The sequence below is a fragment of the Vigna angularis genome, chromosome 5 (genome assembly GCF_016808095.1).
Source record: "Vigna angularis cultivar LongXiaoDou No.4 chromosome 5, ASM1680809v1, whole genome shotgun sequence".
NCBI classification, from domain to species: domain Eukaryota; kingdom Viridiplantae; phylum Streptophyta; class Magnoliopsida; order Fabales; family Fabaceae; genus Vigna; species Vigna angularis.
In genome coordinates this window covers 15,965,127-16,016,588 of record NC_068974.1, presented here as the reverse complement: position 1 = coordinate 16,016,588, position 51,462 = coordinate 15,965,127, and the positions used below count along the sequence as shown (strand labels likewise).

Here is a 51,462-nt window from a genome sequence, read left to right as displayed (position 1 = left end):
CCTCCATGTTGGCTGCATTGACCCTCGGTCTTGCTATGCTGTTAAAGTGTTGAGGTCCAGCTATATTTGTGTAATCTGCAAGAGTTCTTCTGGCATTATTATTCTCCATATTTTCAGTGCTATGGTCAGAACCTTGTGGTGATGGTTGTAACAGAGTTTCTGGAGGAGGAAAAAGTTCTCTAGATGTACGGATTCTTCTCCTTCGTCTACTCTCGTCTAAACCTTCAAGAAGAGGTTCTGCAGTTTTCTTGCTCCTAGTTCGGATTACTTCCTGCATACACAAGAAAACAAATCCCTAGAAAAATTGGTTAGCACAAAAAGATATAAAAGAAGATATAAGATCAGAGATAAGAAGATAAAAATAAAAACAGAAAAAATAAAAACAGAAAATAAAATAAAAACAGAAAAAATAAAATAAAATAAAATAAAATAAAAACAGAAAAAATAAAAACAGAAATTCAAAATTCAAAATTCAAGTCAAAGATAATCAATAATCACACAAATGAACTAGTTAAACCACGAGTCCCCGGCAACGACGCCAAAAACTTGATGACAAATTTACGAACACCGAACGCCACAAACTTGTTTAACAATCGGCAAGTGTGACCGAATCGTATCAAGTAATAAACTCGGTAAGACCAAGTATCGTTCTCCCAAAGGACTCACGGCCTAGTTAGTTATATGATTTATTGATTATTTAAGACTTAAGAACAAATTGATTGTAAGTTTAAATGCAAAAGACAGTAATTTAAATATGTATGCATGAATTTGATCAATGGAGAAGAGCAGAATGCAAACACATCAATGAATTAGATGGATGAGTATATTGTTGGGGTTATCAATTTCATCTTATCCACTCTCATATATTTTAGGAATTCATCATTCTTTTCATCAATGCTAATGCCACTCTCTAAATCACCTTGCAAGAAGGCCTATCCTTAATTACGAGTTCATACAATTCCTACCATTCCTAGTAATTAGTTCTTAAAGTGCAAGAGCTTAAAGGAAACCAATATGCTATTGGGAGAAATTCCCCGGATCTAGGCTTCCCCGTACGTTCCCGTATCGACAAAATCAATAATCATGGCAATGAATGAGTTAAACAAAGCAAGCAATAAGCAAAGAGGAAAAACCCTAGCTAAAGATGAAAGAAAGCATATATCTTAATATAAGATGTTAAAACAAGTTCCATATATGAGAGTTTCACAAGATTACATTGATTCCCCAACAATACAAGGTTTAGTTCACCATATTCATGGTGAAACTAGATGAACAATAATCAAAGAATGAAAGATAGAACCCTAGAAAGAGGAGGAGGTAGCCTGAGCATTCAAGATCTTCCTTCAAGGGGGTGGAAAAGTGAGTGTTTGCTTCGTCTCAGCCAAAGATACAAACCCTAGGACGTCCTAAAGCTTATATACTATTCTAAAAATACAGAAAATTAGGCCCAAGCCCAAAATAGTGCCGCTCAGCAGTAAACTGCCGCTCAGCGGTAAGTGCGTGAGTTGTTTTTCTCCCCTCAGCGGCCTTGTCACCCCTCAGCGGAGCTAACGTGGGTTCCTGAGTGCCGCTCAGCGATAAACTGCCGCTGAGCGGTACTTGCGGCTTCTCCTTTTGCACTTTTTGATGTCTTTTCTGATTCCATCTCTATTCTTCTTCACTTCTTTCATCAAATTCACCTTAAAACCTGCATAAAAACACTGAAATCAAGCATAAACCTGTCCAGCTCTCTTATTTCTAAAAATATAACCAAAAGCATGATTTCAAGCTAGTTTCTAAGTGTGAAAGGTTGCTTTTAGTATCAATTTTAAGCATGAAAATAACAGTTTTTCAACTGTTATTAGTATCAACATCCAATGTTGGTATATTTGTGGAGAAATATGGTGTCTCATAAATATCAAGTGTTGAATTGTCATTAGGATGAGTACCATGTGTGGTTCTTCCTTGGAGAACAATTGACCATCTTTTGTTAGAAGGATCATTGACATAAAAAACTTGTTTTGCTTGAGATGCCATGATGAATGGCTTATCAGTATATTTGGCCTTATGTAAATCAACCAAGGTAAAACCCAAATCATCAGTTTTAACACCATTATTACTATCAACCCATTTACATTTAAAAACAGGAATTCTAAAACTTGTATAATCAATCATCCATATATCTTCAATTACACCAAAGTAAGACATTTAAGCCATAATAGGATGTTTATCCTTTGAGCTAGAAAAATGCATTGATTCAGCCACGACCATAACTCCATTATTTTGCATAGTACTTTTATCATCTTCAGATTTTGTATAAAATGAACAATTATTAATATCATATCCACTCCAACATATGACATCAAAGTTTGGCTCACATGTTAACCATTTCAATGTATCACAACTTGTATTATCAATTTGAACTTTTTCTTTGAACCACTTTAAGAAAGTCTCTCTTTACAATGTCTTTGTGAGCACTTAGGTAGGGTTGGACAATGTCAGTGTTATTCACGATATAAAAATGTGCTTGGATAACTTCATGTTGTGCCAATGTCACCACTTTTGAACTTCGAGTACCTTTACCAGCAATTCTTCCATGGTGGCAAGTTTTAGGTACCCTTATAGCTTCAATTTCTGATATGTATTCTGTACAAAACTCAATAGCTTCCTCTACAATATATCTTTCAACAATTGATGCTTCAGGACAATATTGGTTCTTGACGTACCCTTTCAATATCTTCATGTATCGCTCAATTGGGTACATCCATCGCAAGAACATAGGTCCACAAAGTCTAATTTCCCTTACTAAATGTACAATCAAGTGAACCATGATATCAACAAATGATGGAGGGAAATACATTTCCAACTCACACAATATAACTTTAGCCTCATTCTCCAAATAGTCCAACCATGCAGGCTCAAAAACTTTACTACAAATGGCATTAAAAAAGAAGCATAATCTAGTTAATGCATATCTAATATTCTTAGGCAATATTCCCCGAATCGCCACTGGTAGGAGTTGTTGCATTAAAACATGACAATCATGAGGTTTTAACCCAAGTAATTTTAAATCTTTCATAGATACAAGTCGTTTCACATTGGAAGAGTAACCATGCGGAACTTTCACACTGTGTAAAAACTCACAGAAACTTCTCTTTTCTTGTTTAGATAATGTGTGACATGTTGGAGGCAAGTATGTTCGTTTGTCATGAGATTGTGGAGCTAATTGTTCTCTTATTCCCATTTCAACCAAGTCCAAGCGACTCTTCATACCATCTTTTGTCTTGCCTTGAATATTAAGGAGTGTTCCAATAATACTGTCACACACATTTTTCTCTGCATGCATGACATCTATACAATGTCTCACATCAAGCATCCTCCAATATGGGAGATCAAAGAAGATTGATCTTTTCTTCCATATGTTTGTAGTTGTGGCTTGCTTTTTTGTCTTGCCAAGCACAACAATTATGTCCTTTACACGTTCATATACTTCTAATCCACTCAAAGGTGTTGGAGCTATTTAATTTTCTTGACATTCATTAAATGCTTTTTTTAATTTACGAAAAGGATGGTTTGCACTAAGAAATCTTCGATGTCCAATGTAAACCATTTTCTTTCCATGCTTAAGTTGATGGTGACATGTGCCTTCTTCACATATAGGGCATGCTTTGTGACCCTTTGTGCTATACCCACTCAAATTACCATATGTTGGAAAGTCATTGATTGTACAAAATAACATGGCATGCAACTTAAAAGTGGAGCCTGTGTACCCGTCAAACACATCAACGCCTTCCTCCCACAACATTTTGAAATCTTCAACTAGCGGGCTTAAATAAACATCAATGTCGTTTCCTGGTTGTCGTGGACCAGAAACCATTAAATATAATATGACGTATTTATGTTTCATGCACAACCAAGGAGGTAAGTTGTAGATCACTAACATGACAGGCCATGAGCTATGTCTACTACTCAAGTTATCGTACAGGTTCATTCCATTTGTAGCAAGTCCAAGTTTAAGGTTTCTTGGATCATTTCCAAAATATGGAAACATTGAATCTATTGTTTGCCATTGACTACAATCAGCTGGATGCCTTATTTGATAATCTCTTTTACGTTCATCTACATGCCATCTAATGAGTTTTGCATCTTTAACATTAGCAAATAATCTTTTAAACCTTGGAATTATAGGAAGATACCACAACACCTTTGCTGGAACACCCTTCCTCACATCATCTTCAAAGTCACCATCTTTTTGCTTGTATCTTGATAACTGATAACAGTTGAAAAACTGTTATTTTCATGCTTAAAATTGATACTAAAAGCAACCTTTAACACTTAGAAACTAGCTTGAAATCATGCTTTCATTCACTTGATGAGTTGGTGTGATGAAAGAAAGATGAACACCAACATTGAAGATGGAACTTGAGCTTTATTGGGTCAAGCTAGTGACATTAAAAGAGCAATTGCTGGGAGGCAACCCAATGGTTTAAGAACTTTAATTTTTGGTTTGGTGATGTAATTGTGAACTTTTGGTATTTTTGTTTTGTTTTGGTTATAAGTTTGTTATAGGGTATACATCTACTTAAGGATGGTAGGTGGAAGAGTATCTACTGAAGGATACTATGTTTATGTACACCTACTGATGGGTGCTGGTAAGGAAGATTTGCATCTACTGAAGGGTGCTGGAGGATTTTGGATCAGGCTCGTGACGTTAAACAAGTGCTACTTGGGAGGCAACCCAGTTGATTGAATTTTTCTTTGTTTGTTTGTTTTGGTTTTGTTCTAGTTGCATTATAGGGATTCAATGTTTGAGTGATGTGAGAGACTAAATGCATTGGGTAAGTGAGAGGCATTGGTAAAGGACGTCTAGGGCAAGCTAGGAAGAAGGAGAACTGGTGTCGCATATGCCGCTCAGCGGTAATTACCGCTGAGCGCGAATACTGCAGATTTTGCTGACTGGGATTTTAAAATTGGGCTCAACGGGATTTGGCCCATTAGGTATTTTTCATACCCTAGGATGCGTTTTGGTAGGCACTTTTAGATCTCACTCTTCCCACACACTCTCAAGCACTCTCCAAAGAGTTCTCTCCACTTTTCCCTTCTTCCCCCTTCACAAAATTCCTCTTTCAACCATTGTTGCATCAAGTTTCCATCTAAGTTTGGGTTTGTGTGAGAGCATTGTTGTTAGGGGCTGACTTTTGCACATTCCTAGAGCATTCTACACATATTCACCATCTCCATCCAAGTAAGTACATTCATTTTACATTCTAGGGTTTTTGGAAAGCATGAATTGGTATGAACATGGTTGTTTAAGCATGATTCTTGAGGGATTTTGATTTTTATGCATGATTAGATGAATTAATCATTGTTTGGAACGATTAAATTGCTTGATTTGGGTATGGAACTAGGAAGAATGCATGTGGGTGGAGATTATAAGCATTTTTGGATGATTTTTGTAAATCCGCAGAAATGTCGCTCAGCGGAAATTTCCCCTGAGCGCAATTTCTACAGAATGGTGTTTTGAGTTTGTTTTGCTTGCTGGTTCTCTGCACAGGTGGTGCTGAGGGGTTCTATTTGCCCTCAGCGGTGATAGGAAGGGTTTTAGGGAGTTGTTTGTGATTTACTAATGCTTAATGATGTTTCTTGTGGTTTTGTGAATTATGTTTGATTTAAGGATGACCTCCTCATCGGGCAAGAGAATCAAGACCTTGGGATCCAAGAGGAAGGAGAAGGAACCAAAGGGGCCCTATTCCAACAAGTTCCTTTCCCGCAAACATGAGCGCCATTTCAATAGTGTCCAAGATAGAAGGCTATTGATGGAAAGAAAGGCTGGGTGGATACCTGATTTTGCTCCACAGTTTGGACAATTGGAGAACAAAAATTGGGAGAGACTAGCCACTTATCCTACACTAGCTAACATAGCAGTGGTGAAAGAGTTCTATGTTAGCAAAATGATGAAGATGAAGTTTTGATGATATTTAAATCAAGTCAAGAACAACCAAGACTCATGAAGAATGATTTTTGAAGACTTGTAACTTTTGTAATAACTGTATGAACATAGGAAATTAGTGGTTTTATGTATGCATTCAAAAGTGATGTAAAAATAAACCAAGAAGCAAAAATTGTGTAGTGCTAATCGATTAACAGGGGTAAATAATCGATTATTCCAGAGAGCAATGGAAAAGCTCAGCACTGCATGCTAATCGATTAACAAGGGCTGTTAATCGATTAGCGCTAATCGATTAGCATGGGCTGTTAATCGATTAGCAAGGTGACCGTTTGAAAAACTAGCCGTTTTTGAGCTGTTGGACTATCCGTTGTTTTGTCTTTTAGTGACTAATCGATTAGCAACTTAAGATAATCGATTAACACAGTCAGAAAGGCTAAAAACGAAAAATGGAAGAGCCTTTGGATGAGTCTATAAATAGACTCTCATTTCCTCTCAAGGACTATAACTACTACTCTTCCCTTGTGCTCAAATACTCAGAAACTCTTGAGAATTGTGTGCTCTTGCTCAGCTAAGGAAACTCTGTCTGTAGAGTTGGTGAAATACTGCTATGGTGATAGAGGAATAGTTGGTTCATCCTTGGTGCGTCTAAGGAAGTGTTCGGAAGAGGAAGTCATCCTTCGTGAAGTATTCGGAGGAAGTGTTTCATCCTTTGTGAAGATTCAAAGGAGGTGTTTGTTTCATCTCTTGTGGTATCAAGAGAGGTGTTTTCTAAACTTTTACAAATTGTATCTTTGTGATTGTAGTTTGTAATTGTTTTGTGATTAGTGAATTGTTTATCTTGTTTTGAGATAAGCGACTGGACGTAGGATTGGTAAGATCCGAACCAGGATAAAATCATCTATGCAAATTTCTCTCATCCTTACTCTATTTTATTGTCTTTATTATTTGCTAAGTAAGTTTAATTGAGTAGAAATTTTTAAGGCACACGTTTTTAGTAAGAACCAATTCACCCCCCCCCCTCTTGGTTTGTTATTCCACGCTAACCATTCCACTGCAGCCGCTCTGACAATTGGTATCAGAGCTTGCTTTGATAGTCATTCAAATGGCAGGATCACATCAAACCTTTGCAGAGGGTGCTTCTATCAATAGACCACCACTATTCACAGGTGAAAATTACGCATTCTGGAAGGTTAGAATGCAAATTTTTATGGAATCTATTGATATAGATATTTGGGATGCTGTTGTATCTGGTCCTTTTGTTCCAATTAACAATATGCAGGAACCAAAGCCCCGTGACCAATGGACTGCTGAAGATAAGAAAAAATTTGGTAATGATGTAAAAGCTCGTAATATTATTTCATCTGCTTTAACTGTTGACGAGTTTTACAGGATTTCTATTTGTAAAACTGCACAAGAAATGTGGGAAGTACTTAGAGTAACCCATGAAGGTACAGATGATGTTAAGAGAGCTAGAAAGAATACCTTAATCCAGGAATACGAAATGTTCAGGATGAAGCAAGGGGAAACAATAGTAGATGTTCAGAAACGCTTCACCAACATCGTAAACCATCTTATTGGATTAGGTAAGTCTTTCGATACTGATGAGCTTAATATAAAAATTTTGAAATCTTTAGACAGGTCTTGGCAACCAAAAGTGACTGCAATTTCTGAGTCACAAAATCTCAACACAATGACCATGGCTGCATTATTTGGAAAGTTGAGAGAGCATGAACTTGACCTCGGAAGACTAGATGAAGAAGAAGAAAAAACTAAGAAAAAGACTCTAGCCTTCAAATCTGAGGTAGAAAAGAGCAAAAGCAAAATGGAAGATGAAGACTCAGAAGAAGATGAAAATTTGAGTTTACTAATCAAGAGGTTCAATAGGTTCATGAAATCAAAAGGCAAAGGGAGATTCAGAAACGAAAAGAGAGAAAATCAAGGATCTTCCTCAAACTATAGATGCTATGGTTGCGGAGAAAAGGGACATTTAAAAGCAGACTGCCCAAATCAAAAGAAGGGTGAAGAAAAGAAAGAAAAGAAGTTCTTCAAGAAAAAGAGAGCATACATCGCATGGGACGATGACAACGAATCAATTTCTGACTCGAGCAGTTCTGATGAAGAAGCAAACATATGTCTAATGGCGGATGACGACGACGCTGGAAGCCAAGTAAGTACATCTAACGATTCAGATAATTCTAGTCAATATGATAGTGAAACTGAATTGCATGATACTTATGCTGCTTTATTAGTAGAATCCGAAAAATTAGATATAGCTCATAAGAAATTGAAAAAGGATTTCAAAGAGTTAAAATTAAATTTTGAAAATATTCTTGAAGAAAATGAAAATTTGAAAATTACTTCTGAAAATTTCTCTAAAATTAATGATAATTTGAAAACTGAATTTACAAATTTGTCTGAAGAAAACAGAAGTTTGAAAAATAAATTTTTATATCAAGCAGAAGAAATCAAAAATTTAAAAAGTAAAGTTTTATATTATGAAAAAGAAAAATATGTTGCTAATAATGAATGTGAATCTTGCATAAAATTCAAATATTTTTCTGAAAATACAACCACTGAAGAATGTAGTAAAAATAATGAAAATAAGGTTGTTAAAAATAAGTATGTTCCTAAAAATAAACATAATCATAGAACCTGTAGAACTTGGGTAGAAAAAGGAACAACTTATAGGAACACAAATGTTGCATCATGCTTTTATTGTATGAAAAAGGGTCATACATCTAACAAATGTAAAATTAAGCATTATGGTGTTCCAAGTGGTAGATATGCTTGGGTTGTAAAATAATTTTAATCTTTTTAATCTAACCCAAAGGACCCATACAAAGTAGTTGGGTACCTAAATAGCTTGTTCTTTTTATGTTGTAGGAATTATCAAAACCAAGGAAGTATATGTGGTGTCTTGACAGTGGATGTTCAAAACACATGACCGGAGATAAAAAGAAATTTACAAGCTTCCGGAAAAAGGAACTAGGCTTTGTCACCTATGGAGACAACAACAAAGGAAAAATCCTTGGAATAGGAGATATTGGAAGTGAAGATACCTTGATGATCAAAGACGTGCTATATGTGGAAGGATTAAAGCACAACTTAATTAGCATTAGTCAATTATGCGATAAAGGATTCAAGGTAACCTTCGAACAAAATTCTTGCACTATTTATAAAAATGATTCTTCTGAAATTGCTTTGAAAGGAATTAGGCATAACAATATTTATTTGATTGATTTAGAAAATGCATCAAATAGGAATATTTCATGTTTAGTTGTAAAAGAAGAAAATCCATGGCTATGGCATAAAAGAGCTGCACATATTCATATGCAACAATTGAATAAACTCATTTCTAAAGACTTAGTAATTGGTCTACCAAACCTAAAATATGTGAAAAATAAATTGTGTGATGCATGTCAAAAGGGAAAACAAGTGAAATCATCTTTTCATTCGAAAAATGTTGTTTCTAGTTTAAAACCCTTAGAACTTTTGCACACGGATTTATTTGGTCCCTCTAGGATAAAAAGTTTTGGAGGAAATTATTATGCTTTAGTTATTGTAGATGATTATTCAAGATATACTTGGACTTTGTTTCTTACTCTTAAAACTGAAGCTTTCAAAGAATTTAAAAAGTTTGCAAATTTAGTTCAAAATGAAAAGGATTTGAAAATAAAGGCTATTAGAAGTGATCATGGAGGTGAATTTCAAAATGAATCTTTTGAAACTTTTTGTGAAGAATATGACATTTCTCATAATTTTTCTGCACCTAGAACTCCTCAACAAAATGGAGTTGTAGAAAGAAAGAATAGATCCTTAGAGGAACTTGCTAGAACTATGTTAAATGAATATAGTGTTCCTAAACAATTTTGGGCTGATGTTGTGAGTACTGCATGTTATGTACTGAATAGAATGCTTATTAGGCCAATTTTGAAATGTACTCCTTATGAACTTTTTAAAGGAAGAAAACCAAATGTTTCACATTTAAGAATTTTTGGATGCAAATGCTTTGTCTTAAATAATGGAAAACAAAATTTAGGAAAATTTGATTCCAAATCCGATGAAGCTATTTTTCTAGGATATTCTCTAACTAGCAAAGCTTATAGAGTTTTTAATCGGAAAGTACTTGAAATAGAAGAATCTGTGCATGTTGTCTTTGATGAAATTGTGGACCTTGAGGTAAAACCTCTTGAGTCAGATGAATCAGATGCAGGTGAAAATGAAGACTTGCAAAAGACAACAAATGAAGAGAAAATGAACAGTCCTCAAGATGATGAAGATCTAAACAAAATATAGCAACAACCTAGAGGATTATCATTGGACAACATCATTGGTGACATATCAAAAGGGGTAAACACTAGAAGAAATTTAGTTAATTTTTGTATGAATGTAGCTTTCATGTTGCAGATAGAACCTAAGAACATTAAGGAAGCTCTTCAAGATGAACAATGGTGTATTGCGATGCAAGAAGAACTCAACCAGTTTGAAAGAAATCAAGTTGGGGAATTGATTCCTAGAGAAAATACTCATCAAGTAATTGGAACAAAATGGGTATTCAGAAACAAACTGGATGAAGATGGAAACATCACCAAGAATAAAGCTAGGCTTGTGGCTCAAGGATATAGTCAAGAAGAAGGTATAGATTATGATGAGACATATGCTCCAGTTGCCAGGTTAGAGGCAATACGCCTACTTCTTGCTTATGCATCTATAATGAAATTTAAATTATTTCAAATGGATGTTAAAAGTGCATTTCTAAATGGTTTTATAAAAGAAGATGTGTATGTTGAACAACCACCCGGTTTTGAAGATTTTAAATTTCCAAATCACATCTATAAATTAAAGAAAGCACTTTATGGTTTAAAACAAGCACCTAGATCTTGGTATAAAAGACTTAGCAATTTTCTTTTGGAAAAAGATTTTAATAGAGGAAAAGTTGATTCCACTTTGTTTATTAAAAGAGTCAGAAAACATATTTTGATTATTCAAGTATATGTTGATGATATTATTTTTGGATCAACTAATAAATCTCTTTGTGAGGAATTTGCTAAGACTATGCAGGGTGAATTTGAAATGTCTATGATGGGAGAATTAACATTCTTCCTCGGTCTTCAAATTAAGCAAATGAAAGAAGGTACGTTCATTTCTCAAACTAAGTATTGTAGAGAAATTCTTAAGAAGTTTGAAATGGACAAAGCAAAGGAAGCATCTACACCTATGGGAACCTCTTGCTATCTTGACAAAGATGAATCAGGAAAAGAGGTAAATCAAACTAAATATAGATGCATGATAGGTTCTTTGTTATATCTTACTGCTAGTAGACCGGATATTATGCAGAGTGTTTGTGTGTGTGCTAGGTATCAATCTAGTCCTAGAGAATCTCACCTTACAGCAGTTAAAAGAATATTGAAATATCTTAAGGGAACTGCATCCTTTGGTTTATGGTATCCATCAGGAACGAAACCTAGTCTTGTAGGTTTTTCAGATGCTGATTATGGAGGTTGTAAGATCGATAGAAAGAGCACTAGTGGAACATGTCATCTTCTAGGTAGTTCCTTAGTTTCTTGGAACTCTAAGAAACAAGCCTGTGTAGCTTTATCAACCACTGAGGCTGAATATATTGCTGCTGGAAATTGTTGTGCGCAAATTTTATGGATGAAACAGCAATTAGAAGATTATGACATTCATTTAGACCATATTCCACTTAAGTGTGATAATACAAGTGCAATAAATCTTACAAAGAATCCCATAATGCATTCTAGAACCAAGCACATTGAGATTAGGCATCATTTTCTTAGAGATCATGTACAAAAAGGAGATTGTGAAATAGAATATATTGATACACAACATCAATTAGCTGATATTTTCACCAAAGCATTGCCTAAGGATAGATTCTATGAGCTTAGAAGAGATTTAGGAATATTAAAAATATCTTAAAAATGGAAATAGGTGAAATTTGCTGATTTTCGGAAATCAGCGTCAGTTAATCGATTAGTCAGTGCCACTAATCGATTAGCGCTAATCGATTAGCACACCCTGTTAATCGATTAGCAAGCGTTACAGGCAGTAAATTCTGCAAAAACTAGCCGTTGTAACGGCTATAAACGGCTCTTTTCTGATTTTTGAACGTTGGGGAGTGATTTTTCACCCTATTTAAACCCCTATCATCCCTCATTTTACCCACTCACATTACCCATCACTCTACAACTCAAATTCTCTTCATTTCTTCACTCAAAAACACCATTCCCTTGCTGTAAAATTTTTTTTTTCCATGGCTGAACCTTCAAGAAGGAGAAGAAGAAGAAGTTATGCATCGGAAAGCAATCCTCCCGCACGTGGTCCAAATATTTATGGGTGGCTTTCAGATGAAGGAAGGCATGCAGAATATCTAGAAAGGTGGAAAGAACGGAAGGTTCTTCGTCAAAAATTTGCTGATCTAAATTGGTTTACTGTAAATCAATTTCAATTTTCTCAGAAATTGGTTGAGCAAGGCGTCCAGCATCTCTTGCAACTTCGAGGGCATTACTATCCAGATTTGGTAAGAGTCTTTTACTATAATCTGAAGGTCCAAAATGGTATTGTTTCCACTCGTGTTAAGGGAGTAGATATTATTCTTGATGATGACATTTGGACAAATGTCGCTCATCTTCCTATCCTAGCAAATAATCTGCATGTGTCAAATGACTTTGGTGATTTCAACAAAATTGTGGCCTATCGCTCTTTCATGCGTAATCCTCAACAACCGCTACCTAATAGGAGATATCTTCTAGTAGGCCATCTTAGAATGGAGGAAAGAGTGCTTCATTATCTTCTTGTGTGGTTACTTTGTCCAAGAGGTTCAAACTTGGCACAATGCCTTGAAACAGATTTGATGCTCATGTCTGCTATTACCCAAAATTTAAAAATCAATTGGGCAAGTCTCATCTCGGATACTATCGTACGTGCAAAGAGGTATGACCGAGCTCATCTTCCATATCCTCTCCTTATTTCCTTAATCTGTATCTATAAAGGAGTTGATGTTACGGGAGAAAGATTTCTGTCCGTCTTACCCACTCATCAAATTGAGGAATCCGCCCTACATCAAATGGGTTTTATTCGACAAGGCAATATGTTTGTCCGTGCTGAAGGTGATAATGCCCAAGATGCTGAGGAATCAGATGAAGAAGATGAAGCTATTCCTATGCCACATCCAACCAATGTTGCTGGACCATCCCATCCTCCACAAGAATATAGTCTAGAAAGTATATCTAGACAAATTGAAGCAATGGCCTTTATGCAACAAACTAGGATGGATGACATGATGGCTTATCACAATCGTCGCTATGATGAAATTAATACTCACCTCAAGGAAATCGATGATAAGCTAGCCAAACTCTATGTTCCCGATAGTGATAATGAGTCTTAGGCACTTTATGCTTCTATGCTTCTTGTAGTGTGTGTGCTCTATATTTTACTCCTTTGTATGCTTGCCTTTTTAAATTCAATAAAATATGTTGTTTTTCCTTAATATTTCTATGCATATGTTCTTTTATTAAGGGGGAGTATAATTTCTAATAAGTTTAGGGGAGCAATTATACATCACTTTTTAATAATGATCAAAAAGGGGGAGAAATATTTAAAGCCTTAAACTTATTTCTAAGTTCACTAACAATTGTCTCTTCCTTAAGTTGTGTTTTAAATACAAATTATTATCAAAAGCTTTAAACCTCAAGAAGGTTTTGATCATCATCAAAAAGGGGGAGATTGTTAGCAAAATGATGAAGATGAAGTTTTGATGATATCTAAATCAAGTCAAGAACAACCAAGACTCATGAAGAATGATTTTTGAAGACTTGTAACTTTTGTAATAACTGTATGAACATAGGAAATTAGTGGTTTTATGTATGCATTCAAAAGTGATGTAAAAATAAACCAAGAAGCAAAAACTGTGCAGTGCTAATCGATTAACAGGGGTAAATAATCGATTATTCCAGAGAGCAATGGAAAAGCTCAGCACTGCATGCTAATCGATTAACAAGGGTTGTTAATCGATTAGCGCTAATCGATTAGCATGGGCTGTTAATCGATTAGCAAGGTGACCGTTTGAAAAACTAGCCGTTTTTGAGTTGTTAGACTATCCGTTGTTTTGTCTTTTAGTGACTAATCGATTAGCAACTTAAGATAATCGATTAACACAGTCAGAAAGGCTAAAAACGAAAAATGGAAGAGCCTTTGGATGAGTCTATAAATAGACTCTCATTTCCTCTCAAGGACTATAACTACTACTCTTCCCTTGTGCTCAAATACTCAGAAACTCTTGAGAATTGTGTGCTCTTGCTCAGCTAAGGAAACTCTGTCTGTAGAGTTGGTGAAATACTGCTACGGTGATAGAGGAATAGCTGGTTCATCCTTGGTGCGTCTAAGGAAGTGTTCGGAAGAGGAAGTCATCCTTCGTGAAGTATTCGGAGGAAGTGTTTCATCCTTTGTGAAGATTCAAAGGAGGTGTTTGTTTCATCTCTTGTGGCATCAAGAGAGGTATTTTCTAAACTTTTACAAATTGTATCTTTGTGATTGTAGTTTGTAATTGTTTTGTGATTAGTGAATTGTTTATCTTGTTTTGAGATAAGCGACTGGACGTAGGATTGGTAAGATCCGAACCAGGATAAAATCATCTGTGCAAATTTCTCTCATCCTTACTTTATTTTATTGTCTTTATTATTTGCTAAGTAAGTTTAATTGAGTAGAAATTTTTAAGGCACACGTTTTTAGTAAGAACCAATTCACCCCCCTCCTTGGTTTGTTATTCCACGCTAACCATTCCGCTGCAGCCGCTCTGACATTCTACACCAATGCAAGGCGGTTGGGTGATTATCCCACTCAGGACTATATGAGCTATGTTAGAGGACACAGCATTCGTTATCACCCTGATTCTATTAACAGGTTTCTAAATACAGAATGGGTTGGTGAGCAGTGCCAGTTTGCTTTGAACATGGAAGAAGAAGCAGACTTTGATGATGTGGAGAGCATGCTAAGTGTGCCTGGAGGGCACTTTCAGAGAAATAGGAATGATGCAGTTGAGCATATCAGGAGAGCTGATCTGACTCCTTTAGCAAAGTACTAGATGACGTTTTCTCATGCCAACATCCAGCCTTGCTCACATGTCTCTGATATTACTGTCAACAGGGCGTTGTTTCTATATTGTGTGCTTAGAGGGATGAGCATTAACATTAGCCAGGTCATGGCCAATGAGATACAGGTGTGTGCTAATACTATGAACAACAAGGCACCTTTGGGGAATCCTTCTATGATTACACACCTCTGTGAGCTAGCTGGAGTGAATATTTCTACACCGCCATTTGAGAGGCCTAGGAAGGCAATTGATGAGGCCTATTATAGACAGTATTGTGGCGGAGATGAGGCAGCTCAACCAGTACCACCACACCAGCCTCCTAGAAGGAGGAGACCACCATAGGCACCTACACAACCTCATGAGGCAGAGCCATTTCAGATGACATATATATATATATATATATATATATATATATATATATATATGTGTGTGTGTGTGTGTGTGTGTGTGTGTGTGTGTCTTTTATGGATGCTAGGATGCAGTCCCTTCACAGAGGACAGGTGGCCACAACAGAGATGATCATTGGGATGTATGATACACCCCAGGACATTGGTGGACTATGGATGAATTTAACAATGTGGTGGCATGGCCAGAGGAGCAAGCTCAGGGTAGTGGAGCTAGAGCAGTTGAAGCTTCAGCTATGGATCACTAGTACAAAAATAGTGTATAATGTCACACGTTTAACGTCTAACAACTAATAGCCAACGTTAAAAATGATCGGTGGAATTTTTGTAAATAAATGCAATTATTAAACATCGTTTAGAATTGTAATTCGACGTAAAAGGATATAAAACGTCGAATGTCCTAGCGTTAGACGTCAAAAGGTTTGTGAATTCAATAAAAATTTGAGCGGGAGATTGAAAATTCATTCACTTTATCTCAACGCGCGGGACCCTCTTCTCTCTTCTCAAATTTTTCTCAAACGAAGTTTGACAACTATTCACATGTAATCTTTCTTTCATTTGATACAAATGCATTTTATTTATGATTTTCGTTTGTTTTGACCGATTACTTTCGTGCTTTTGTGCTTCATAGGGGCATTCTTATTTCTTTGTCGCTAGTGACGATACTTTATTCCGACAAAAAACCAACCTTTTGAAGGTTAGTGTTCGTTTTCGTTTTCGTTTTGAAGAACTTATTTGTTGAAATTGTTTTTGCTATTTTTGTTGAACTTGTTTGTTGTTGTTTGGTTGAACTTGTTTGTTGATGTAATTTGATTGAACTTATTTGTTGTTGGTTATTTTTGTTTGTTGTTGACACTACGTTCATAGTTCTTGCTTTATAAAACACCAAAAACTGAAATTTGTTGTTTTTCTGCTTTTCAGGTCTCGTAGAGTTGCGAAAAAGGATCACAATTAATTAAAAAAAAAACAAAAAAACCTTGATTAACGTCGTATATTAACAAAATTCGACGTTAAGTTAACGTCGCAAATTTACAAAATTCGACGTTAATTTGACGTCGAATTTAAAAAAAAATGACGTAAATTTAACATCCCTTGATATGATGTCGTTCACGAATTAGTCGTTAAAAGCCCAAAATATTCAACGTTGTACGTGATGGTTGTACTAGTGGATGATGATGAGGAGGAAGATGATGATGCCTTTGAAGATGCTGAAGAAGAAGAAGAGGAGGAAGATTCAGATGACAACATGGGATGATGAGGAGTTAAGATAACATTTACTGATGGATGCTATCACCACTAGAGCAGGATTTTTTCTATCTTTTCTTTTGTATTGGTTAACTTATTTGCTTCTGTTTTTAGAATAGGTTGTGATGTACTCAGTGTGAAACTTTATCTACTAGGATGGTTTGCTTTGATTTATGCATGATGAGTAAATCTTGATGATGCTTGGATATTGATCGATGTTGAGATTGTGCACTATATGCTGATATACAGTTGGTTGTTCACAAGCTATGTGAACAAATGCATGATGTTGTGATTGTGATTATGACGCTAAGCAGGATGTGTATCTGGAATGTATGGAATGTTGAATGAGCTTATGTGTGAGGTTTTGAACTCCAGAGTTTTTGTGATTGAGTGCTATTACATTGAAAGCATGAATGACTTTGCCCAGGTTTTTATGATTGAATCACTTGCCATGGGAATGAAAGCACCAATGTAACAGTACTGATACCGACAGTACTGAAGTTGACAGAATAGCAATGATAAATAAACCTGTACTCGGCAGAAAAAATTAGGGTAACACAGTAATGCTCTGAATAGAAGTATTATTTAAACTTCTCGAAGGAGTAAAAGAGACGGTTTAGGGATAAGATTCCCTTTACAGTCAGAGCAAAATACATGTCCTCAAAAGAAACAACCAGAGAATGCATAGAAAGAAATGCAAAAGAGCCAGCAACATTCCACCCACTATCCCAAAATGAAATCATGCCATTTTATATTCTCCCTCCTCTAACGTGTTCCTCTACGCATTTCCCTTCCTTCCTCTCTACTTGACAAGATGTCGTTCGGTGCAAAGGTCCTCTATCGTTCGGTGCAACGGTCCTCTGCCGTTCGGTGCAGAATTCCCCTTCCTTCCTCTCTACTTGACATTATACCGTTTGGTGTAAAGGTCTTCTGTCGTTCGGTGCAGAATTCCTCTTCCTTCCTCTCTACTTGACATGATATCGTTTGGTGCCAAGGTCATTTGTCGTTCGGTGTTTGATACTAAGTCATTCGATGCAACATCAGACACGCGACCATTGTGTGCAACCGAACGGTCATGCCCTGCTGCATGTGTTACACATGCATATACTTAATGGGTAAGAAACTTTTGTCTCGTCCTCGTCCCATTAGATTAAAAGTATAGTTGTACTTGCTCTCTTACTATTTTAAATATTAATTAAATAATTTTTGTTTAAAAAAAATAAAAATAACAACAATGAGAATATAATATTATTAATGACTCAATGTAAAAATCGTGCACATCCTAAGAATTTACTTAATTGAAGAGTTGGAGTTGAAATATTTTCCTGTGAAAAGAATAGATAATAAACAAAAATATTAATCAAATGTGTGTCTAAAAGACTATTTGATTTATAGAAATTGGTGTTTGTATTTTCTAAAATGCATACATCATTTGAATGAAATTGTGTAAATAAAACAAAATGTGTAATGAAGATTGTAATAAGGGAAAAAAATATCTAGGGAATATGAGTGCACTTTGCCAATATTGAAGAAGTCGAGTAACAATTGAGAGAAAGAATGAAAAGTCATATGACAAAAGAAAAACATAAGGGCTTTCCAAATTAAATGCAACTTAGTGTAAACAAAAGAGAGAACATTGGAGAGAAGTTTGATATGTTACCAAATAAATTATTAATTTTTAATATTTAAAACAAAAACGGGCATGGAACAGGGACAAAGCCTAAAATGGGAATAGTAACAGGACAAATATATGCATACTCGTCTTATCCCCAATTTAATAAAAAAAAAAGTATTATCTATACCTGTATCTAGTTAATGTAGAATTTTTCATTAAAATTGAAACAGATTATGTCCATCAAGACAAGTTTACTTGTCCTAAGCTTGGTTACTTTTCCAATCTTTGTACGCATTCTTGCCAAATTGAATATCCATGTTAATAACAATCTTTTTTTTACTTGTAGAATCTATAGCCTTTAGAACTTGCATCATAGTCTACAAAAATTCCCATTTCAACTTGGTCATCAATTTGGATCTTTTAGCTGCCGCAACATGAAGATAACATATTAGAGGATCTACGCGTCAGGGGCGAGGCAGGCTAAAACACCAAGTCTTTTGAACAAAAAGTAAATGCTTGAATGACCATGAACAAGTTATCTTGAATGTGTGACTGCTCATTGATGAAATTGACTTGACGTGCATGTCGTGGTTGAATTTGATTCTACTTAAATTTGCGTTAGAATATATCAATAACTTCAAGGAGCAATGTTATTCTTGTTCCTAAATTTACCTTGAGTATGAATGTATTAAACTCTAACACACCTCTTTAATTTACCTAATTAGAACAGATTATTTACATTAATTTGTTTCCTTGCATTCTATAATTAGGACAAACTAAAATTTATATATATATTTATCTTTCTTTTTATTACATAATTTGAAATACTATTCAAATACTTTTCTCCTTTTATATAGATGAAACTAAACTCTAACAAGTTTTTCAAAAAATGTTTGGTATATCTTTTTTTTTTTACATAAAAGAGAAGCCCAGAAGAGGTCGACCGAACACGATCTAATTACAAGACCTATTTCAGCATGCTACTTCTGCTAATTTTTACATAGAAATACATGTCTGACCATAGGCATTAATTTTTCAGAAGTTCCTGAATCATATGTCTTGCTTCAGCCCGAGTGCGTGGGTAAGAGACTTCTTCGGCCCACATATTCCGCATGTTATGCACATTCAGCATTTCTGTGAGGTATTCCTCTCCCAACTGTCTTGTTTCCTCTGCATCCATCCCACCAGCAACAACATTCTGCTCATGTCAGGTTAAAAGCCTTAATTAGTAAACTCCGTAAGAGCCAAAGAAACTGAAATGATATGAGGCCGGATGCAAAATATATCTACTTATAAACAAGGGGAGCAAGCTGTGAGCAACAAATCACAGAATGTCACAATTATTACGTCACCAAACTTAATATTACTCATTAACAAATGAAGGTTTTCTTCTACTTTTGCCTCTGAAGAATGTAGTTTTTTTGATAAAATCGACACAATATACCAGTCTTAATATTACTCTACTCTCCAAGATCTTCATGATAAACTAATCATGTCTGACTACTTCCAATCAATATATGATAACTCACCCATATTCCTCCGATGCATGCATTGCATAAAATGAACTTGAGGATGTTTTCGTCGGAACTGCAAAGAGCATTCCCAGAAGCAACTGTAAAAATATTATCTTGGCAAGGAGAATCAACAGATAATCCATGGCTTTTCACTGTAATTTTTTTGTGCTTTTTCAAAATTCTCCCTAGATGATGGGATGTGGTTAGTTCTTCACGTAGTCTCAACAAAGTTGCTGCCCTTTCAGCACTAGCCCAGCAACAACATGATGATGATCCATCTTCTGCAAGAATAAAATACCATAAAAAAAATGGTCACGGGAAAGTTTGTTTCCTACAAAATTTGCTACAGCCCAACATATAAATACAACTTATATAAGAATATTGCCAAGTGAATACTAATAGATATGGGCATAACGCAATAATCAAACAAGGAGTCCATGTCAGAAATGATAGAGGAACACAAACTAAATAGAAGTTAGGAAACAGAAACTCACCCAAGCCATAAAAAGTAGACAAATTATGTGGAATTATTATATAAAATATTTAAAAGATGTTTATAATGTATAAAACACCAAGTAAAACAACTGTCAGTTAAACCATATTCGACCAACAATACATGCACATGCAAGAAAAAGAAAGTGATTATAGATGACTTTTCTTGAGTAGCATTTACACATAACTTAACCAACAAAAAACAAGCAAGTGGAATGTCCAAAAGAGTCCCTTGAGCATTAACTTTTGTTTCTGCAATAAAATTTGTGGTCTTTCTCTCTATAACTAAAACAAGGACTGCAACCACCTGTTCGCAAATGACAGCATAAAAAACAATGTTCTATGAGAATGAGAGCACAAATATTTGATGGATAAATGTAAAATCAATTTACCCTGCATCGATGCACTATTTTCTTGTGGGTCAAGCCCTGAGGCAATTCAGAGATCAAACAAGAGATATACTCTCGAGATGCATCATCGGCATCTTTAGTAGAGCTTAAAACAGAGGGCCTGTCACCGCATTGTTTATCACATACTTTTATGGATTTTATTACAATAAATGACACAGGCAGCAACATAAATTTATTTTGTGCCCTACAGAGCAGAAGACAAGGAATCAATCATGCTGAAAATTAAAGTCATTTCACATAATAAATGGGAGGATATTCCTTCATATAAATGCATATGGTAAAATGGAAGAGTAAAATTATGTATACAGAACAGATTGGCATAAAGAACACATGCAACACACTCGTCAATGGATTTTATTTTACAGAGCAGTTCACCACTGTCAATATTACTATTATTTCTTTAACAGTGCAGTGAAACAAAAACTGGTTTCCAATTATTTCTTGTCGCGGATAATCAAATGCATACCTTGCATAGAGAATTCGATGAAATACTGCAGTTACACCAGGTCCAAATCCAATAGGGAAAGTATGTTTATTTACAGAACCACAAATATTCACCTAATAAGAAATAAACTAACAAGATTATGTTGCAAAATAAGCACAGAAAATATGAAGATAAATATAGAATAAGATTCCAGTTACAATATGGTGATGCACTAAAACGTGAATGCAGAAATTGCTTCTAGTCCCAACGAGACCTTTCAACTGAAGAGAATCAACGTTTGCACCACTTGAGCATGAACTGAAGAAACCAGAGCCAGTTTTATGAATTTCAATCACATTTCCCTCAAGAGACATCAAATTGCCCTCAGGGAACAGGCTGTTTGATCTGAGTTCCAAAACAAGATTTAGGTCTATCCTCTGAAGTCCCAGTACCTAAAGAAAGGTTAGCACTATCTTCTGATATTACAGACTGCAAGCTTCGACTATCTTCCAATTCCATAACATTATCCTCAAAGACATCTGCAAGACTGATGGGGAGATATAGGCAAACATCTGAACTGACACTGGAAGGTTCACTATTGGACCTCGGCAGAAGTTTTTGATGATTAGATGAAACTCCATCAGCCGAAGGAGATAAAGAATCTTTTGCAGATGTATATTCTGATAGATGATCAGAAAGGTTCTCATCATAAATAAATGAAAGGCTCCAAATACGTTTTCTGGAATCAATAAGTAATTTAACACTGTCACTCCTACCAAAGTCAACATCTTTTGTACTTCCAGAGATATCCCTTCTCTTATTATCTATGATGTAATAATCACCAATCTGCAACAACTGAAATGTAGTAGATAGTAAATTAATACTTGGGTTTGCACTACTATATAAAATCAATTAATACCTACTATCCTTGGTAGGCAGGCCAAGGACAATAAGATATACCTGGTACTTTAAAAATCTATCTGATGAGAACTCTAGCAAAATTTTCCTTGAAGAAGGTTTTGAATTTAAGCTTGCATCTTTCATAGGTAACGCAGAACGCAAGATAGCTGGGCAAACCTCATTCTCACTTTGGAGGCATTTAAAAGTAACCAGACAAGATAAATCATGAGAAGATCTCATGTTGACACATTTTCTGTTCTCTTCTGGTTTCCTGGAAGAATTAGAACAAGCACTCAGCTCATATATGGAAGTGTGAAATTCCTCCTTTGATGAACTTACTGATTCCTTAACAAGTTTCTGCCTCTTATTGGAAAATTTATATTCATTATTACCACTCAGACAAGATTTTGAAAGTTCCTTTGTCTTGTCCCAAGAAGCGTTGCATGGACGAGCAATTCCACTCTTCCAATCAAACAATAAAATAAATGGAAAAAGCATGGCTTCAACAAAAGTACTTGACTTGATACATCCTGCTTTATTAGAGTACTGCAATAATTGAAATGGGGGCCTTAGCAGAGTAGAATTGTTGAAAAAGAGTATGGATATTTTACATCCATGGAACACTTTAGGATGCATAATGCTCCACATGTAAGATTAATAACAAAAAAGCTCCTCCTTTATCACATCAAAATACTTCAGCAAGTCTTTTACATTGATCTGCAAGCAACTAAACAGCATTGTACTCATACAACATTGATTTTCAGAGTACATTATTGCATTAAGGTATTCTGTATATTGTCCTTAAATATAAAAATTCACTCTTAAGCACGCGTAATAGCTTAACCTCTTAATCCTTGATAATTGACATGACACCAAAACTGATAGGATCTAATATGAGAGGTTATAATAGGTAATAGATGCAGGGGAGAGAAAACAGTTTAGGAATTAATTGCGTTGGGTAGTTAGAAGTGGGTTGCCGCTATAAGAAGGCAAGGGGGGTCTAGTAGAGAGGACAACTTTGAGTATTCTTTTGTATAGACAGGTCTTGGACCTTGTGAGGGGGATTAGGCCTCCGTTAGAGCTAAGAGGGGGATTAGGCCTCCATTAGCGCTATCTGTGTACTTTCTTTCAGTATCAATACATAAACCATTCTTTTTTACAGTGTTAATTCTCGATTGTGAGTGTGTGAGTGATTGTTTTAGTTAGGTTTCAAACTAAGGAACCTAACAATTGGTCCGACCCGCCGGATACGCTTGGGAGGGACCTGCCGTATCCAATTAAAGGCAGAGCAAGACGGTGGGCAAGCTACCGCTTTGGAGAATAGAATCGAAGGGAGGATAAGCGTGAGGGAAGGAAAAGACAATACCTAGGAGAGGAGGACTAGCGAAAGGAGCATGGCAAAATGGAAAAGAAATATGCAAGAAATACGGCAAGAAATGGCCGTGATGCATCAAGACTTACAAGAAATCATGCAAATGTTGGGTGGACGAAACAGGAACTAGGATGGACACGCAAATGGGAGCCAAGCGTCCATCAACCAGCGTCGGAGGGCGAGGCGGGAAGACGAAGGAGGAAAGGATGGTGAACATACCGAGGGGCAAAACAACTAGCAAAAACGGGTGGAGCTACCCGTCTTCGAGGGGATCGAATCCGTTAAACTGGATCAATAGCGCAAAGAAATTTTTCGAGTTACAAGGGGCATCGGAGGACGAGAAGGTACGATTAGCGTACATTAGCATGGAGGGAAGTGTGGGGTATTGGTTCTGATTTTGGAGGGAGAAGGCCAAGAACCATTCTTGAGCAGGATTGAAGGATGCGTTGGTGGTAAGGTTTGGAACCATTGTTGAGCGGTTGATGGCATCGAGACAGACGGGGACGATGGACGAGTATGTACAAGACTTCAAGATATTGGCGGGTCGAACGAAGAGGGTGCGGGACGAGCAGCTGTTAGGATATTTTCTTGCTGGATTGCAAGAGGACATCCGGAATCAAGTCTGACAGCATGACTCGCAGGAATGGATGGTGGCGATGCGGATCGCAAGGGATGTTGAGGAGTTCCAGGGAGTCACTGAACAGTTCAACGCCATTGAAGACCAGTCGTCTTGGGGACGAAGGAGCGGAGAGGTGACACTGTCCGAGGCCAATCGCTATGACCCAGGCCGATCGAGAGTTGTCGAGCGATCTGAGGCCAATCGCTATAACCCAGGCCGATCGGGAGTCGCCGAACGATTCGAGGCCAATCACCCAGGAAGATCGGAAGTCGCCAAGCGGTCAGAGATCAATCACCCAGGCAAATCGGGAGTCGCCGAGCGATCCGATGCCAATCACCCAGGTAGATCATGAGCCGCCGAGAGTGTGGGGTCAGTACTGAACACCTGAAATCTGCCGGATCTAAACAGGAGAGGATGGCCGGATCCGAACAGGAGAGGACTGCCAGATTCGCACGGAAGAGGACTGTTGGACCCGAACGGGAGAGAACCGCCGAATCCGAACGTGAGAGGACGGCCAGAACCGAACGGTCTTACAGTTACAGTCAAAGGCCGAACGGTCTTACAATCAAAACGGTCTCCCAGTCATTGGCCATACAGTCTTAGAATTAGAATGAAGGCTGGGGAGGGAAAGGTGGATGGAAGAATCAATGCCCGGGAAAGAAGGATGGATTCTGTGAAGAGGTGGACCAGCGAACAAGAAAAGGGCCTTGTCGTTCTTGATACACCTGCAGAGGGAAGAGAGTTGTTTGAAGCATTGAAAGACATCGAAGACCATATCCTCAAGGCTTATGATTCTGGAAAAGAGGTGACCAAAATGCTGGAAGCTAATAAAATCCAAGAAGAATGGAAGTTATTGGAGGAGGAATTGCCACCACCCAAACCTCGAGACCTGAATTGGAGGGCAGTTGCCAGAGGGTTCCCTTCATATGATTACACGATAATGAAGAGGAGCTAGGAGATCAAATTTCACGATTCCAACCTTGAGGACAAGGTTGTTTAGAAGCGGGGTGTAATGATAGGATCTAATATGAGAGGTTATAATAGGTAATAGATGTAGGGGAGAGAAAACAGTTTAGGAATTTATTGCGTTAGGTAGTTAGAAGTGGGTTGCCGCTATAAGAAGGCAAGGGGGGTCTGGTAGAGAGGACAACTTTGAGTATTGTTTTGTATAGACAGGTCTTGGACCTTGTGAAGGGGATTAGGCCTCCATTAGCGCTATCTGTGTACTTTCTTTCTGTTAGGATATTTATCCTATTTTATCATCATTATAGTGTGTCAAGGGTTACCCTATTTATCATGATTATATTATGTCTAGGATTACCCTATTTATCATGATTATATTGTGTCTAGGGTTACCCTATTTATCATGTATTTGTGTATCAATTTATTCTTATAAATAGAAGATTGTGAGAGGGATCAATCAAGCCCTCTAGAATTATTTTACAGTTTCAATCTTAAGTTGGTATCAGAGCGGGTCGATCCCGCTCTGGTTTCTGTCTCGTAATATATATTTGTCCGGCGCCACAGTTCTTTGTCGCCCGCCGCTGCCCGCCGCCGGCCACCGTCAACCGTCGGCCATCGTCGGCCGTCGCCGGCCACCGTCCGGCCACCGTCTCCGGCCACCGTCACCGCCGGCCACCGCCCGCCATTGCCGGCCACCGTCGTCCATCACTGTCAAAGTTTCCTTCGTCTAAACCCTTAGGGTTTTCTTGTTCTTCGTTAGTACTATTCGTCTTCTTCAGAAATGGCGTCTGGCAGTACTCTTTCCTTCTCTGGAAGTCCATCAATTACCTCCGAGAAGCTAAATGGAAAAAATTATCTATCATGGTCTGCTGCCGTTGAAATGTGGTTCCTTGGCCAAGGGCATTATGACCACCTTGAGCGAGATGGAAGCCATGTGCCTACTGAAAAAGCTGATCAGTGGAAACAAGCAGATTTCCAGTTGTGTGCCCTGTTATGGCAATCAGTGGAACCCAAACTTTTTGTATCTTTGAGGGCTTTCAAAACTTGTCACTCCTTTTGGAAGAAAGCCCAAAGCATTTATGCCAACGATATTCAACGTCTCTATGACACTACGAATAAACTTGCATCTCTTAAAATGGCAGACCATGATATGGTGTCCTTCATGACTGAAGCCCAATCTGCTGTCGAAGAACTTAGGATGTTTTTGGAAGTAGATCCATTAGAGGATATAAAAAAGAAACTAGACAAATTCTACATGGTGTTGATCCTTCGTGCCCTACATCCCGATTTTGATCATCTCAGAGATCAACTTCTAACTAGTCATGAGGTCCCCTCTATGGAAACATTGACCACTCGCCTTCTGCGTGTCCCGGTATCTCAAACTCAAGAAGCGCATGAACTAGTGGAACCATCTGTCATGGTTGCCACACGAGGAAGAGGAGGATGTGGCACTAGAGGAGGAGGACGAGGAGGTCGGGGACGTACTCAATGCACATATTGTAAAAGGATGGGTCATACTCAAGAGAATTGCTACTCCTTACATGGTTTCCCTTCCAAAACCGCCAATATTTCGAAGACTGAAACTTCCACTTTGAAAACTGAAACCTCTACTTCTATGTTTTCTGAGGATGAATATCAAGAGTATTTAAGGTTAAAGTCTAACAGCTTGGCACAACCATCTCAATCTCCCAATACATCAACAGCCTGCGTTTCTCAATCTATGGAATGTCAAAATTCATGGGTAATTGACTCAGGTGCTTCTGATCACATTTCTGGTAATACCTCTTTGTTCTCATCTATTTCCTTTCGAGAAAAACCTCATTTCATAACCCTTGCAAATGGATCTAAAACTTCTTCCAAAGGAGTCGGTCATGTTTCTTTGTCTCCCTCCCTCAATCTCAACTCAGTCCTTTTTGTCCCTAATTGTCCTTTTAATTTAATTTCCTTAAGCCAGTTGACTAAAATGTTAAATTGTTCAATAACCTTTGATCATAAATCTTTTGTTATACAGGAGCGTGGTTCGGGGAGACAGATTGGAGAAGGATATGAAGCTGGCGGATTATACCATTTTGGATCTCGTCCAAGGGTGTCTTGTGTTGCTGCTCTTAATCCTAAAGTGCTACATGATCGACTTGGCCATCCTCATTTGTCCAAATTAAAAAAGATGTGTCCTGAACTTAGTGGTCTCCAAACCTTAGAATGTGAGTCATGTCAATTAGGAAAACATGTTAGATCTTCCTTTCCTAAAAGGTCTCAATCAATATGTAATTCTAGTTTTTCCATCATCCATTCTGATATATGGGGACCTAGTCGTATCTCCTCCTTTGGTTATAGATATTTTGTTACCTTTATTGATGAATATTCAAGATGTACTTGGGTTTATCTTATGAAAAATCGTTCTGAATTGTTAGCTATCTTTACATCCTTTTTGAATGAAATCAAGAATCAATTTGGTCAAGTAATCAAAATATTAAGAAGTGATAATGCCAAAGAGTATTTTTCATCCTCCTTTTCTGCCATCTTGAGTTCCCATGGTATCTTACATCAGTCTACTTGTCCTCATACACCACAGCAAAATGGTATAGCAGAACGAAAAAATAGACACTTGGTTGAAACTGCTCGTACCCTTTTGCTTGGTGCCCATATTCCTGTCCATCACTGGGGGGATGCCATCTTAACTGCATGTTATCTTATTAATAGGATGCCCTCCTCCTCTCTTGATAATAAAGTCCCTTTCTCCATTTTGTTTCCTAATGATCCTCTCTTTCATACATCTCCCCGAGTGTTTGGCTGTGTATGTTTTGTTCATGACATGTCTCCAGGTCTAGACAAACTCTCCGCTCGCGCTCTCAAATGTGTCTTCTTAGGCTATTCTCGACTTCAAAAAGGATATCGGTGTTACTCTCCTGAAACTAAGAAGTATTACATGTCTGCCAATGTCACATTCTTTGAACAGACTCCTTACTTCTCTCCATCTGTTCAGGATGTTTCTATCCTCCAGCAGGTCCTTCCTATTCCAATGGTTGAGTCAAATAGCTCCACTGTCTCTGTCATTCCCAGTCATGATCACAATCCTTCTACACCTGTTTCTCCACATACTGAGATCATCCCACACAGGGCCCCAATGGATAGTCCACCTCCCCAAGACAATGGTGAATCTCCTACTTCAGATTCTTCTCCCTCGTCACCTCCTCCCACGCCTCCTGGTGCAAATGATTCAGCATGGCCTATTGCCCTCAGAAAAGGTACTCGTTCCACTCGGAACCCTCATCCCATTTATAATTTTCTAAGCTATCATCGATTGTCGCCCTCCTATTTTTCTCTTTTATCCTCAGTGTCCTCTGTTGTTATACCCAAGAATGTGAAAGAAGCACTTGATCATCCTGGATGGCGACAAGCTATGATTGCAGAAATGCAGGCTCTTGACCACAGTAATACTTGGGAGCTGGTGCCCCTTCCCCCAGGAAAAAAGGCGGTTGGTTGTCGATGGGTGTATGCAGTTAAAGTTGGCCCTGATGGTGAAATTGATCGGCTCAAAGCTCGGCTTGTTGCAAAAGGTTACACTCAGGTTTATGGTCTTGATTATTGTGACACTTTCTCTCCTGTAGCCAAGATGACTACTATTCGTCTCTTCTTTGCCATGGCAGCCATTCGTCACTAGCCACTTCATCAATTGGATATCAAGAATGCCTTCCTACATGGTGATCTTGAGGAAGAAGTTTATATGGAGCAACCTCCAGGGTTTGTTGCTCAGGGGGAGTCTGGTATGGTATGCAAATTGCATCGATCTCTATATGGCCTCAAGCAATCCCCACGTGCTTGGTTTGGAAAGTTTAGCTCCATTGTTCAAAAATTTGGGCTAAAACGCAGTGAAGCAGACCATTCAGTTTTTTATTGTCATTCTTCTCTCGGGAAATGTGTTTACTTAATAGTATATGTTGATGATATTGTCATTATAGGAAATGATGCTGTTGGAATATCTCAACTAAAAGAGTACTTGTGTAGACATTTTCAAACCAAGGATCTTGGAAGTCTCAAATATTTCTTAGGCATTGAAGTAGCGCAATCAAAAGATGGAGTTGTAATCTCCCAAAGGAAGTATGCTCTTGATATATTACAAGAAACAGGCATGATTGATTGTAGACCGGTAGACAGTCCCATGGACCCAAACCAGAAATTAAGGACAGAAGAAGGTGAATTATTCTCCGATCCAGAGAGGTATAGGAGGCTGGTTGGCAAACTGATTTATCTCACTATTACAAGGCCAGATCTATCCTTTGCAGTTGGAGTGGTTAGTCAGTTCATGCAGGCTCCATGTATTGACCATTGGAATGCTCTCATTCGCATTCTAAGGTATGTAAATAAGGCTCCCGGGCAAGGATTGTTATATGAAGATAAAGGAAGCATTCATGTCTCTGGGTATTGTGATGCAGATTGGGCAGGTTCACCTATTGATAGACGGTCTACAACAGGATATTGTGTTTTTCTGGGAGGAAACATTATTTCATGGAAAAGTAAGAAACAGAATGTAGTAGCTCGATCAACCGCGGAAGCCGAGTATAGGGCAATGGCATCACTAACATGTGAACTTATATGGGTGAAACAATTCCTTCAAGAGGTTAAATTTTGTGACATCCATACTATGAAGATGCATTGCGACAATCAAGCTGCTCTCCACATTGCATCAAATCCAGTGTTTCACGAGAGGACTAAACATATAGAAATTGATTGTCATTTTGTTCGTGAAAAGTTGTTGACCAAAGAAATATGTACTGAGTTTATTGGGTCAAACGATCAACTCGCAGATGTATTGACCAAGTCATTAAGGGGTCCTCGGATTGAGTTTATTTGTTCCAAGCTTGGTACATACAATTTGTATGCTCCAGCTTGAGGGGGAGTGTTAGGATATTTATCCTATTTTATCATCATTATAGTGTGTCAAGGGTTACCCTATTTATCATGATTATATTATGTCTAGGATTACCCTATTTATCATGATTATATTGTGTCTAGGGTTACCCTATTTATCATGTATTTGTGTATCAATTTATTCTTATAAATAGAAGATTGTGAGAGGGATCAATCAAGCCCTCTAGAATTATTTTACAGTTTCAATCTTAAGTCTTTCAATATCAATACATAAACCATTCTTTTTTACAGTGTTAATTCTCGATTGTGAGTGTGAGTGATTGTTTTAGTTAGGTTTCAAACTTAGGAACCTAACAAAAACAGAGGTCAGGACTTCAAATCTGGCAGTTTCTATTTCCTATGTGCTAGTTAAATTATAAACTAAGCATAGGGTTTGAGCCAGCATGTCTTTATGACCATGTTTGATGCTTCAAGTCAAAACTAATTTTTTTTTCACTCGCGGGATCAAGCTAGAGACAAAAAGACATCTCCAGCTCCCACCTAGTAACTAGGGTTAGGAATTTGTAGTCTTTGACGAATTTAGGATTCTAACTCCCTATGAAAAATCAGAATTAAGAAAAACTCACGTCTATGCTGTTTAGTACTAATGGGTAAATTTGACATTTACTGGATCAAGGAAACTATAATATAGGAAATTTCTTCATTCCACTCAGAATTCATAAATCTTAAGTTTTCTACATATTGTGTCCTTAATAAGATTTTAAAGAATCTCAACTGACCATAGGGCATTTAATTACGTAATATGGATTTTGAAATTATCATAACCAAGAAAGATTAGTTATATACAAAAAAACTTAAAACATAATAGGCCACCAGTCTGTTAATAATATTAAACTTGCAGAGAAACTAAAATTCCAGAAATAAAATCTGAAAGGGAACACATTAGTCTAAGCTGGTACTTCACAATCTTCTCATCTTTAACTCTACACTTCCTTTTTTTACCAAGTAACTGTTCTAATGAAGATTTGATAGCAGTTCATATTGAAATTAATGACTATAATTTCTGACTAAATCTAACAAAAACAAACCTTTTCTTGAAGAGGAAATTTGTGAGATACTCTAAGCATATGGTAGGATCCAGGCTCTAGTGTCTCACTTTCATTCTTACTATTTATGCATGAGTAAAGGGGAATGTTTCTGCATTTAACATTCTTCCAATGACAGCAAACAAAAAATGGAGTGCTTAATTCTCTTTTTGCTTTGGAGCAATTAAAGATTGTTCTACATGATAATGACTCACTCCCAAGCCTTTCAATCTGATCCACAGGTTCGTCTATTTTGTCCATAAAAACCTCATATTCCGTCACCTGTAAATCCAAAATGACTGTTTAGTTTAAACACATAATTCTGAGGACAGCCTAATTACCTGTGATCAAGTTAGGAACTTTTAAACACTATTTTCAAACTGTCAAGAAAAATAATTAATAAAGTCATCTCAACCTCACAAAATCAACTTGTAAAAGAAATTAGATACTTGGCTACAAGTATCGACTAAACTATGAAATCAGTTGAACCCATAAATTTACAAGGGTTAGAAATGTTAAGTCTGCAAAAGGCAGTGTTTAATTTTAGTCCTTCAAAAATATATAGTCTCATTTTAGTCCCTCTTTAAGAAACTATGGACTACATATGGGACAACAAACCTCATATATTTCGTTGGGGTTCCAAGTTAAGGGAAGGTCTGGTATAACAATATCAACACCACCAGTTGCATCAACCAGATGCAGTCTTCTAGTCGATGGATCAACCTGAATAGGCAAAGTAAAAAGCCAAAAGCATGATAACCAAATTATTAGTAATCAACATTCTCCAAGAATCATTTAAATTTTTGCCGTGTCTCCTTTAAAAGATCAAAGAAAATCATGTCACGTTAAAAAGAATAAAAAGAAGAACAACCATTGACAATTGTGGTTTATTCACAAGCATGGAAATGAAAGATAAATTGAACCACTAACCTTAAGGTACCCAAGCAAAACAACACCTACATCTTCACTTTGAATGATCCTCCTAAGTGATCTACCATTATATCTTGCTTCACGTGATAAAATACTGAACTGGTTGCCAATAGGCAATAATTTACAGTGATTTTCCGACTTCATAATTCTTAGCAAGGTGTGTATACAGTGACAAATGAAGATAGAGATCGGTATTACCTGTAATAAAACAGATGAAGTAATTATCCTTCAGTGGTTAATAACAAATTCTTTCTATGAAATCATAACAATAAAATTCTTTTTTCGGATGAAGTAAAGCCTATATGCTATATATAGACCATGTTAGATCCAAACATTACAAAGTATCATAAGAAAATTAAATATAAACACAAATAACATACCAATTTCAGAAAACAGTATTACCAAATTAAGGCAGAAAGTTGGTATCAACGAAATATTCCCAGCTGTCAATTTGTTGACGAACCTGAGTTTGAAATATTGACCAAGGGAAAAGTGAACTAGCATACATCTGAACTAGCCCTTCTTTCTGTTAAAACCTTGCATAATTAAATTCATTAGAAATGGAATAGATCAAAGAGCTTCAGCCAAAGTAAGAACACCTTAAAATCAAAGGAAGAAGATTACATGTTTTGATCCCAAAATCTCCTTGTCAGATAATATACCATCAAACTTTTTCCGGAAGCTTGAGACAAGAAGTAATACCCTGCCACGAAAAAGGAATGACATATATTCCAGCAATCTTTAAAACTCTTAAGTTCCAAATCAATTGCAGTAAAAGTAAATCAAATTATTTAATGCCAGAGTCTTGCAGAAAATGGTAACGACTGAATGAACTTCCCTAGCATACCGGCAGAAGGAAAAACTACATTACACCTGCAATACTAAACTGAATCATGACTTTTCTGCAAAGAATATGATTATGCAAATAGACTTATCAAATAGGTCAGAAACATTTAAGGAACAACTTGTGGATAATTGTTAAAGAAATCAATTGCTTTTCTTGGCTGCTTTCTTGAGAGAGCTTTTGAAAAATATGCAGCTAATATTGTATCATGCAAAACGTACAACAATTCAGAACATGACCATGCATATTTCAGTATTTCAGTCACATGCAGTTGCTTGCATTAGCCCAAGCTCAACTTCTTCAGACTGTCGTACTTTAAGCATTTATGCAATGTCAATTTGAACAGAACACAAGCAAGCACACTTATAGTAGCAATACATACACAGTTTGGCACGGGGAGAAGGATTGCACAATAATGCTGGTCTTGATGCAGGCCCCAAGAATAATTATTTTTGTCCACGAAAAGTGCGGATTCACAATATGCACATTTCTTACAGATAACTGCAAACGGTTATGATTTTTGGTGTCAAAACTTAAAACTCAAAATGGGTCACAGATTATATAGGTCACGAGTTCAATTTGTAAGCACCCCAATGTAAAACATTTTTACACGGACAGTTAAGATTAATTCACCCCGTTGCCACATCATACTAATGAATGAGATGTGATAAATGAGCACATCCTATTGGATGTCTGGGAAAAAAATGTGTTCTTCAACATGGTGCTACATTTACAACCCAATAGATACCTCAGGAGGTGAAATTTATCCTGACAGTGAGAAAAAGATCTGTGTTCTTCAATATGGTGCTACATTCACAATCCAAAAGATATCTCAGGTCAAGAAAACAGAAAATTTGCTTCACTTACAATGGAGCCAACTCTCAGACCATGCATCGAGGTATGCAGTTGATCAGTTAAAAGAAGCCACACATCATGGTCCAACTCCAGAACCATCCCTTGCATGTACGCACCTTTAACTACACCAATATAAGAACCACATTCACCCTTTCCCTTGATCTCACTCTTCAGGCTTGGCATGCATTTCTCCGAACAAGACCCAACATGCAGAGCCGACTCATCTTTAGTCACATACATCTCTCGAGACTCCTCCTTCGTCAGGTAAACTAGCTTCTTCTTCAAACCAGACACCACAATGCGTTTGTCAATTAGCTTGGTGATTGCAGGGTGCCAAGAGGAAGCACTGCCACAAAAATACACAATCTCCATTTTGGTAAAAGAGTGTCCCTTCCTACTCTCATTCAATTTGCCAATCAAAACCTCCTTGGAACAACAAAACCTACACTCACAACACATCAATTGCACTGAAAACCCTGGCAGGTTCACCTTAGAGCCTGAATTCAAGCCAGAGGTACTAGCCGCCATGGTGCACTGCACGACAAAGAGGGGACCAACGGACTCCACCACACCGTGGAGGCTTCTCATTCTGGCACCGGATTGTCGGACACAATTCGGCGCCAGCGGAAGCGAATCCCCAGCGTTGGACCCTTGGTTGGTGCCGGAGAAGCGCCAATTGATAATCTCTAATAGGCCGTGGGCGACATCGCAGCCGTGGCGCTTGAAGGGAATGAAATTCCAGGCGGTGACGCGTATTTCCCTGTTCAGAGCGGCGGGGCGGAAACGGAGGAGGTCGCAGCAGAGGGTAGCGGAGGCGTCGGAGAAGCGGAGGCAGGAGCAGGGAGCGGAGAGGGCGGGGAGGGTTAGGGTTCCGACGAGGACGGTTGAGCGGGGAAGAGCTGTAAGGACACAGCAGGTGGTGGAGCGATGCGGCGGGGGCGTGGAAGAGAAGACGGAATGGGCAGTGGCAGTGAGAGGGCGAGGAGACTGAAGGAGTTCCGCTAGAGTCGTCACCGTAGCGTTTGCGTCGTCCATTGTGGGGAAAGATAGATAGATGGAAGAATGAAACCGGTGGCGCGCCTAGTGTTGGTGGCTTTCAACACCGGCGGGAACCATGTTTTCGAATTGGTGGAAACTTAGAAGTCTTATATGTAAGAAGCGTTTTTGGGAGGGAAATGTTGTAGAGTGATGATATAAGAACTGTTTCTTTTTTTTCTTTTTCAAAACAACCACGTCACACATGACTTTCGTAGAATATTTTATTATTTTTTATGTTAAAATAAAGATTAGTGTTTCGGATGTGTAGGGCTGTGCGGTTGTAAACCTTCTAGTTCTCCTGCGATCTGATCTTAGCGGCGGGTCTTCTTCTCAAACTTTGACTTTCCTCTTGATCCGGAGGGGTGGAAACCTGCAAAAGATTCTTCGATGCCAAAGTCAGTTTCAGAGCGATGGCTTTTCTCAAGGGATAGCAATAAATGTGCATTCAATGTAACCTGTCTACCACTCACCGTGAACCTGTATTTATAGTTTTCGCTATGGGCTTGGGATTAGTGAAAAGTTAATCACGGCCCAAACAGCCCAATAGCTTCTAATTCCTACTTACCTCTAAACCAGGTCAATTTACTTGAGCCACAATGATTAGTGATTTGGCCGGTCAATGTGATATGGGCGCCCGCCCTAGTGATACGGGCGTTCGTCTTTCCTATGGCCAACTCGGGCACTTCGTTGGGCGGACGATCCTATACGCGGTCGCCCGGCACTTCGTTGGGCGGACGATCCTATATGCGGTCGCCCGGCACTTCGTTGGGCGGACGATCCTATATGCGGTCGCCCGGCACTTCATGATACCAGACGTTCGTCTCTCAGCATCATCCTGTAGAACACTTTTGTGAGCATGGAGAGTGCGGCGCTGTCTCGTGGTGATGGAATTCCTTGTGAGTTCTTCAAAGTTTCTCTTAAAGACAGAGGTTCTACCCAGGTGGTCGGCGTAGGCACTGAGACGGTCGGACGACCTCATTAGTGGGCGTCCATACGTGCGACGCCCGGCACTTGCTGGTGTAGGAGAGTTTATACGGAGTCTAGGTTCAATCCGTACCTACTTGGGCGGCCAAGACTTGGGCGGTCGAGCATTTGTCTGGCGGGTGTGACATGGGCGTCCTTTGGGCGGCGCCCGTCACCTCATGGGCGTCCTTTGTACGGCGCCCGGCTCTCCCTGGTACAATTAGTGATAGACCCTTTCTTATTTTGTCAAACACTTAGCATCTGTACTAATATCAAAAGTAACATTATATTTTATGTCCTTAATTTTTACATTGTGCAATGATCTAATAAGATAGTTGGTCTACATATAAGTACATATTTAGGTATTATTGTGTTCCAATAGAGTTACATCCTTCGAGTAGTAATACCATGACACGCCTACGTGTCAGTTACATTCATATGACACGGTACACGTCAGCGTTTTGGAAAAAAGAATGCACAGTGGATGAGGGTAAAATTGGAAAAAATAGAATTTGGGAAACGTTCTTCTTTCGCGTTCCTCATTAGAAAATCCATTTAGGTTTTCTTTGACTAAAGTCATTCTTCTCCATCAGTAGTGCCTCTATTCTGGTTTCTGCTTCTTCGGTGCTTCAATCAGTGCTTCCATCGTTGGTGCCGCTCCCAATCTCGTCTCTCGTTTGTGAGTTTGAGGTAGGGGTTTTGTTTTTGATCTCTCCTAAGTGAGGGTTTTTCTATTTTGATTTCGCTTTTCCTTTTTGAAGTACATTGTGATGTAAACTCATTTCTGCAAGATTATTTTCAGTGGTTGTGGAGTTGAGGGTTGTGGTCTCTGGTTTACGTTTCGACTTGTGTCGCTTCAGTGGTGTATGACTTTGAGGTAGGTTTTTTTCAAATTTTTTGTGTGGTAGTTTTACCCTTTTGAGCACTACCAGTGATGATGTTGTTTTTTTTGTTTATAGTTGTTGGTTGGATGAAAAAGGTTGTATAAACTGCTTGTTATTTTTGCTGTTACTGTAGTAGAAAATCTTGTTGTATTGGGCTGTTTTGATTGTTGTTACTGCACCAGAAACTTTACTGTTTTAACATTAAATTGGTGCAGAAAATTGTTTGTTGTTTTGATTAGAATGCTACAAAAAATTGTTTGCTGTTTTGATGCTGTTATTGCAGAAAAATTATTTGCTGTTTGGGTTAAAATTGTTGCAGGAATTCTCTGCTGTTACTACAAAAAATTGTTTTTTTTGTTTATAGTTGCTGTTTGGATGAAAAAGGTTGTATAAACTGCTTGTTATTTTTGCTGTTACTGCAGTAGAAAATCTTGTTGTATTGGGCTGTTTTGATTGTTGTTACTGCACCAGAAACTTTACTGTTTTAACATTAAATTGGTGCAGAAAATTGTTTGTTGTTTTGATTAGAATGCTACAAAAAATTCTTTGCTGTTTTGATGCTGTTACTGTAGAAAAATTATTTGCTGTTTGGGTTAAAATTGTTGCAGGAATTCTCTGCTGTTTGAATTAAAATGTTGTAGACATATTTTATTGTATTAATTTGATAAATCTTCTTTAATATATAATTGTATGGTGTGGGTGCAGAGCATGTATATATATGTATGAACCTGTTTTGATTTTCGGTTTGAGTGAATCAATATTTTATTGGATTATGGAAGGTTGTTTTGCAGTTATAGTTAATTGGGTATGCATTTAAGAATTGAATTAAAATGTATTTGAAATGTTGGTGGTTGGGTATGTTGGATGGATGACCGACAAATTTTAATGTTACATGTTTTAGCTTGATAAAACTATGATCATTGTCCTGTAAAACTTAAAATGCATATTCCATATCTGTCCACAACCACTGAAGTTCTATTAAATAGGTGAGTGATTACAAGTTTTATTTGCAAAAGAATATATTTTTGTGTTGCCCAGGAGGTTTTTGAAGTTATTTAATGTTTGGATTTATATTTGTCATCTTACTTGAATTTGACTTCTTCTTCCGATTGAATTATTTAACTTTATACCCTTTTTAATTTCATGAGATAGCATAATGGTTTGTAATGTTAACTGTGAAGTAATTGTTTCCAGAATGGTCATTTAAAATAAAAATTCAAAATTAACGGTGCAGTAAGTGGTTATTTGGTCATTTGTATGTAGTTAGTTCTTATACTGGTTATGAGCATCTAAAAAAATGATTAAGTTCATTATCAAGCATGATATTAATTAGCCCAATAAGTAGTAATTATTCTTCTATTGAATTGTTTTAGGAGAAGTACAGACAGTGACCATATAAATACATATTTGGATAATATTGAATTTCATGAATAACTTTTGCAGGTGCAGTAAGTGGTTATTTGGTCATTCGTATGTGGTTAGTTCTTATACTGGTTATGAGCATCTAAAAAAATGATTAAGTTGATTATCAAGCATGATATTAATTAGCCCAATAAGTAGTAATTATTCTTCTATTGAATTGTTTTAGGAGAAGTACGAACAATGACCATATAAATACATATTTGGATAATATTGAATTTCATGAATAACTTTTACAGTTTCAGTAAGTGGTTATTTGTTCATTCATATGTGGTTATTTATTATTCTGGTTATGAACATCTATAAATTTTATTAAGTTAAGCATGTTATTAATTAGGCAAGTAAGTAGTAATTATTCTTCTATTGAATTATTGTAGGAGAAGCATGGACATGGAGCATATAAATACATGTTTTGATGATATCAAATTTCATGAAGAACATGACAATGTAGAAGAAGAATTAAAGAGTAGTAATACATTGACACGCCTATGTGTCATTAAAGAGTAGTAATACATTGACACGCCTACGTGTCATACAACAGAGTAGTGTAGCTGGATCCTCTTGAAATTCTAAATTTGTAATCTGTTTTAAATTTAATTTTCTTTTATTTTCTTGTGAGTTATTGTTATAATTCTATCATGAGTTCTTTTGTCAAAAAGGGTTATTTCACTGAGGCTTGGGCTGTTGTGGCTGAAATGGGAGAAAAATTTTATCATACTGATATAGCTACATACAATATGATACTTCAAGGTTTAGGAAAGATGGGACGATCTGATCTAGTGTTTTTCTTGATCCTTCTTGAAATTCTAGCAGTCTATGAAATTGGAATCTGTAATTTAGTTTTTGCATTATCTGAATTGTGTTGTGATCATAGCTGGTGTACTTCACGATCAATTTTGTTGTATTGTCTTGGCTTTTTAGCTGGCAAATGGCTACTCAATGTTATACAAGATCATGCATTAATAGAGAAATTACAAAGAGTTTCAGAAATTTACTCTCAACCCCAGTGAAATGGAGTTTTAGCTACACATATACAACATAGAAGAGAGAAATGATGGATTGGATGGTGGAAATTGGAATTTTTCCACCATGGAAGCCCCTTGGAGCAGCTGCAGCAGCGTCTCCCCTGCTCTCCCCCCGTCAGATCTGGTTCTGCAAATGGCCTCTGGATTCTGATATAAAGAAGGTCCAATAATTGAGTCACGGGTGAATTTCTGGACGAGCGTCCAATTTCGTGGACGAGCGTCCCAATTCTGGACGAGCGTCCAATTTTCTGGACGAGCGGCCTAGGACGAGCGGCCCAATTCTGGACGAGCGTCCTCTTGGTCATGGACGAGCGTCCACTTGCTGGACGAACGTGGACGAGCGTCCTCTCCTATTCTGGACGAGCGTCCCCTGCTGGACGAGCGTCCTCTGCTGGACGAGCCTCTCTGCACGCTGGACGAGCGTCCCAATTCTTCTAAGTGGCGCCCGGCGCCCCTTTGTATCTCGCGCCCGGGCGCGAACCTCTCGGCAAATTTGCGCCCGGCGCCCTTTTTTCTCGCGCCCGGGCGCGATTTTCTCGGCAAAACTGCACCTATGAGTGTGGTCCAAGTCTTTTATGATATCCAATCCTTATTTTTCATCAAAATAAACAACAAAAGCATCAAAAACATTTAAACATGCAAAATTATATTTATATCAACAATTATACACTTTTCATGAGAATTAACACTAAAACTTACTCAAAAGCCCTACAATATAAGCAACAAAAACAAGTAAACTTTTCACCTATCACTACTCACTGCACCAAAAAAATGTGGTCATTGGGATTGAATTAAACAACTTTTATTGGTGTACAAAACACCGTTATGAAATAACCACTTAGAACTTAGTAGATAACCACTTACTGCACCAAAAAAATGTGGTCATTAGGATTGAATTAAACAACTTTTATTGTTGTACAAAACACCGTTATGAAATAACCACTTAGGACTTAGTAGATAACCACTTACTGCACAAAAAAATTGATAAAATCTCACATAAAAAACCACAACTATTCTTGTTCATAAGCAATTGAGTATATAACCACATAAGCACTACAAAATGTGATCATTGGTATTGAAGTCGATCACTTTCATTCTTGTACACCACAAAAATGTGATCATTGGTATTCTTGTTAAGTTTTGTGAATGGGAAATAAAGGTTTTATTCTTTAAGATAGCACTTGAAATCAGGTTCATCAATTTATTATTGTACAAAATGTCTGTGACAATCAACCACAAATTTTCAGTGTAATAACCACTTATTACAAGAAAAAATCAGAGCAATTAAAATGAAATATAATAAAGTAAAATAAAATAGAATTAAAATAATGAAATCAAATAAGATAAAAAGAGAAATAAAAATAATAATAATATTATGTTAATAAGACGAAATTGGATTATGTCAATACTATTATTTTCGCCTTTTTCTTTAAATTAAGTCTTATTTTTCTGAATTTTAAAGTCACAGAGTGAATTAGAGTATTTTTATTGTTTTCTAATATTTTTCTATAATATTAATAAAATATTATTTCTTCACTTTGAGCATTTTTATACGAATATTCAAGAAAAAAATATAATTTAAAAATTTTATACCACATTTATGATTTAATAAAACAAAAATAGTTTTAATAAAAAACAATATAGTGATTAATTTATATAGATTTTTGAAAAATCAAAATTAATTTATATTTACTTTTAAGAATGTTCTTTTTGATTCTCCTTTATTACTGCTTTTGAAGCAGCTGAATGTTAACTTATTCCTCTTAGTTTTATTTATTCATTTTTCCTTTATAATGGTAGATATATAATAGCAGTAACTTTTTCCCTTTAATAAAAAGAAAATTACAGTGAGTGAAACAACTTATTTTACGTAGAAGCTTTGGATTACATAACAGTAACTCATAAATCACCTAATGCAGTACTATATTTCAATAAACATAACTGGTTGATTACATAACAGTAACACTCTTTAAATGTCTAATACTTGGGAACACCCTATTACAATATCTTTGTTTCTTTACAACATTTTCTTTCAAATTCCTCAGCAAGACCACAGCTTTCATGCAGACAAATTAGTGATCCTTTTAGAAAATATGAGCTTTAAAAATACCATCCTTCTTGCTAATAAGTTCAAATACACAAACATCTCCTGCTTTCAATTCATTTTCTGTCAAAAACGCCAGCACCAAAACTATGACGACCAAAATAACTTTTATTAAATAACTTCACTTTCCACTATCTTTCCCCATGCTGCAGCACCGCACACTTCTTACCAATAATGCCTTCCAAATCTGGTATGCACTGCATAAGATATATTTTTATAGCAAGAGTTTGAATGTAGAGCAGAGAACCGAAGACTAAATCAACATGTGTTTCATGTTTAAGATTTACCCACCAGCCGATATTCCATCTCATGAGAAGGTTTGATGAAAACAGTGAAAAAGGGATTGCATGAAACGAAATTACATAAATAAAATAAAATAATAAATTAATTTTAAGATACGTACTCAAATTCACCATGAACATGTGTGTACACTCAAATTATAAAAATATTGTACTCATCATGCTTCTTTTTAGAAAAGTTTTGGGTAATTGATGTGATATGAACACACAATCAAATCAAGTACACGTAACATGCAAGAGAGAATCCAATCAAGTACTTATCAGAGCTTGTAAAATGTACTTAGAAGCATTCAGAGTCAGGGTATGAAGCAACTTGTATAGGCCACCACCACTAATTCAAAAAGAAATAATTAGAAACAAAAAGTTTAACATGAATAATGCCAAAAGTAACACTAACAATTGCCTACATAAACTAAACAACATAAAACTATAAACAAAGGAAAACCTGACCACTGAGTGAAAAAATTTCCAAAAATTTTAGAATACTATTTTCACTCTCCAAAACTTCTGAGATTTATAATTTGGTAACCGGGTAAGAATAAAACCTCAGCATTATTTTAATAAAACCATATACAATTATATTCTATAATCCTCATCATCATTATATACAAAAACATTATGACCTAATATAAATATGAGCAGAAAAAATTCGAAGTAGTTCCTCATATGTTTTTGGTGATCTTTAATATAAATATTTAGTATCCAGATTAAAGGTGATAGAGACTGATTACAGGCAGCATAAAAACACTTGAGGAACTGCATGCATGTTTAAATTACCATCAGTGATCCACATCTCAACAAACCATCACCATAAACCACAATACAAGCAACTAATAGTAGCTTCTGCATCTAAGTTTGTTGTATAAATATACCAAAAAATTTATTCAAAGAACTACAATTATACTCAGTCACACACTTTCAGAAAGACTATAAGAAATGTACATCCTTCGGCAGAATGGTATATTTGGTCATGAAAGTGTAGTGTGATTCCAAGTCGGCATGACCATTTCTAACTGATCTACAAAAGCCCTTAGGAACTATTCAGATTTACACATTATATCAGAAGCTCTCTATATGCCTAAGAATAGTAGGATTCCATTAGTCTACCTTAGATTTATATCTTTTCATGACAACCCACATAAAGTTCTTCCTTATTACAACTTCCAATTTGTCACTAAAGCTCTTGGTTCAAATGATATGATTATTACAAAACTATGAAGAACACCATCATTCTCCTGTTGATGATAAACACAAGGTAACGAGCTAAGTCTTAATCTAAAGGGAAAAAATGAAGAGTTGTTATCATAGAATAATTCACATTCCAATCCAAATTACTGCTAACAAGCAACATTTATGATTTCAATAACCCAGTGTCCCAACATTCAACCAACTAAAGATGATAAACTATGCAGAAAACTTTGGAAAAAACTAGTATGTATACATTAAGGTTGAACTTGTCATTAGAGTGATCCAAACATGTTACTAGAGTGATACATTAAAAACACATGCAATCAACTAAAGTATAAACTTACTTATTGAGAAGAAAACTTAGAAATCCATGTAGGAAGCAGACAAGGTGTGTTGTTCAAAGCATCCTATGATGTTTCCTTAGAAATCCTTGACAATATTTTTCTTACTCCAACCAGGCTCTTCAAATATTAATCTCTGCATATTGCTTATCCGTTATGTATATATCTAAATATTAATCATAAGTGCCAAGGAGACAAAGACATTCAACCTTTCTTTGGCAAACCATGCACAAACATATGGGTTATGCAATGCTCATCCTTGAGTTTCTCATAAAATATTGTTAACTTTTTCATATACTGAAATTGAAATTGTGTGTAGCACTTACCTCTTCAAATAGCCTTTAGAAAGAAATATAGTATAATCTACTCTTTGGCATGCTTATCTGATCATATATAACTCATTTAAACACAATCCGATACTATAATATTTGAAAATACAACAATTTGAACTACAATTATTGATTCGAAAAACAAAAATATTGCGATACCTTCGAAAGATGATGACAGAGTATGGTAAGTGAGAAAGCATGCTTCCAATTCCTTTTCATTGTTTCGACTTGGGACAATATAAATTGGGTACCTATTCAATGATGAAAACTCAGTATAACATTTATGTACCATGGAAATTAACAAAGGCTAATCATATGATAGAAAGTAACATAAACAAGATAAGATGAACTTTGCCATGAGATCAACCACATTATCACATTTAGAATGGTTTCCATACATAATCCAGCATATACTTCCAATATGAATCATGCATTATTCTTCTTCCAACCTATCAATCAAGGCATACAAGATTAAGGGTACAAATTAGAATGAATAATTGAGAAAAATGTAGATCATTTTTATATATAATAGACTTCAAAGTAGCCACAACTGCCTCTTTTGTTGACTTTGTTAATTTAGACATGGTCTTGCTCTATAGCATTTGCTCTTCTTCCATGTGGAGGATACATGTAGTAAGCAAGCAACAAATCAATAATTACATCAGATCTAAATTTTATATGCAATTTGTTTTAGAAGAATTAGAATTGACATGGGTACAATGAGGTATTAAGTTGTTCTGTAAGACACAGTAAAATATCTATAATCTCCATCATCCAAAGTTACAAATAGTTAGTTTATGAGTGCACCTTCTCCGGGAACTTCTCACGGTTCATTGATGCTTCAAAATAGTCTCCAAAATCTGTGTAAAATCTTCCCACTGCAAAACATCACAAATATTTGACGCCCGAAAAACATAACTAGTGACAATATACCAAAATTTCTTTATCAAATGCTACCTAAACCCTAGGTATTTTTAACATACAAGACAAATCAGCATCACCAAAGGAAGAAATAGAGAAAATAAAAATAACCAACTTGATATTCGATGATAATTCGAGAAAACAGGGCAAGAATTTGAAGAAGCACATAGAACGGGCTTGGAGCATTCCAATTCGAACAATATGCGTGCATCCTCAGTCTGGTGGACAAAAACCTTCTCCTTCGTAACCATAAAAAAGTGGTCACTGGGCGCATTGAACTTGACCAGAGTAAGTTCCTTGTTGAGGCGCAAGCATCAGTTGCAGCGGCCGCGGACGAAATTGACGACGGCAAGGCAGTTGTCACGGGCAACGGTGATGGCGCGTTGATTGGACGAATGTAGGGCGAGGTCGTTGATAGCAGCATGAAGCCTTCCGCGCTCCACACCGATCATCTACTTTGACTTCGCTGGTTCGAACTTTTCCGATCTGGTCCAGTCTCCGGTTAAGTGGCAGTCATGAAGAGTTCTCGCATTCTCTCACAACCCTAACCCTAGCACGCACACGAAGAGTTCCTCTTTCAAAATCAAATGGGCGACCTGACAAATTCAAATCTGAGAGAGGACCCTAATGCAGCAGCTCCCTTCATTGAAACGCACAGTTTCATTTATTCTTTTACCAGCGCAATCAAATGACAAATTTACCCTTGATGACATTGACAGTGAATGGGCCCCACTGCGTGTCAAATGAATGTCATTTACTTAAACCGTGTCAAAGAATCATTTTTGAAAATAAAACGTCTGATTCTTTGTGAGAAAACTCAATGTCTCTAAACAATTGAATATCACCTACAAATATTTGTTTAACTAAACATATGAAACATATAAATATAAATCACATGTGATAGCCAACCAAATTCTAACTTGTGTATGGATATATTTGTTTTTAATATATTAGATGTAACATCCCAATAAATAGTAATTACCATTAATTAGAACTAATCACATTTACAGAGTTAAATAGTGCAGTCTTAACTAAAATCAGCTAATAAAAGCCGAACGCTAAACAGATACCAGGTTCAGTAAAAATTTTCCAAAATATACAAGATTCAGGACGAACGGTTTTACAAAATAAATAACCGAACGTCCCCAAAAACTATACAGATAAACCAAAGACTAAAACCTAACGAGCGCACTAAGGCTCGGTGTCACGCCCCATTAATTATTCTGCTTAGTCACCTCCCTGCTTCCATTAATACGTGTGACACGTGTTCCGTGCCATTAAAGAAGCACACACCCTCACTCTGCATGCCACCGCCAGGTGTCAAATTGGAAGGTTCTGAGTTTGATAGTGGAAGCCAAGTGGCAGCGCAGGAGAGAGTGTCCGTTTGACTTGGGAAGAAAAATTAATTTTCTGAAACACTCTTCCCTTCTCTGCGTGCTCCTTCATCTTCCTCAGAAAACCAAACCTCCATTTTTCTCCTCCATCTCTCTAGAGACCTTTCTTCTTCTCTCTTCTGCAACTCACCCTCCTTTGCTCCGTTCACGTTTCAGCACCGTGAGAAGCGTCCCTGCACCGTGAGCTTTCCATCAAACCGATTGGTTTTGGATTCTGAAACGGGTAAGTTTCACGTCCTCAACCACTCTTCATTTTCAACATGCAAGCTTCGTTTTAATCTGCATGCACCTTCTCTGAACCAGTATTGGTTTTTCTGTAATTTTAGTTTGAGGAGTTTTGAGGTTTTAAACGTTAAGGGTAGAGGAGTATACTGGAATCTGTTTTCTCTCTCTCTGAAGAACGAACGCACGTTGCTTAATCCGGGTAAGGGAAGCTTATTGGTTTAATTCATGCAATTTCTGTACTGCATGTGCGTTATGTGATGCTTGAAATATGATTTATGATATTGGACTTTGGAGTTTATGAATATGATTCTGAGATGATATGAGAAAACGATGCATGTATGTACTGGAAATTATATGCTGAGTGTATGAATGTTCTGTAACGTTGTATGTGGATGATTTTGATATTTGAATGTTAGTATATGATGTTGATTAAAAGCATGAGAAACATGGAAAAATACTATGGTATGATTGATTTAATGCATGAAATTGTATACTGGAAAATATGGTTACTGTATGTGGAATGTAAATATGAAAATCCTATGAAAATGAACGTTCGTATCGATACGGTCATTGACCGTTCGGTATTATCAGTAAATTCTTGTAGTAGTCGGACCCTTTCATTTGGAAAGGATTCCCTTTGAGGACGAACGCCCTCTTAAATAGCTTTACGTTTGAGCATTTGGCCAGACGTACACTTCATGAGTGTTGCGTGAGAATTGAGAAACTTGATAACATCCTTTTGAACTCTTAGTCAATTTGTAAGACAAAAATTTTAAGTATCTTATCTTATAGAAATCCCAAACTTCTTTGATTTTGAATCAGTGAAAGTTCCCTACCTAAAAACGTACGTCCTGAAGTGGCGTTCGGTCTTAGACCGAACGCTCGTCCTAAAAAGAGTGAATAATAAGTAGCGCTCGGTCTGATACCGAACGCTCGTCCAAAATGCGTATGCGATAAAGAATGCTCGGTCCTATACCGAACGTTCGTTCCTTCCTAAATTATCAACGAGCGGTAATAGCGTTCGTCCCAAATTTGAAATAACGTTCGTCCTTAAAATCTAAATAGCGTTCGTCCAATAATCCTAGTAACGTTCGTCCAATATTTCAGTGACGTTCGTCCAAAAGTTTCATTTAGTGCTCGGTCATTGACTGGCGGCTGTCTCTTGAATTAAATCATGTTCGTATTCTTTATCTAAATAAGTTGTGATATATCTACCCATTTGATTCGTTCCAGAGTTATTGAATTTAAATTATTCTAAGTAAATTTCAGATCATTCTAGATTCAGTTCATCTAACTGATTCAAGTTCGTGAACAGGCCTTCTTGGTATTGCATTAACGTTCGTCCTCTATTACAAAGAGGGCTGGACGTTCGTTCTTTTATAGAAGTGAAACTAATAATGAAAGTGTTAATAAGATGAAATATTAAGATGTGCGAACACCATGAGAAATGGAATTGTGATTGTTGGTTTTGAACGAGCGTTCCAGGGAGGAACGACTCTTGGATGGAAATTGAGATTTGTAAGTATGAACGTGGTAAGCTTAGATGGTGGTTCATCCTGATATTCCGTGAGTGCTCGTTCTCAAGTAGAGAGGAGTATGTCATGCGTGGGAATGGCAGGAGGTCTAGTCCATAACTGTAACTTGGACATAAAAGACTAACCTCAGGTGGCTACTGATGAGTATTCCAGTCACTCACCTGGGTGCACGGACGCCTTAGCTACACAGGTTTCATACAGTCCGGACGGTCGGTCTAGTATCAGGATTTTGGTTGAGTTAATGTATGATTTGAATGCATGTGTTACGAATAAATTGATATGTTTGATATGTATGAACTGTATGTTTGACTTGAATTAAATTCAATAAGCTTACCCTTGCGTTTTCCATTGTGTTGTCTCGTCTATGTATACCCGTCTTGTCGAATGCAATGATCATCCGTGTGGATGTGAGTAGATGGTGAGGCGTTACTTGAAGAAACGCTGGAAGAAGAAAATTTGGAGGACGCCAACCTCGTCGAAGTTGAAGTGAAGGCCGAACAGTGAACGTTCGGTTCTAGTTAGTGTATTTAGAGTAGCGAGCGGCTGTGAGCGAGCGCTCTTTTGATTGTAAATAGTTGGACGTGCGGTCATTATTTTGTACACCGTTCGTCCTTGTTTTTTTGTAAACGCTCGTTAATTCTAATATATGAAAGGCCGTTCGGCCATTTGTTTAATCTGTTCCCTTTAATATTAAAACTGTTTTGGGTTATTGATACGTGTAATTATTCTAAGTATATGGTTAATGACTGTATAATTTTGGGATGTTACATTATTGGTATCAGAGCAGTTTTGTTCTCTTAAGAACGCTGTAGGTTATGAGTGCATTGCGTTTTTGCTATGTGCTTATTGTGTGTTTAATGAGTTACTGTTTTCACTATTAGACATTACTAACGTTCGTTTTCTCTGGTCCAGAAAACGATGGCACCTAGACTCCCTCCTCCACCCCAACCTAACGAGCCTGATGCGTCCAACAACGCTAGGTTGTTGGAGACAGTGATAGACCGCTTACAGCAGCAGAACACGACACTGATGGAACAAAATGCCACTCTAATGCAGCAGAATCAGAGTGCCATGCAGAGTTTGGAAGCTTCACGTGCCAACTCTGAAACTACACAAAGACAACTAATGGAGATCTTAGCAGCGACTAGGCATCATTCAGGGGCGTCTTCTTCCAACGCTGCCCCGCCTATTGCCGAATGGAGCTTGGAGAGTTTCCTCCAACACCATCCTGCTAAGTTCAGTGGAAAGGGTCTCCCAGACGAAGCGGACCAGTGGTTGAGGGATATAGAGAAGATCTTCAATGCCAAACGATGCCCGGATGAAAACAGATTGGCGTACGCTGAGTATTTACTGACTGGAGAAGCGAGCCATTGGTGGTCGAGCGCTAGAGCTATTCTTACGGACGCGCAACAACCGATCACCTGGGAAGTATTTAGAAACAAATTTTATGAGGAATACTTCCCTGACAGCGTACGGTTTGCAAAGGAGGTAGAATTCCTACAATTGGTTCAAGGAAATATGTCCGTCTCGGAGTACACCAATAAATTCAAACATCTCGTCAGATTCAATACTATGGCCACAAGTGAAGTGTGGCATTGTAGAAAATTTGAGAACGAATTGAGGAGTGATCTCAAGGTTTTAATTTCCAGTCTATGTATCCGGACGTTCCCAGCCATGGTTGAGAGGGCTAAGGTACTTGAGAAAAATATGGCTGAGGCGGAACAACAGAAGAAACAACAGACGTCGAGAGGACCAGTTATGTCGAGACCCAATGTGTATAGGAACAGGACCCCATACGCTCGTCTAGCCCAGTCGAGTGGTTCACAATCTATGGTAGTTACTGGACAAGCCAATCAACAAGGACCGGTCAGATGTTTTCAGTGCGGAGGACCTCATTTCAGATCTTCATGCCCTCAGTTGGTTGGAGGGAAATATTGCACTCGTTGTAAAAGAAATGGTCACTTGGAGAACGAGTGTAATATGGGCGAACGTGCAGTGATGAGGCCGCCGAACGCTGGAAGGACTCAGCAAGGAAGAGGTGGACGAGCCCAAGCTGTAGGGCGAGTATATGCGATCACTGGTGCAGAAGCAGCGAATTCAGGTACGCTCGTCACTGGTACCTGCTTAGTTCATGGAATTCCTTGCTGTGTGTTGTATGATTCGGGGGCAACACACTCCTTCATCTCGAAGGCGTGCGTTGATAAGTTGGGATTAACCGAGAGTGAGATGCAGTTCGACTTGGTGGTGTCAACCCCAGCGGCTGGAGAGGTTAGGACGTCTACAATGTGCGTTAGATGTTCTGTTGAAGTAGAGGGGCGTAGATACAAGGTGAACTTAATATGTTTGCCTCTCAAGGACTTAGAAGTGATTCTGGGAATGGATTGGCTGAATACCAATCGCATTCTCATAGATTGTGGGGCTAAGAAACTAATTTTTCCTGAGGAATGTGAAGAAGAGTTGGGACTGACGCTCAGTCAAATTAAAGAAGATATAATGGAAGGCGCCAGTTGCTTCTTAATCATGACGCATGAAGACCGAGAGCTGGCGGATAAGAGTTTTGAACGTTCGTTCAATAAGTACGCTGAAGGACGAACGATTGTGGACGAATTCCCGGACGTTTTCCCGGATGAGGTGCCTGGATTGCCTCCCGTTCGTGAAGTTGAATTTACCATAGATTTGGTAACTACTGCGGCTCCTATATCCGTTCAACCGTATAGAATGGCACCCGCTGAATTGGTGGAGCTTAAAAAGCAAATAGAAGAGTTGATGGACAAGAGGTTCATCCGTCCAAGCGTGTCACCTTGGGGAGCGCCCGTGTTATTGGTGAAGAAGAAGGATGGTAGCTCTCGGCTTTGTATTGATTACCGTCAGTTGAATAAGCTGACCATCAAGAATAAATACCCACTGCCTCGCATTGACGATCTACTGGACCAGTTGCATGGAGCGAGCGTTTTCTCTAAGATAGACTTGAGATCGGGCTATCACCAGATTCGGGTCAAGGAAGGAGACATTCAGAAGACAGCCTTCCGTTCACGTTATGGACACTATGAGTACGTGGTCATGCCGTTCGGTGTGACGAACGCTCCAGCAGTCTTCATGGACTACATGAACCGTATATTCAGGCCGTATTTGGACAAATTCGTGGTGGTGTTTATTGATGATATTCTCATCTACTCCAAGAGTTGTGAAGAGCATGAGGAACACTTAAGGGTGGTACTTGGAGTGTTGAGAGAAAAGGAGTTATACGCTAAGTTGTCTAAGTGCGAATTCTGGATGAAAGAAGTGCAATTTTTGGGTCACGTCGTGTCCGCTGGTGGAATTTCAGTTGATCCGGCTAAGGTGCGAGCGGTCTTGGATTGGGAGAGCCCTCGTTCGGTAACAGAAGTTAGAAGCTTTGTGGGACTCGCGGGCTACTATAGGCGTTTCATAGAAGGATTTTCTAAGATAGTAGCACCGTTAACCCAGCTGACCAGGAAGGATCACCCATTCGCTTGGACCGATAGATGTGAATCCAGTTTCCAAGAGTTGAAGCAGAAGCTGACGAGCGCTCCAGTATTAGTAATTCCGGACACTGCCAAACCTTTTGAAGTTTACTGTGACGCATCTCACCAAGGTTTGGAGTGCGTTCTTATGCAAGAGAAGCAGGCAGTGGCGTACGCCTCACGGTAGTTGAAGATACATGAGAAGAATTACCCAACGCACGACCTAGAGCTAGCAGCGGTCGTCTTTGCTCTAAAGATTTGGAGACACTACTTGTATGGATCCGTCTTCCAAGTGTTTAGTGATCATAAGAGCCTCAAGTACCTATTTGACCAAAAGGAGTTGAATATGAGACAGCGGAGGTGGCTTGAGTTCTTAAAGGATTATGAGTTCGAGTTGCTTTATCACCCTGGTAAAGCGAACGTTGTGGCGGATGCTCTAAGTAGGAAGGCGGTTCATGTCTCGGTAATGATGGTTAAAGAGTTAAGTTTGGTGGAGAGTTTCCGAGACCTAAGGTTGCAGTTCGAGTTGGAGCCGAACAGTATCAAATGCTTTACTTGTAGGATCTCCAGTGATGTATTCGACCGAATCAGAGTGAAACAGCGAGAAGATGAAGAGCTGGTGAAGATCTTGAACGCACTCGGTACAGATCAAGCTAAGCATTTCAACACCGGAACGGACGGTCTTTTACGCTACATGAATAGGACGTGCGTTCCAAATGATGGCGAGCTAAAAAGA

General features: G+C 37.6%; 2 protein-coding genes and 1 long non-coding RNA gene across 9 annotated transcripts; 2 read left to right on the top strand and 1 right to left on the bottom strand.

Moving 5' to 3' along the window:
- Positions 1-19,127: 19,127 nt before the first annotated feature.
- Positions 19,128-34,888, bottom strand: LOC108320279 (CST complex subunit CTC1). 7 transcript variants are annotated; one of them, XM_052877768.1, is made up of 12 exons: positions 33,592-34,888; positions 33,107-33,225; positions 32,505-32,583; positions 32,344-32,406; positions 31,881-32,078; positions 31,569-31,673; positions 30,954-31,232; positions 21,185-21,276; positions 20,701-20,902; positions 20,553-20,615; positions 19,832-20,097; positions 19,128-19,500 (listed from the first exon to the last, which is right to left on the bottom strand). In XM_052877768.1, exons 1-11 carry the CDS (start codon positions 34,612-34,614, stop codon positions 20,038-20,040), a joined length of 2,283 nt encoding a protein of 760 aa, XP_052733728.1. In that variant the 5' UTR covers positions 34,615-34,888; the 3' UTR covers positions 19,128-19,500; positions 19,832-20,037. The 7 variants fall into 7 exon arrangements, with proteins under 7 accessions (XP_052733728.1, XP_052733724.1, XP_052733726.1 ...); XM_052877766.1 differs by lacking the exons at positions 19,128-19,500; positions 20,553-20,615; positions 20,701-20,902 and adding exons at positions 21,417-21,997; positions 22,103-22,588 and having other exon boundaries at positions 20,080-20,097; XM_052877767.1 differs by lacking the exons at positions 19,128-19,500; positions 19,832-20,097; positions 20,553-20,615 and adding exons at positions 21,417-21,997; positions 22,103-22,588 and having other exon boundaries at positions 20,889-20,902.
- Positions 34,889-36,099: 1,211 nt separating this feature from the next.
- LOC128196588 (uncharacterized) lies at positions 36,100-38,787 on the top strand. The gene is made up of 3 exons (XR_008249036.1): positions 36,100-36,270; positions 36,383-36,457; positions 38,261-38,787. It is a non-coding gene; the product is annotated as an uncharacterized LOC128196588 (long non-coding RNA).
- Positions 38,788-48,162: 9,375 nt separating this feature from the next.
- On the top strand, positions 48,163-50,913 carry LOC128196660 (uncharacterized). Its single transcript, XM_052878154.1, has 4 exons — positions 48,163-49,345; positions 49,655-50,037; positions 50,116-50,619; positions 50,710-50,913. Exons 1-4 carry the CDS (start codon positions 48,163-48,165, stop codon positions 50,911-50,913), a joined length of 2,274 nt encoding a protein of 757 aa, XP_052734114.1.
- The last annotated feature ends 549 nt before the right edge of the window (positions 50,914-51,462 follow it).

Bases quoted from the DNA above. Each gene is read 5' to 3' on its own strand.
- LOC108320279 (XM_052877764.1), bottom strand. From the start codon at position 34,614: ATGGACGACGCAAACGCTACGGTGACGACTCTAGCGGAACTCCTTCAG. The intron at 32,584-33,106 runs GTATGTATTGCT...TTTTCGTGGCAG, and splicing joins TTCTCCCCGTGCCAAACTGT to GGTATTACTTCTTGTCTCAA. The intron at 32,407-32,504 runs GTAATCTTCTTC...AGGTTTTAACAG, and splicing joins AGATTTTGGGATCAAAACAT to AAAGAAGGGCTAGTTCAGAT.
- LOC128196660 (XM_052878154.1), top strand. From the start codon at position 48,163: ATGGCACCTAGACTCCCTCCTCCACCCCAACCTAACGAGCCTGATGCG. The intron at 49,346-49,654 runs GTACGCTCGTCA...GCATTCTCATAG, and splicing joins TGCAGAAGCAGCGAATTCAG to ATTGTGGGGCTAAGAAACTA. The intron at 50,620-50,709 runs GTAACAGAAGTT...CCGTTAACCCAG, and splicing joins ATTGGGAGAGCCCTCGTTCG to CTGACCAGGAAGGATCACCC.